Source organism: Parambassis ranga, unplaced genomic scaffold, assembly GCF_900634625.1.
Source record: "Parambassis ranga unplaced genomic scaffold, fParRan2.1 scaffold_27_arrow_ctg1, whole genome shotgun sequence".
Taxonomy (NCBI): domain Eukaryota; kingdom Metazoa; phylum Chordata; class Actinopteri; family Ambassidae; genus Parambassis; species Parambassis ranga.
Genome location: NW_021144800.1, coordinates 1,116,402 through 1,188,490, shown reverse-complemented (window position 1 = coordinate 1,188,490; position 72,089 = coordinate 1,116,402). Strand labels below are relative to the sequence as shown.

General features: G+C 42.2%; 1 long non-coding RNA gene and 4 other non-coding genes across 5 annotated transcripts; 2 read left to right on the top strand and 3 right to left on the bottom strand.

Annotated features, from left to right (window-relative positions):
- The first annotated feature begins 52,648 nt into the window (after nt 1-52,648).
- Nucleotides 52,649-53,216, top strand: LOC114430743 (uncharacterized). The gene is made up of 3 exons (XR_003670017.1): nt 52,649-52,670; nt 52,749-52,807; nt 53,076-53,216. It is a non-coding gene; the product is annotated as an uncharacterized LOC114430743 (long non-coding RNA).
- Nucleotides 53,217-56,083: 2,867 nt separating this feature from the next.
- Nucleotides 56,084-56,156, top strand: trnaa-agc (transfer RNA alanine (anticodon AGC)). Its single transcript has one exon. It is a non-coding gene; the product is annotated as a tRNA-Ala (tRNA).
- A 1,925-nt stretch (nt 56,157-58,081) lies between these two features.
- trnap-agg (transfer RNA proline (anticodon AGG)) lies at nt 58,082-58,153 on the bottom strand. Its single transcript has one exon. It is a non-coding gene; the product is annotated as a tRNA-Pro (tRNA).
- Nucleotides 58,154-59,514: 1,361 nt separating this feature from the next.
- trnat-ugu (transfer RNA threonine (anticodon UGU)) lies at nt 59,515-59,586 on the bottom strand. The gene has a single exon. It is a non-coding gene; the product is annotated as a tRNA-Thr (tRNA).
- A 1,364-nt stretch (nt 59,587-60,950) lies between these two features.
- Nucleotides 60,951-61,021, bottom strand: trnag-gcc (transfer RNA glycine (anticodon GCC)). The gene has a single exon. It is a non-coding gene; the product is annotated as a tRNA-Gly (tRNA).
- Nucleotides 61,022-72,089: the final 11,068 nt, after the last annotated feature.

Here is a 72,089-nt window from a genome sequence, read left to right as displayed (position 1 = left end):
TAAAACGACTCCGTGCTCATTTGTGCCGTGCACGCACACTGGCACACCAGTCACTTTCCTCTTTGCAAGAAAAGATGAAAATGAGATTTGATCGTTCGGCTGTATCACGAAACTTTAAAATTGGAGATAAAGTCTTAGCCCTGTTACCTTTTCCAGGCTCTGCGCTGTCTGCACGTTTTAGCGGGCCACATGAGGTGCTGGAACGCCTCTCTGAAACAACCTATGTTATTGGCACACCCGATCGCCGCAAGAAAACTCGAGTCTGTCACATCAACATGTTAAAGGAGTATCAGTGTAGTGAAACAGAGAGGAACCAAAACGATTCTCCCGTATCACCTGTATGCAGTGCCATCTTAGCACCCATAGAAGAATGTACTAAAGATTGTCCTTCAGTGCATATCGCTCCTTTATCGCTTTCATTTATTGGAAAATGGATTGGCTGTTCCCAGCTACAGTCCTTTGAGTTCTCCTTGTCTCCTGGAAATTAAACCGGACGGAACTCCCCGATTCATCACCGATTATCGAAAAGTAAATGCTGTAACAGTAGCTGACGCTTACCCATTACCTCGTATAGAGGATTGTGTAGATACTATTGGCACTTCGGCATTTGTGACAAAACTAGATTTGTTAAAAGGGTATTGGCAGGTGCCTCTCACCAAGCGTGCCTCTGAGATCTCGGCGTTCGTGACGCCTGACAATTTCCTACAGTATACAGTGATGGCATTTGGAATGTGCAATGCCCCAGCCACCTTCCAACGGCTCATTAACACCGTTCTGTGTGATCTTCCCAACTGTACTGCGTATTTAGATGATCTTGTTGTACACAGCTCCACTTGGGAAGAGCATATGCGTTTGTTAGAACAGGTGTTCACTCGATTGGCTTCTGCCTCACTCACATTAAATCTTGCTAAATGTGAATTCGGAAAAGCTACAGTCACCTATCTAGGAAGACAGGTTGGCCGAGGAAAGTTAAGCCAATTGACGCTAAGGTGGGGGCAATTCTTCATTTCCCTGCCCCGGAATCTAGAAAAGCTCTTCGCAGATTCCTCGGAATGGTAGGATACTATAGAAATTTCTGTAAGAATTTCTCTGCTGTGGTTTATCCACTAACTTGTTTGCTTAGCCCCAAGGTTGAATACCGATGGAGTTTAGAGTATCAAACTGCCTTTGAAAGCGTGAAAGCTCTCCTTTGCAGTGCACCTGTTTTGGCTGCGCCGGATTATACACGTCCTTTCAAGATGGAAGTGGACGCCAGCGCTACGGCAGCTGGTGCGGTACTCCTCCAGGAGGATACTGACGGAGTAGATCGAGTTGTGAGTTACTATTCTCGTAAATTCTGCAAACATCAGTTGAACTATTCCACCATAGAGAGAGAAGCTCTAGCACTTTTATTAGCACTCCAACATTTTGAGGTATATGTCGGATCTAGCTCTGAACCTGTGTTAGTGTATACGGATCATAACCCTCTGGTTTTCCTTAGTCGCATGTATAATCACAACCAGCAGCTGATGAGATGGGTGACCATTGTGCAGGGTTATCATCTAAAAATTGCACATAAAAAGGGGAAAGAAAATGTCTTAGCCGATGCGCTGTCCCGTGTGTAAAATTGTTTACACCGGAATGGGCTTCCCTCTTAAGGGGGGGGGGTGTTACGGCCCCCGGGCCGTTTGTATGATTTGTGGATTGTATGTGTGAACCTAATGAATGGACACTGAACAGGCTGAGCTGGAGCTGCATGGATTGGGGGACTGAAGACCTGACGCTGCGTGATTGGGTTGCTCCTCAACCAATCACCAGGCTGCACTTCAGGAAGCCCATTGAAAAGGCGACGGAAACGACACACCGACGGGAAAAGACTTGGAGCCCTGTTTGGCATGAGTTCTCTCCCCCTCTCTCTCTCTGGCATAGCTTATTTGATTGCTTGCTTGTTGTGTGGAATAGTAAGAACTGGTTAATTGAGTTTCGCCTCATTTGTACGTTCATTTGTAACTTGTTTTGTGGAAACCGCTTCTGTGTGAACCCTTTTGGTACGCGGTCCCTTTTTGTTTCGGTAGTAAGAAAGTCTTAGTATGTAATTCCAACCTCGTGGTTGTGATTTTTCGTTCTGGTACTATTTGTGTTAGTTTATCCGTATAGAAAAGTGTTGCATTGTATTTATTTCACCTTCCACCGGCCGATTATTTAGTGGCCTGTTTTATTCCACCTGTTGCCGTAATCAGGTGTGTTCTTTTGTTTGTTCTTTTGTTTGATTTACCTTATACGGCTTTGGCAGGGTTCCTGTTCACTTTTCGTTTCCTTTTGTATTGTAAATTATTGTAACGTGTTAAATTCTTGGTTATTATAATCACTTGCTGAATAATCAGTAAACAACTTTAAACCAATCTCTTTGTCCTGATTGGTCAATGTTCTCAACCCTCTCTCCCCTAGCGGAGGGTTGTAACACCTGCTAAGCAATGTCCTTTACATAATAAGCCTCATCCTCTCCAGAAATGTCGGGGATTTAGAGAGAAAAGCATTGAGAGTAGAAAATCTCTCTTGAAGCAACATGGCATATGCTATAAATGCTGTGCATCATCAGCACATCTAGCAAAAAGTTGTAACATAGACAGAAGATGTACAGAATGTGGAAGTGAGGGGCACATCTCAGCCCTACATCCTGGCCCTGCTCCTTGGGCCTCAGCAACACTAACTCCATCAAGCGAGCATGGCGGGGAGGAAGGAAACACCACTGAAGAAGCTAGTGTTTCATCAAGTTGCACACAGGTCTGTGGTCAAGATCTCGCCGGGAAGTCTTGCTCAAAGATCTGTCTTGTCAAGATGTATCCGACGGGCCAGAGGGAAAAGGCAGTCAGGTTATATGCAATACTCGACGATCAGAGTAATAGGTCACTGGTGAGGCCTGACTTTTTTGACCTCTTTAACATCAAAGGTCACAACTCTCCATACTCACTGAGAACCTGTGCAGGCGTGGTTGAGACAACAGGTAGAAGAGCTCATGGTTTCCAAGTGGAGTCCATAGACGGGGAGGTTATTATCTCTCTGCCGACACTGATTGAGTGTAACGCCATTCCGAATAATCGCTCTGAGATCCCCACACCAGAAGCAGCATTATATCATGCACATCTAAAACCACTGGCACAAAGAATCCCAGAACTTGACTCTCAGGCTCCCATCATGATTCTACTTGGCAGGGACATCATAAGAGTCCACAAGGTGTGGAAGCAAGTAAACGGACCACATGTCGCTCCGTATGCCCAAAAACTGGATTTGGGATGGGTTATTGTGGGTGACGTTTGTCTCGGTAATGTTCATAAACCAGTCGCTGTAAATGCCTACTATACTAACACTTTGGAAAATGGCCGTCATTCAGTCTTTCAACCATGTCCTAACCATTATGCAATAAAGGAAAAGTTGCACGGCAGGGAAGCTCCAGGTTTTCTTGCTTCTCTTTATATGGGCGGGCCCACTGGTGAGAACTCTACAGACCATCTCGGATGTTATGTTTTTCAACAGACCAAAGATGATAATAAGTTAGGCACTTCAGTGGAGGATGAACTCTTTCTGAAGACAATGAAGGAGGAAGTCTTTCAGGATGAGGACAACAGCTGGGTCGCTCCTCTGCCATTTAGAGAGGCACGTCCTCGTCTGCCTAACAACAGGTCTCAAGCAGCAGATCGCCTGTCTTCTTTAAGACGTTCCTTCAGCAAGAAGCCTGAGATGAAAGTTCACTTCATTTCTTTTATGGAACAAATATTTGAGAAAGGTCATGCAGAGATAGCTCCGCCTCTCAAGACAGAGGAAGAATGCTGGTATCTCCCTTTCTTCGGTGTTTACCACCCCCGGAAGCCCGATCAGATTCGGGTGGTCTTTGATTCAAGTGCTCAGTATAAGGGAGTCTCCTTGAATCAGGTCCTCTTGACTGGCCCGGATCTTAACAATGGTCTTTTGGGGGTTCTTATTCGCTTCCGCAAGGACTCCATCGCTATCACTGTAGACATTCAACAAATGTTTCATTGTTTTGTTGTCAGGCCAGAAGACAGGAACTTCTTGAGGTTTCTATGGCACGAAGACAACAACCTGGAAAAGGGCATCAGGGAGTACCGCATGAAAGTGCACGTCTTTGGCAATAGCCCATCACCGTCGGTCGCCACTTACTGTCTTAGACGAGCAGCCAAAGAGGAAGAAAGACAGTTTGGCAAAGATGCAAGGCAGTTTGTCGAAAGAGACTTTTATGTTGATGATGGCCTAAAGTCCCTTCCTACACCTGAGGCTGCTATTGACTTGTTTAAAAGGACTCAGGAGATGTTGGCTTGTTCTAACCTTAGGCTACATAAAATAGCTTCGAACAGCAAAGAAGTCTTGGATGCTTTTCCCACTCAAGACTACGCCAATGACATTAAAGATCTCGATCTTGGAGTTGATACTTTACCCATGCAACGCAGCCTTGGTCTCTGCTGGGATCTGAAGACAGACACCTTTCTGTTCAACGTCGCAGACGAAAAAAAGCCCTTCACACGACGGGGAGTTTTGTCAACAGTAAACAGCTTGTACGACCCATTAGGATTTGTAGCACCTGTAACCATATGGGGAAAGGCATTGCTCAGAGACTTGTCGATGGAGACAAACGATTGGGATGCTCCACTACCTGCAAATAAAGAGGAACAATGGGAGAAGTGGTGAGATTCTTTAAGAGAGCTTCAAAATCTCAAGATCTCAAGGCCATACACAACTGTGTCTTCAACGGTGGCACATCAAAAGGAGCTCTGCGTTTTTTCAGATGCGTCTGACATGGCAATTGCTGCAGTTGCGTATTTAAAGATAACAGATGCAGAAGGGAACTGTCACATAGGGTTTGTGTTGGGCAAGGCGAAGCTGTCCCCACTTCCAGAACAAACCATACCTAGACTGGAGTTGTGTGCTGTTACACTGGCTGTTGACATGGCAGAGCTCATCATTGCTGAGATTGACTGTGAGTTTGATGCTGTCACATTTTACACAGACAGTAAGGTAGTTTTGGGCTACATTTGTAACGAGAAACGAAGATTTTATGTGTATGTCAACAATCGAGTCCAAAGGATCAGGAGAAGCACACAGCCACAGCAATGGTATTATGTGTCCACTGAACAGAATCCAGCAGATCATGCTACAAGGTCTATTCCTGCAGCCCGGCTAAAGGATACTATTTGGCTATCTGGCCCAGCATTCCTCTCTCAGTCAGAGGAAACTTCCTCAGGGTCAGCAATATTTGACTTACTCGACCCCGAACAGGACAAAGAAGTCCGTCCACAAGTGGCGGTGCTTAATGCCACTGTCCATGATAGCCACTTTGGATCTCAGCGCTTTGAGCGCTTTTCTACATGGAGGGTTCTTGTTCGTGCTATATCTTGCCTTGCACATGTTGCACGTCTCTTCAAGAAAACTACAGACGGTTCCAGAGGGAACTGCAAAGGATGGCATCATTGCAAGATACCTTACACAGTGGCAGAACTTGAGCAGAGCAGAAATGTCATCATTCGATCTGTGCAGCAAGAAACTTATGGTAAAGAAATAGAGTGTATTAGGTCCCATAAACATTTTCCCAAGGACAGCCCTCTTAAGTTGTTAGATCCCTTTTTTGACCAAGATGGCCTCTTAAGAGTTGGAGGACGCATTTGGGAAGCTCAGCTGGGGCAGGAAGAGAAAAGGCCAATCATCATGCCTGGACGGCATCACGTTACACATTTGCTGATACAGCATTACCATGCGGAGTCACAACATCAAGGACGTCACATCACAGAAGGTGCTGTCCGCTCAGCGGGTTATTGGATTGTGGGTGGCAAAAGGTGCATAAGCAGTTTCATCTTCAAGTGCATCACTTGCCGTAAGCTTCGAGGGGCTTTTGAGTCACAGAAAATTGCCGACTTGCCTCCAGATAGACTCAGCACAGAACCACCTTTCACACACATTGGAGTTGATGTATTTGGACCTTGGACTGTTTCTGCATGACGAACTAGAGGTGGATATGCTGAAAGTAAAAGATGGGTGGTAATATTTACTTGTTTGAGCATCAGAGCTATTCATCTTGAAGTTCTTGAGTCAATGGACAGTTCGAGTTTCATAAACGCTTTGAGGAGGTTCCTGGCAGTTCGTGGCCCAGTCAAGCACATTCGCTCTGACCGAGGAACGAATTTCATTGGAGCATGCAAGGAGCTAGGAATCCCCTCCAATGTTGACATGAACGCTGTGAGACAGTACCTTTCAGAAAAGGGGTGTATGTGGACCTTTAATCCGCCTCACTCGTCTCATATGGGAGGAGCTTGGGAGAGGATGATCAGCATCACTCGTAGAATTCTTGACTCCATGCTTCTTCAGTCAAGATCTTCCAAGCTCACTCATGAGGTGCTTGTCACTTTTATGGCTGAGGTGATGGCTATTGTTAACAATAGGCCTTTGGTGCCTGTGTCCACCGATGCTACAGATCCATTTATCCTCACTCCTGCCACTCTACTCACACAAAAGGGTGAACCACATCCCACTCCTTCAGGTGACTTTGATAGCAAGGACCTGTATCGTAAGCAGTGGCGGCAGGTCCAAAGTCTTGCTAGTACTTTCTGGGACAGGTGGCGCAAGCAATATCTCTGTACCTTGCAATCCCGAACCAAATGGAGGTCCGATAGGAGCTGTAGTACTCATGAAGGACGGTCAATTCAAAAGGAATCTTTGGCCGTTAGGTGTCATAACTCAAGTATTTCCAAGCAAGGATGGGAAAGTCCGTAAGGTGGAAGTGAAGGTTAACAGACAAGAGGGAACAAAGCTGTTCCTCAGACCTGTGTCTGAAGTAATCCTACTGTTCAACCATGAGTGACTGTCTTACCACAGTGGAGTTTCTAAGGTGTAATATGGCATCTTGTGATGCCAGGCGGGGAGTGTATTGTTTTACAAGCATATAGTTGTAAATTGTTAATTTTGCTTGACTGTTAGTCTGTTTGGCTCCCCCTACTGGTATATATGAGTGGCAGTTTTTTGGGGTCTCTTTTTGATGACATCATCAGTAGGAGACAAGGCTGCCTTCCATGTTGGATCTGTCAAGAGCACATGTTTTTCTGTATCTTAAGTCATCCTGGTGTTTGGACTTTTCAAAGCATCGTTGGTATGTTAACTGAGACTTTAAGTTCATCATTTGTTTTTATATATGTAAATTTATTTATGATGAATGTATGCATGTTTTCTTTTCTTGTTAGTTTTACCCTACTGCCAGTTGCTACATTAAAGACGACCAACGCAATATTTCCTGGTCTTTGTAGTTATTGGGGATGGAGTTATCTGCCTGTCAATTCATGCAAGGCGTGTGAAGAGGACAGGACAGAACCTTTTCACATATTCTCATTTCCTGACCTACTGAATGTGGGTTTTCCATTAATGACTACAGCTGGACCAATGCACAGACTGTGGACTTCTCCATAGACTGATCTGTGTAGATAGGACACCAGTATTACTGTCTTAAGTTGGAATGTTTATGACACCATCAAGTGATGATCCTGTGTCAGGACCTTAAAATATGAAACGACGAGGATGGGATTCGAACCCACGTGTGCAGAGCACAATGGATTAGCAGTCCATCGCCTTAACCACTCGGGCACCTCGTCTGTCTGATTAACATGTTTTCACGGCTTCGAGCAAAAATACGCTGCAAAACTTGAACAAGGTCACAGCTTTTGCCTTAAACATAAGCATCTTGACAAACTTTGACAAACATTGAAGGCCAGTATTTGGAGTAGTTGTTTGGTTTCTCCATTGTACAGATCAGAGCATGCCTCACTGCACTGGACTGCATGTGTCCAGGGGTGGACTGCATGTGTCCAGGGGTGGACTGCATGTGTCCAGGGGTGGACTGCATGTGTCCAGGGGTGGACTGCATGTGTCCAGGGGTGGACTGCACATATCCCGGGGATGCACTGCATATATCCAAGGGTGGCAGTAACTAATTACAAATACGCAAGTTACTGTAATTAAGTAGTTTTTCTGGGTACTTGTACTCTATTTTTAAGCCAGTACTTTTACTTGTACTTAAGTACAAATGTAACAAAATAATGTACTTCGCTATTTTTAACATCACAATTCGTTACTGAGTACACTTATTATTTTGAATAATGACCAGCCTTTTCTTAACCAATAAAGATACCAGTTACAAACTGACCAACATGGCTGACATTTGACTGACTGACAGACAGTCCGTCCTATGACAGCCAGGTGCATGGTCACTGAAGGGGACATCTGATTGGACCCTTGGCCCTGATATAAAAACCGTGTGGTGCGAACGACGGTCAGACCCTCCTTCATCAGCTTATGAGAGGTAAGACGCGGTTTGCTCCTCCCGCTTGTTGTTAGCTTCCTAGCTTAACATATTCATGCTGATAATGTTGCTACATGTTTAAAAACGTTTCATACATTGGTGTTATTGTGCAGTGTGGAGATAATGTGGATGTGCTGTGTGTATTTGTCCAATAACCTGCTCTGCTGTGAGTCTAATGGTTGGCCTGTTTAACATGTGCTGCTGTTTCAAATGTGCTGAGCTCTGTTGATGGAATGTTCTGGAACAAATGTCTCTTAAAGCTCTTCTCATGGTGCTGGCTGCTTTTTGGAGATTATGGTGTGTTTTACAAACGGACTGTGCCGTGCTGGTTTGGTACAGACAGGCGTGGCTGCAGCCTGTGGCTGCTAGCCTGTGGCTGCTAGCCTGTTAATAGAAAAGTACTGTGGCTTATGTTAATCAGGTGCTAAATGGAGCAGGGCTCATTCATTTTAACAGTGAACTGAGAATATAAGCATTGCTTAATATTGCTGAAGCTCTGTAATGATGTGGCAGTTTCATGGTGTCTTTTCTCTGCATATTGCTAATATTAAATTAAATTAATTAAACTTAATTTAAATTATTAAAGTAGTTAGTGTATTTTGCTGCATGTGAAAGGCTAACAGGGTCAGTGAGTCCTAATCATGTGTGGTTTCATATTAATGTGCTGCTTTGGTGCTATAATGCTCTCAATGAATGAAGTTGTGTGGGACAGTGTAAAAGCATCAGTGCAGCTGTGACTGGGTAAATGACTGTGGTCTGCCATGTTTGGTTACTGTGGTTAGTGCAGTGTATTGTGACTGAAAGTGTAATAAGGAGAGGAGAGGAGTAATAGATGAGTGCTGTGTTAAACCACACTGTCATCACCTTGGTAGCATTAATATGTGGGACAGCCTTTTTACTAATTGACAGATGTAGTTCTTGTGTGTGTTGTGTGTTGTTCTGCTGCTTCTGATGCAAATGTGTGCTTCACTCTTTCATCACTGGCAGTTTATACGATTTAAATCAGGTTGACAGACTGGTGTTTATAGTAAGCCACAGCCACATTGGAAGTACATAGATTAGAGTAGAATAGAGCATGTCCTTCCAGTGTGGCTGCACTGTTGAAGATCTAAATGTGGCTCGTTTGTCTTTGCTGGTGTTCTTGTCTGTTAGTTAATGTGTGGGTTTTCTGGTTGAAAGATGTGATGCTAATGTGTGCTAAGCTATTTTAAATGATTTGACAACACTGTGAGGTCATTCATGTGATTTACATGAGCTTCAATGACTTGGTGTTTTCCTCTTGTCGTTCCATGTCAGCCATTTTGTCTCTGTTAAAACAGTGGGTGTTGTGGCTAACAAAATCTAAACCTGTAGATAATCAGCTGCCCCTTTGTAATAATATTGACATTTTTTCTGCTAATTGCATTATGTAATTGTTGATCACAATGAGAGGTTAACAGGAGTACAGGATTACTAATGAATTTTGAGTTCATTCGATTAGCTTAAATCAGTTGTTGGTAATGTTTGCTGACAGTCCTAGTATCTGGATCATGGCTGTTTCAGGCTGTTCACTTTAATGAAGACGTGTTAAAGCACCAGAGCTGCTGAACTCCTTGTGTGTGAGAGCCTGTTTGGTTTATGTCATTTGAAATTGAACATGATCAAAGTGTCGTGCATTCACATTAACTTTATTAATACCCATGGAGTCATTGGGTTGTGTTAGCAGCATATACAAGAACTGACAGTAAACACAATGCATGTGTTGATGATTTTCTGTGTCCTCTTCACAGATACTGTGTGTTGATACCCCAGTATTTTCTGAGCCAGTCATCTACAAAGTAAGTTACTAACACAGCCACAACTGTTATGTTGTGTTATTTTAAATGATACAATGATTCTGTACATGGTTTGTAAACCTTCAGCTGTAATGGAAACAGTAGTGCTTTTTATATTGTTTGAATGGAAATGTAACCGTGCCCTGACAGATTTGTTTTCTTCTTTTCTTCTTAGAATTCTTTTCTTCTTTCACATTAAAAAGAAGAAAATTAATCATAATATTAATTAATAATAATTAAGAAGGAGAGGTTGGTGTCTTTAGATAAGCATGTGTTTCAGAGATTCAGTGTAGTTTTGAGTGTGAGTACCAGTATGTGTTTGGCATGGTGTGCTGCTGATTTTGATTGAGCTTTGTATTCTTTCAGGTCTTGTATACATTCAAAATGAGTACTGTGATTAAGTTTGTGCAGCATTATTATCAATACGTAGGGAGTGGCAGAGATGCCTGATTGTCAGGGCTCCTTGTACAAACAGAGCACAGTGTTGAGTAATAGGGCATAGAAACTTCAAGGTCCGCCAAAGAAACTGTTATTACTAACAGCAGCGTTACAGTGAGGAAACATACAATAATTATTCTATAACCCTATTCCCAGTTTGTTTGGGTGTTGTCATAACTTATTGCCTTTGATTAGGTGGTTGTTGTTGCAAAGAGCGTAAGGGAACCACACAGCCTCTGCTCTCTTGTTTCTGTGCTCCTGTAATACCTTTCATTCTGCTCTGTAGCCACTTAAGGTTTATATCCATTTTGATGTTGTTGTTGTCACATACACACTGTCACAACTGTTTAATTGAACACTGGCTATCATACACAGGAAGAGGGATGCGATAGACGTGTATCCAGTGATTAGCCTGGCTGCCTCTTTAAACCCCTCTGGAAATGGTAAAAGCATTTTTGTAACTTCTATACAGATCCACAGTTTACGAAACATCGCAGATTGACACTAAGAGGCAAGAGATGGTGTAAACTAGCACACAGACAGATGTTTTATATAGGCTACTATGAATGAGCTGAGACACTCCATAAATCATGTGTACAGGTGTACCTGAAGGGGCAGATGAAAGCTACAGACAGCAGGTCATCAGCTCTAACAGAAGAGACGACTCAACAAAAAGGCACGAGACGTCGTACAATATGTGGTCTTAATAATACAGTTACATTGTTCTAAGTGTTTTGTTGTTGGATTTCAGTTACCACCCCCATGTACGTTGGTATCAGACGGTCAACTGTGCAGTTGCAAGAGTGATCTTGGTGAACCCAGAAAGTCAGCGCTGTGATTTCTTCTCTGACAGAGTCATCTACAGGTCTGTCAGGACCAGACCACCAGTGTTTGCTCACTCACTTTCATCACATCCAACATTCAGTGGAACTTTCTGTCCAGAGCATTTTACACTGGTGGTAGTGGGTACATGTTCGGCATGCCAGTCTGTAAATTAGACAAACAAACGGTGTCACACAGTTCCGGGTTACAGTTTAATGTAAAGGGCATCTCATTCAGTCACTTTCCTTTGGTGCTACTGTGATTGTTCTGTATTCTGTTGTTTCTGAATAATACAGCTGTCTCATAATTGGATTTAAAGGAAATCTACATTTAATTTGTGATTACATTATCATGAAATTTGATTGGCCTAACATTATACTAATTTAGCAAAGATATCTTTACTCTGCTGCAGTTACATTCATTCATGTCAGGGAACAAACTTCTTTGTTTGCACAGACTCAATATACCCGCCCTCATTTGTGTCAGATTTTCATTGTATACATTACATAACAGTAGAATAAAGCTTGCCCATCTGATTCCTAAGACCTTCTATCAGCAGCAAATATGTAACTTGGTTGTTGGTGCATTTCTTGACAGTGTCAGTATACATGATTCCTTGTGGTTGCTCACCTGTGGGAAGCTTCCAAGGAATTATAGTGGTTTATTGGTTCACCCTGACAAAGAATGAGGAGGGATATAGGGGGAGATTATAGAGTTTGAGAGATGATCATGAAACAATGTAGAATATTAATGTTCCCTTTTGTGTTTTTGCAAATTGAAATCGTAAATTGCCTTAAATGCTTCAGAATTGCAAACAAGTGACCTGGTATGGAGGAAACCTGGAGTGTGTTGATGCCCTCTTTTTGTTCTGCAGTGGCAGAGTGAATGGTCGTCAGTACAGAGCCGACCTGGAGCTTTACCAGAATATTGTTGCTGAACAGTGCTGCTGGGAAATGAAGTCCAACGAACCCGTTCTCAAACTAGTCAAACAGCAGCAGGGACACTGGGAAAGACTTGTCAGGACTAAGGTACTCAACTTGTGTTCAGTCTACAGCAGAAATATAGAATTTTTCCACATCATCTTTTGATTGATTTCAAAGGTGATTTATCTTTCTAGAATATTTTTGTGAAAATGTTACTTTTGAATTATTAGTCAGTTGGAAAAAATATTCTCCCTTGCTGTCAAAGTAAATAGTGGCCAGTATAGAGTAAGTAATAAGAGTAATCAGAGTAAGTAATTCTCACGAAATACTAAGTGGTATCAAGAAGTATGAAAAAAACGTATAAAATAAATAACATAAAAAAAAACTATGAAACCTGTAGTAATATACAAATGGTCCACCAGAGGGAGCCAGCGCGCGCGTGTGTGTGTGTGTGTGTGTGTGTGTGTGTGTGTGTGTGTGTGTGTGTGTGTGTGTGTGTGTGTGTGTATATATATATATATATATATATATATATATATATATATATATATATATACACATACATATACCAAGCGAGCGGCACCGGCAGGAGTGCCGAATTCACATTTAAATGTAAGTAAAGAGCAGTAGTTGGAGAGTTTTAAAATGCTTGTAGCATTAAAAAAATGAGTTTTATATTTACAAACATGACGTCCTGTTGATACGAGGCGCTGTAAACTAAACGTTTTGATTGAATGTTGTTTCTGGACTGTTTACTGTAGTATAGTATAAAGTATAGTTCACGTGAGGAGCAATATTATCGTTATTATATCAAACGGTCATTCTGCCTGTTGTCATTTTGTTGTAGGAGGAGCAGAGAGAAACAGAAGAAACCTGACAATTGATAACGGAGGAGATGAGACTGGAGAGGGAGGGGGAGAGAGAGAGAGAGAGGGAGAGGGGGGAGAGAGAGAGGAGAGAGAGAGAGGAGAGAGAGAGAGAGAGAGAGCAAGAGGGAGGGAGAGAGAGGAGAGGGAGGGAGAGAGAGAGAGGGAGAGAGAGAGGAGAGGGAGAGAGAGAGAGGGAGGGAGAGGAGAGAGAGAGAGAGAGGAGAGAGAGAGGAGAGAGCAGGAGGGAGAGAGAGAGAGGGAGGGAGAGAGAGAGAGAGAGAGGGAGGGAGAGAGCAAGAGGGAGGGAGAGAGAGAGCAGAGAGCAAGAGGGAGAGAGAGAGAGAGGAGAAAGGGAGGGAGAGAGAGAGAGAGGGAGAGAGAGAGAGGGAGGGAGGGAGGGAGAGAGAGAGGAGAGAGAGGGGGGGGGAGAGCGAGCAGAGAAAGAACGGACAGACAAGTTATTGTACAAGTTGGGAGGCTCAGGCATTATTTTATATCTGTCATGTCAAAGTTTAGCCAAAATATTGAGTTGGAGTTATTAGTGTTTGTATTGCAGCAGTTTAAATGGTGTTTTCCACTTAGGTCCATTAACTCCTATTATAATACTACATTTTAATATCAGAGCCATAACAACATGGAATCATGCATTTCTTAATGTAAGGGTTTCATTTGTGAGGACATGTCAAAGTTCATGATCATAAATTCAGCTTCACATTCTTCATTTCACTGCTTCTAAGACAAAAACATGTTCTGACCTGAAATCACAGTCAGTGATTCAAATGAAAGTGAAACATCATCAACATTTAAAGCACAAAGTTGAAGCTGCTGTCACTTCCACACACTCTGCTTCTACACACAGCACAGACTCACTGAGGAACCAGAACCCAACCAGAACCCAGCATGTAGAGGCTGAGAGAATGTGGTGCTGAAGGTGTGGAGGTGGATCAGTGTGTCAGAGGAGACTCTGTAGAAGGACAGAGTGCCAGCAGGACAGTCCACATACACTGCTGCTCTGTGAGAGACAGAGGAGGAGGAGATGTATGTTTCTCTGTTATTGTGCCAGACAGAGTAACCATCATCATAGCAGGTCAGCCTCCAGGACTGATTGTTTCCTCCAAACATGCAGTCAGCACTGTCTCCTTTCCTTCTGATTCTTCTGTAACTCACTGATATATAAACCCCTCCTCTCCACTCGACCTCCCAGTAACAGCGACCAGTCAGAACATTTCTACACAGCAGCTGAGGCCACCAGTCAAATCTGTCTGGATGATCAGGATATGGCTGCTGCTCCTCCACATGTGTCACCTTCCTGTTGTTGTCAGACAGTTTGCGAAAATGAAAATGAAAATTCAGCGAAAGGGAGGTGGCCACTCTGGTGACATGGTGTGAGGACAACAACCTCACCCTCAACACGGACAAGACTAAGGAGATGATAGTGGACATGAGGAAAGAGAGAGACCTCATCAGCCACTGTTTATCCAAGGACTAGAAGTGGAGAGGGTGGGTGCACTATGATTGCACCCACCCTCAATTTGCAATCTGCAATCTGCTCAATTTGCACAACAGCTGATGCAGCACACATGCACATTTATATGTACATAGCTTCATTTACTTCCATAGTTTATATTTTGTGTACTTATTTGCATCTTTTTGCTCTTCAAATTGCTCTTTTGCAAATGATTCTATTTTGACTTCTTAACCCTTTATGGCATTCAGTGTGAGCAGCAAAGTAAGAATTTCATTGTACAGGGAAACCAGTTTCTATACTGTGCATATGACAATAAATGCCTTGAATCTTGAATCTATATCCAAATCTGACTGTAGAGGGCAGAAACACCCAGGGATTTTGTGTGTATTATAATGTTTCTCAGGTTTTGCCAGGTTCATTTTGAAATGTTACGTTAATAATCCCAGAAGGGAAATTGCTTAACTGCCAAGCACCGACTGTCATACAATGTCATGTCATACAATGACCAGCAAGGGGCGCCACACCAGCAAGTACACTGAAAGCAATGAGGGTAAAGTATCTTGCCCAAGGACACACAACAATGACTAGGGAGGAGCTGGGATCGAACCACCAACCTTCTAGTTATTGGACAGCCCTGCTCTACCACTGAGCCACTGCTGCCCAATTTAGCCCATTGGTGTTTATAGCACAATACTAGATACTATACTAGACCAATAAATGTAGAAGAGAAATAAGAACTGGGTCATTAAAATTCTTCTTTTTTCATTTTTTTTCCTGTGGCGGCCCTCAGTCCAGTGTTGGGTTCATAAATTGGCCAGCATCAAAGGTTAATGTGTACACAACTAGTTCGCCCGTGCCCAAAACTGCCACTGTGTAAACCTGTGTCACAGGTTTTCTGCTGTTTGCTGCTTTATATACTTCTGTAATTCACACAACATGAAACCAACAGATACAATAAATCTTCCAAATGAAGCACAACAATCAAACACTTGAAGTCACAGTAACACAACAACATTGATCAATAAACTGCTGTTTGTTACCTCCTGATGGAGAAAAGAATCTGGATGAGCCGAGGAGTGAAGGTGACGTCCATCAGCAGGAAAACAGCAGAGAAAGAACAAACATGGAACTCACAGCAGGAGCTTTCTGTGCATCAACGCTCTGTTGATGCACAGAAAGGCTCAGCTCTCTGGATTCACCGTCACACTCAAGGCTTCTTTAAGGAAACATGATGACAGTGTTCTGACCTTTGGAACAAAGAGCTCAGGTCAAACATTCAGAGACTGAACCAGCACAGAGTTCTTATCAGTTACAGTTACAGAGCTTGATCTGACTGTAAGGAAGGAGAAACACACCTTCTTAATAAAGTGTGTTTCAGTGAAAACAAATCCATCAGCTCCACACATGTAGGTAAACATCATTTACACAACTGTGTTAGAACTGTGTGCAGGTAGATTACAACCCACAGTGACACTCTATTAGTGGCAAAGAACAGATTTACAGAAAACCTTGTAGTTATTATTTGATAAAATCAGACACACCCTACTGGTCGCTGCATAACCATGCTGACGCTGTGTAAAACGTAAATAGAATCAGATCTGCTGATCTGTCAGTAAGTTCCAATGAACAACTCTCATCTGCAGGTGGCTCCTCAACAAGTCATGTGATCAAATGAACAACAGCATCCATCTTGAGGGCACTGGAAATATTTTGATGTCGAGAACACAGACTGATCTCTGCTTGTTAATCAGTGATGGATGATAACATGTTACTGCACAGGTTTCCACCATTTTATGGCTGCATTAAAGACTTTGAACCTGGCTGCTGCTCAGTAAAAGCTCCATCTACAGACCAACATGAATGAGTGACACAGTGAGAACATTACTTGAAGCTGATGGGGAGCTGTGTCACTGCACAGTGTTCTAGTGAACAATGCTGTCTGAATGAAGAGACGTTCATGTAGTCATTATTATACTTAGGTTGAATGGTGGATTAAAAACAGACGGCATGCCAACACATTTTTATTCAAATATTAACCACCAGTTAGTTCTCCAGGCTTTACTGACACCTAGTGGAACTCATCAGTCCTGCCTCTACCAGCTTGCTGCTTTCTTATTAAAGGGATGTTTGTGCCTACATTTAAACATATTCAACTGACAGATAACATGACCAAACAGGATATTCATTGTTGTATAGCCTAAAGTTCAACTTACAGCATTTATTTGGTCACCAAAATAACAGCAAATGAGGAGCTCAGAGGAAACAAAGCTGCCTGATGTGTGAAGAAAAACTCACCGTCCATCAGGAAGATAACCTGATCTGTGATCACTGGAGTAAACGCAGAGAACGGAAGGTTCAGGGAGACTAGAGGAAAAACACATCAGGACACAGGGATGCCACACATGTACAGAGGTATCTGCCCCTCACTGCTTCCCAGCTCTGTCCTCTGCTTCCTAATATGGTCACAACAAAGAGCAACAAGACAAACTGACAAGGACTAAAGGACACACAGGACTTAAATAGACCAGGTGAGAAACATTAGGGCGGGGAGAGCAATCACAAAGGAGGGAAAACACCAGGAAGTAAAACAAGGAGGGCACACAAGGAAGACAAGACTTTCAGAATAAAAGAGGAAATACAAGGAAGACAAATCTCAGAACAAACTAGAAGAAGTGAGGAAAAAGATTACAGTACAGAAAACCAAGAACAACATGAGACCAGGGATCATGACAACATTTAGACAAAGCAGCCTCTTTCAATGAAAGGTGGAGGAAGGCTGACTTTAGTCACACATCAATAACACCCTCCATGTAGCTCATTTCATTCTCAACATTATACACACCTGCTACTTTTTGTGTCTCTGTGTTAGGAATAAAACCCAATATAACAACTGTTATTTACTCAAGTACTTTTATTCTTGCAAGGAGGATACATGTCCCATATAACACATATGGGGAGGATACATGTCCCATATAACACATATGGGGAGGATACATGTCCCATATAACACATATGGGGAGGATACATGCTACATCTTCACTGACCGTGTTTTAACTAAGAACACAAGCTCAACACATCACATTTTTGGGAGTCTCCAGGACAACTGTTCAAAAACACAGATAGGGTTTGTTCACACACTCCCTCCTGTTATACACTGAAAAAAATTTTTTTTGGCCCTGTAATTATTACTTCAATTATATATTTAATTCTACAAAGAAATAAGAATTTATTGCTTTTACTTTAAAATAGCAGTTTTTGATGTGTTGATTTACTTGGTGATTGTTTGTAATTATGTGTACTCAGTTTTGTATGTAAATTTAATTCTTCAATCCAAATAATATTCACTAAAGAACTTCATTGGTTAGTTGCTAGATATTTCTAAGTAAAGTGTAATTGGGTGAACTGAGTGAACCTGGCAACCTTCCCTGCACTTGGAGCATGACGTCAGAGCCCCTCCCCACATTTGAATCTTTCCGTCAAACAGTCCAGAGAAGCTACAGTTGAACGAGGGTGGCGGACTTCATTGAATACATTTGGGAAGTTCATGGATATGGAATCATAGAGGTAAGTTTTAAGCAAAACTTCTGTACTTTCTGTGGCTCATTGTTTCTGCATTGAAGCCTCGACACCTGATTCAAGAAAAAGGTTCATTACTCGAGGCTTCATTGACACAGTAGCTCGAGTAGGACATCTAGTGGTGAATAAAATGAACTGCGGTGTGTGTTATTGGTTCATGGATCTTTGGGATTTGACTGCCCATGCACAGTCTCGTTCCACTACAGGTTTCACTGGTTTCAAGCTACCACAATACAGTACATATATTAAAGAAAGATGTTATTACCATTATACTAATATATTGTTTAGATGTTTAATTGCAGTAAGTAACACAAACCTAGTGACAGGGTTTCGATCCTGTGTAAAGGAGTGAAGTGTTTCATATGACGTAAGTCACATGATTTTTCCTAAAGCAGGCACTTACGTTTGACTGTAAGTGTGACTATGACGGACCTAGAAATAATATCACATTTCAGTTGCACTGCTATGGGATTTGATATGGATAATTACTGATAATATAAAATAATAATTATAATCACATATGTTGTGTTAAGAATACTTGAAATGCATAGGAAAGTCTGTTTTGGGGTTCATTGGTGATTCACATGACAAACCGAACCAATCACATGGTTCGAAGCACTCAACTGCTTCAAGCGTCACTGAAGTGGTTCAAACGTCACTAGTCACGTGACCGAAGCAAGCCTCGGCACAGTGGTTCGAAAAAATTGCTTTATGAGCTACCGCGCATGTGTCGAAGCCTCGGGTGTCAGAGGACCATCCTTAGTTTTTATCTTTTGTCACACTAAATGTTGACTCACTGTACGTCTATGATCGACAAACGCTTCTAAATCTGCAATCATTTGTTGAAAACTTTGCTGAGTTTCATCAGGATGGACAGAAAACCTGCCCTCCATTACTCTCTGGCATACCAATAATAATAATAATAATGCATTGGTCTTATATTGCGCTTTTCTGCTCTGTTGGGCAGGCACTCAAAGCGCTTACACTGAGATGCATTATTCTTTCACACCACATTCACACAGTGGCAGTGGTAAGCTGCCAAGACGTGGCTGCCAAGGTGCGCCTACGGCCTCTCCGACCACCGCCGATTCATTCATACGCATTCATACACCAGTGAGTGCACTGGAGGCAATGCGGGTAAAGTGCCTTGCCCAAGGACACACAACAACAACTAGGGAGGAGCTGGGGTCGAACCGCCGACCTTCCGGTTATTGGACAACCCTGCTCACCACTGAGCCACTGCTGCCCACTGCTACCAGCTTACATGTGCTGCACGCCGGCTCCACCTGTACGTAGGAGATGTGGACACTGTGGAAAACGCAGCGGAAGGCTGGTGAAGCTTAAGGCCAGCTTGTCACTCTCTCGTGCAGAGAATATCGTGATGATTCCACAGTCAGATCGCCGTTTTGTGCCATGGCGCTCCAGAGACCCGAGCAAATCTAGCCTCTTCCCAGTGGTCGGCTTGGCTTGGTGTATCGCCGTCTTCCCTGTCGCCTGGTCCGGCGCGGGGTGAACCTCCACAACCTGCAGCCTCTTCCTTGTGCTCCACTGGCGGCAGCAGCACCGGAGCCTGCCGCTGTCAGGGTGGCCCTCGTGAATGCTAGATCACTAGCCAACAAGACTTTCATTCTAAAGGATTTCTTTAATACAAATGAGTTGGACTTCCTCTGCATCACAGAGACCTGGATGTCTGTCGGTGAGTCAAGCACTCTCTGCAAACTTTTACCGTCCGACTGCACATTCTTCAACTCCCCTCGGACAACTGGCTGCGGGGGCGGCATAGCGACTGTTTACAAAGATAAACGCATCTGTAAACAACTCACTCCGACATCGTCTTACTCCAGCTTTGAAGTCGATGTGTTTGGGCTTGGTCCATCTCTCCCAGTGCTATGCGCTATTATTTACAGACCACCAAAATATAGCAAAGACTTCTTGGGAGACTTCTCAGATTTCTTGGCTGAAATTATGCCAAATTACGACCGTGTTTTAATTCTTGGTGACTTTAATATTCATGTCTGCTGTCCGGATAAACCACTGGCCAAAGACTTTTTAAATATCATTGACTTTTAATCTTGTACAGCGTGAAGTTGGTCCCACTCAAGAGCATGGACACACTCTGGACTTAGTTCTGACTCAGACTTAGGGGTGTACGATGGATCGTTTTCAGATCATATGCCTGTGGTCTTTGACTTTCTGCTTCCATGTCCTGTGGTCAAAAAGCTGTGCGCTCCTGCGCAGCGTCACCGTGTCGTTGCATCCTCCACTGCTTCTCAGTTCTCCGCTTCATTCAGTCAAACCTCCACTGCTGATACTTGTACCGCAGACGTAGAGGCACTCTTTTCCTGTTTTAATTCTAAATGCCTGTCTTAGACCTAGATCTTAGACTCTGTGGCTCCGGTGAAAACTAGGCATCCAAAACCTAGTCCTGAGCCGTGGCTGAATGACGTCACACGCGCAGCCAGGTGTGAATGTAGAAAAGTGGAGAGAAAGTGGAAAAAGGACATGTTACAGGTGTCTTTTCAAATTTTAAAGGACAGCTGGCGCAACTATCAGAAAACTGTAAAAACTGAAAGAACCAAATATTTCTCTGACATTATTGCTTCCAACTGTAACAATCCCCATGTTCTGTTTAAAACCATCAACAATGTTATCAATGCTCCCAAAACAGCCTGCTTGGAAGCTTCAGATGATCTATGTGAGACATTTTTGCACTTTTTTTATTAGGTTGAGAGGTTGAGAGCACCAGAGCCCTCATACACCCCCCTTTATCTAACCCATCAAACCCGATCACTCCCCCTGCTGTATTAGACCAATTTGAGCCTGTTGGTCTGCCTCTGCTAAAGAAAACTTTTGGTCATATGAAGCCCTCTAGTTCCCCAAAGGATCTTCTTCCACCCCGTCTCTTTAAAGAGGTTTTTCCAACAGTAGCTCCAGATGTGCTCAATATTATAAACAGCAGTCTGAGAAATGATATGGTCCCTGATGGTTTTAAGCATGCTGTGGTGCAGCCTTTAATCAAGAAGCCTGGTCTGGACATTTCTGTCCTCTCAAATTTTAGGCCGATTTCAAAACTGTTCAACAACTTCTAGACTGTGTTGAGGAAATTAAATCCTGGCTGTCAGCAAATCTGCTACATTTTAATGACACTAAGACAGAGGTCACACTGTTTGGGCCCAGTGATGCCTCTGCTGCTGTTGTAGATTTGGGTGTCCTGAAAAGTCCACAGTGACAAATCTTGGTGTAAAATTGGAGTCCAATCTGAAACTTGATGCTCAGATCAGTGCAGTTGTCAAAGCGAGCTTTTTTCAACTGAGACAACTGGCCAAAGCCAAACCGTTCCTTTCTCGGCATCACTTTGAGATTTTAATTCATGCTTTTATTACGAATCGGTTAGATTATTGCAACGCACTTTATTTTGGGCTCAGCCAGGCTTCACTTGGATGACTGCAGCTTGTACAGAATGCTGCTGCACGGCTTTTAACTGGGACTAAGAAACGAGAGCACATTACTCTGATTTTAAGTCATTGCACTGGCTCCTGATTCGTTTTCGTATTGATTTTAAAATTCTCTTATTTGTTTTTAAATCCCTTCATGGTCTCGCCCCTCAGTACATGTCTGACATGCTCCAGCTCTACTGCCCTGCTCGCTCTCTCAGGTCAGCTGACCAGTCTCTCTTGGTCGTCCCAAAAACGCAGTGAAAACTCAGGGGGGACCGTTCCTTCTCTGTCGCGGGTCCTAAACTGTGGAACGAACTGCCTCTGCACCTTAGACAGATGGATTCTTTTATGGTTTTTAAGCCATCACTTAAAACACATCTTTTTACTCTGGCTTTTAACTCTGAGTTGTTGACTTTTATTTGTTTTATTGTTCTTACTCCTGACTGGTGTTTTTATTGTATTGTTTTATATTCCTGTGCTTTTTCAAATGTCTATTTATTTTATTTCACTTTATTAGTAATTTATTCTACATTTGATAGGCTGTGCACAGCACTTTGGCTGACCTTGTTGTTTTTAAAAGTGCTCCCTAAATGAAGATGGATTGGATTGGATTGGATTGAAGACTGAATAAGCTGTAGCATTCCAGAATAGACATCTGTATTTCAGAATAATAGGCAGAATTCCAGAATAACAGTCAGTATTCTGGAACAGAAGTCAGCAAGACAGCATTCTGGAATGAAAAGCATTCCAGAATGAAAGAAAGCATTCCCAAATGAAAGGCAGAAATCTAGAATGAGAGGCAGCATTCCGAAATAGACATCCATCCACCCATTCCAGAATGATATGCAGGATTCCGGAATGGTAACAAAATTCTGGAATTAAACCCCTAACCCGGCAGCGCCCTGTGATGTCATCTGATTGGAGCCAGAGAATGACCCTCCTTAAGAGTAACAGTGGCAAGAAACAACAGGAAGAACCCCTGAAAGTTTTGTGTAATGTCTCAGCTGTTACCTTTAATATTATCATAACAGATGAAATCATTCAATTGACTTCAATTGGCAGTGTTTTAAATGATAACTTATTTCTCCTCCAACACTAGCATTCCTGTGGTCGCTGGTTCGAATCCAAGCTGTGGTCCAAAGGAAAATCCTAAAAGTGTCAATTTGAGTTTCTGCATCCTGAAATACGTACATAAATTGGATATGTTCACAAAGTTTCCACAACTTTCCTTTCTTTTTTCATTTTTTCATCACTTCTGCTTTCCAGCAGTGGTGCATTGACAGGAGTGTGGATCCCACCAGCTGCCCCCTGCCTCTTCTGTTGTCTTTTCTCCAGCTGTTGCTGGATAGAGGCTTGGCTTTTAGTACAATTAAAGCCTACGCGGCTGTGGTGTCTGCCTGTCATGAGGGTTTTGGTGACAGAACAGTTTTTAGCCATCCTTTAACAAAGGATGGCTAAAAACTTTGAAGGGAGTGCGGAGACACAGGCCTGTCCCGCTCCTTTGCTCCTCAGTGGGATTTGGCATTAGTTTTACGCGCACTAACCAGGGCGCCCTTTGAGCCCCTGGATACAGTTTCACTGAAGTTTGTGACTATTAAAACTGCTTTGTTGTTGGCTTTAACATCTGCAAAGAGAGTCAGTGATTTATCTGCCCTCTCTGTGGCCCCCTCCTGCCTCAGGATTCAGGGGGGTGGCAGTTCAGCTGTGTTGCGTCCTAATCCGACTTTTATACCTAAGAGCATCACTAGCTCTTTCAGATCCAGGGTGATAATGTTGGATGGTTTTTTCCCTCCTCCTCACAGTTCTGATGAGGAGAGGACATCTCATCTTCTCTGTCCGGTGCGCGTGTTGTCCTGTTATGTGGCGCGCACAGCTGCTGTGCGCCGCACGCAGCGTCTGTTTGTGCATTACAGAGTTCAGTCTTTGTGGTTTCCTTTGTCTGCTCAGCGCCTGTCACACTGGCTGTGTGAGGCGATCTCACAGGCATATCTGTCATCTGATGCTGTCCCTCCAGGGCCTCACTGGTTCCTATTTTTGGCTGAAGAAGAAGTTTTTTATTTGGGAGCCGATTGTCCGGTCTCAGTCCAAATTATACTTGAGGTGAGGCCCACGTAGTAGGTGGGCGGTAATTAAATCTTTCAGTGCTGCGCATGCGTGCGAAGGGATGAACCCATTAGCGATAGCCTTAAAGGGCTGCGCCTATACTCATAGAATCTGGGGTTACAATACGTAACCAACATCTTCTATTGGGTAAGTGAGTCGCTCTGTGGAGTAGTTTTCAGTTTGTTTGGGCCTTGTGTATGTTTCGCTCTGTTAGAGTAGGTTTTTGTTTGTTGTATAGTTCTGAAAATCCCTTGAGTTGGATAGTTTTGTGTTCTCCTTAGTTTGCCCTGTTCTAAACTGTTAATTGCCCAGCAGGGTTCCTGCTTGATTTTTCTTTTCACAACTTTTGTAGTTTTATTTTCTTGGTTACTGGATACAGACCAATAAACAGATGCAACTGGGTCATTAAAATGCTATTGTTTGTGAGTTTTACCCAGACCCACCCACTGAGGTCTGTAACCACATATAAACCATGTTTCCCCACCAAACTGAAGCTGCTTGGATGAGCAACGAAACATCTTCAAGAAAACTCTACAAGTCCAGACGCCTTGCTCTATTCTATTCTATTCTATTCTATTCTATTCTATTCTATTCTATTCTATTCTATTCTATTCTATTCTATTCTATTCTAGTATGGTCAAGATGTAAAGTGGTCGTACTACCACAAAGTCTTAGCTGCATTTTCAGGTCTTTATGAACACACAAATCCAATCCACAATCCTGACTTTCAAATCAAGCACAGATGACCTGTGTTTGAGTCAACTATGAACGCTCGGCTGTGCTCGGGCATCTTGTTCTCATCTCACCCAAACGCTGAAATCCTTAGGTCTCTGGTTCAAATCTGGCTCAAAGGAGAGACTTTTAACCCTCAAGAGTTTCATCATAATGTCACATCATTTTTTTCACCGATTTTTTGGCTAAAGGGCCGATGTGACATATATGTCACAATGATTTTTATCTGATTTTATTTTTTTAAGTGCATTTGTTCAATACATGTGTTTACAACACGTTTATGTAATAAAGGATGTGTTATGTAGTCATTAGAATCCTTGACTGGTCAAATTTTACCTTTAGTAAGTAGATAGAGCCTTTTTAAAATTTGCTAGCTCTGTGTCTGTAAACACAAAATCACATACAAACAAACTATGGGATTAGAATCCTGCCATAATCTGAACCCGAAAAAAAGGTTTTGAAACCTTGAATAATTTTTTGAGAAGATTCTAGGTTCGACTCCTGGCTAGCTCAACAAGTTTTCATTTAGGTTGTAATCTACAAGTCTGCAGTTCCATATAAGGAGAAATGTAGTGGAGTAGAAAGTACAGATAACAGCTGCAAAGGTGAAGTGACATTTTTAAAAGCTATGATTGCTATTTGCAAAAGTCTGTTTATATACATGTTTAAGTAATAGTAACTGATCCTGTATTTTGTGCTTGTCCTATTGCAGACTCATTCAATAAGGCCAAACATTTGGAAGGAAAATACATCAAAACTGGAGGTGCAGTGACTGGCTCTCTCGCTCTCTCGCTCTCTCTCTGACATTTGGTTTACGCAGGTAGGAAAAACTCAATGTCCATTCTTAAAATCATTTTGATGTCAGGTTTATTTTTTTCCATGTTCAGGCAGACAACCAGACAAACTTTTTCCCTGCTGTCTCTCCTGTGCTGGTAAAAAACCATTTGCCCACCCAGGTGCATTCTGGTCTACCTGTGTCTAGTGCTTCCCTAAATAACCTTGGTGCCCCCTAGTGACGCTAAATAACAACAATAATATAAACTATACATCTCAAGGTTCCATTTTGGGCAGAATAATGCCCTGACATTTGGACAACAACCACATTAAAAGCACCTGTACACACATCCCGTGGATCAGGCTGGAAACGGCCAGGATGCAGTGATGTCACGTTCATTTGGGATCTCCTAGTGGCAGCAGTGGTGACACCCATGTGACACATTTACAGGAAATTACTTTTAAGTGTGTCTCTTTGTGTCTGATTAAAATCTGTGTCTCTGGACCTCCCTGTTATGTTTGTGATAAAAGAGGACCCAAATGCAGCATAGTGCTAATCCAACAAAAGGAGAGCTTTATTTTAAAAGGTCAAAAACACCAAGTCTGGACTCAACTACATAAGAGGCTGGGAGCAAAACCTCAGAATGAATTCCAAAGGAAAAACCCAAAGTACAAAATGAAACCAAGGAAAAACACTAACCAAACCAAAATAAATCCAAAGAGAGGAACAGGAGGACAAACTGACAGGGAGGACATGAGGGCAGGCAAACACAACACACAGGTACAAAGAACAATGATCCAAAGAGGACAAAGGGAGCACAGGACTTAAGAAGAGGAGGGACAACGAGACACAGGTGGAAAAAATTAGGGAGGAGCAGGTAATCACAGAGGCGGGAAACAGAAGGAAGGTACATAGAGACACATACAAAAGAGGTCAGGGCAGGAAGGATAGTAATACAATCAGGAAATAAGAATAACAAAAGGCAGGCAAGAAAAACCACAAACAGAGAACAGAAGTGACATCCACAACAGTCCCAGGTTAAAAGCTGTGATGAAGCACTAATATTGTCCCAAACACAGCAGAACTTCATGGAATTTAATGGCATTTATTTGTCAAGGACAGCAGACTGTCTCTTATCACTATTATGCAATTTCCCCATTGTGGGACTAATAAAGGTTTCTTAATCTTAATAACCACTGATATAAAAAATATGTTGATGCTGTACATAAAGGTCTCCAAAAATATGATGGTATGTGAAGCAGCTTTGAAGGAGTCCGATTCTCTTAAATTAAGCCCTTTTTGTCAGCACAACAATGTCATTATCATCTTTTTCTAACTTGATAGCAAACAGTTGTTTATTTACACAGCCAGCTGTTTTGGAACATCATTCATTTGGAGCTGTGTCTCTGTCCACCTGGTGAACGTAAGCCCAATATTCACTCTCCTTTGGCTCTATGGTTTTTTTGGTTTCTACATCTGCCTCTCTAGCTGCCAAATGTTCCATATGTTCACCCGGCAGTTGCCAATGCTGTCTGTCAGCTCCTGCTGTTTGCTGCTGAGTAGGTAAAGGCGGGAGTTTAGAGCCAAGTCTCTGAAAGCAGCCGCCTCCTGTGGTTCAACATAACACGGTGAAATCAGCAAGAGTAAATCAAAACTGTAAAGTCGTACACTGTTATTTTAAAAAATGTCTACCACAGCTGCTTGATGTGAGCGACCATTAGGTAAAAAATAAACTTAGCCTGTCAAACTTTGAAAATTGTTTCATGATGTTCAATCAGATAACTGATCCGCACATAAATAGTAGTGTTTTAATGGTACACTCCTATATAAACAGAACAAAACAGATGATATACATTTACAGCCAGGTACTGTGACAGTATAGTTACATCACTTTATACATTTATTCATTCATTCATTCATAATTCATTAATACACAGCAGCTCAGAGCGATGCGGTCGACGTCCATGTCGCAGGCCTGAGACCACTCATTCGTCTCACTTTCATAGTACTCAACATTAGAGGTGGTGTTGAAGCCATTGAAGCCCCCGACAACAAAGAGCCGGTCCTCAACTACTTCGATGCCAGGTGTTGGTGTGAGGGTTGTAGACCTCAGCGGTCTGCAGACAGCCTGTTCCATTGAAGCCACCAACCTTTGGAGTCAAAGATGAGAAGAAGATGCATCACTTATCAATTCAATTGTCACATAAAAAACTAGCTGCTTTAAAGCGCTGATGAAAGCTGGTCACACATTTCTTTCATGCACTTACTGCATAAACATGGTTGTTGTATGCAATGACTCCTACTCCACAGCGGCGGCTGCTCATGGGAGAGATCAGGGTCCACTGGTTGGTCTCTGGGTTGTAGCACTGTTTGCAGGAACTCATTCCCATCATATCCACCACATATGTAGATCTGAATACAAAAAGGGGGGGTGGGGGTGGACAATAAGAAATTGTCATTTTTGTTGGCTCAAACTGGCAGCAGTGTTTTGTAAACAGATCTTTCTGTTCTCTGGTATGTTCCATTGTGTTCCACCCACCTTGCCGCTGAGTGCTGTGCAGCTGGCGTTGCTCCTCTGCTTATGCATGGGTGCAGTTTGAAGCCACTGGTTGGTTTCTGGCTGGTAGAACTCAGCACTGCTGAGATGTGTATGCTCATCATAGCCTCCCATGGCGTAGATGCACCCGTTCAGCACCGTCACGCTCACATTACCGCGCCGATAGTGCATCGGTGCCACCTCTTGCCATGTCCGTGTGCTCAGGTCAAACCTGCACACACTATTGGTGGCTTTGAACACCTGGTCAAAGCCACCAACACAGTAGACATACCCACCGATGTAGGCTGCACCATGACAGGCGCGAGGAGGCTCAGAAAGGTTTGTTATGTTCATCCAGTGATTTGCACGGATGTCAAATGCCTCGATTACATTAGGTAGATCCATGCTGCTGTTCAAGCCTCCAATGGCCAATAGGATGGCAGAAGGCAGACGAGGCCGACCGAGGATTCTGTCTTTGCATTCGATGACCTCAGAGGCCATGGCCTGGCACCTCAAGTTGTCCGTCACCAGCTTATTGGACAGCACATGACTCTGTATGTACTCTGTAGGCATCATGCTCAGCCTGACCTACAACAATACAGAGAATAAAGAGGATATAATTTAACAGTCATGAAAAATCATGGTTCCTAATAAAGAACATCACAATAAATACAACAAGTAAAACAATAAAATAATGGTCAGTTATTTGAAATGCTTTTAGCAACCGGAACAAAGGAGGTCTTCATTCTCTTTGTTCTACATCGTGGCAGTCAGTCAGATGGACTGAGCCCTCTTTGAAGTCTTATCTTTAATATATTTTTTCATTCCTCTCATTACTCTCCTCCCTTCATCTGTCATAGTATCATTATCAGCTTATTGATTGTCCGAGTTGCATTAACCTGCACACAAAGCTTATGCAAATAGCCAGCATTACATGTATATGTTCCTTATTAGTTTATGTACTTGTACTAATAATAATAAATGATTATAAATGCTTGTGCCAGCGCCCAGCTTTAACAGGAGGTTTAGTGACTTTTGGTTGGTTGTCTTATATTTTCATTTCTTGCTCTTTCATGGGTAGGTTGTAGGGGTGGGACGGAGAGAAAAAAAATCCGAAACACGTGTACCGTTCGGTACACGTGTTTCGGTTCAGGGCGCGTGTTCTGTTTGGTTCTGGACATGCGCATCAAGTAATGCAGGGAGGTGTTTTTACTAGGGATGTCCCGATCAAGTTTTTTGGCCCTCGAGTCCAAGTCTGAGTCATTTGATTTTGAGTATCTGATCCTCAATGCACTCACAGCCGGTCAGTCTCTCTGTAGCTTCACGCAGCAGGTTCAGCTGCAGGCAGAGCAGAGAGACCCACAGCACTCTGGGTCCGAACGTGTGCAAAACTGGGAAGGTCCCATGCTCACAGAGCGGGATGTAAATAGCATATTTCAATAGCAAAAATAAAATAAAAACACGGACATCAGTAACTTTAGCTTAACCTAGCGTAGTCATAGAGTTCAGTCTATCCTACTAGCATGTAATGAGCAACGGTGCATGCGTCTGTGTGTGTACACACATCGGACCTCTGTGCGCAGACAGCGGCGCAGAGAGAAATGACATGCTGCCATGCAAATAAGACAAATAACATGACATAACATGTTCAGTTTGTTTAATAAAGGAACAAGGTGTAGACTTGTTCTATAGGAAAGTTCTTTTCAATGGCTTCTGTTATGATCTGGTGCTATATAGAAATTAAAAAGAAATAAAATTGACTTGACCTAATATAATGATGGGGAAACACTGAACTGATTCTTAAATATGTTGAATGTTGGATAAATAGGCTGTATTTTGTGCTCATCTGGTATTTCCAGAGTGTTAAAAGTAGAAAAAACCTCAACAATGTGAACCGAACCGAAAACCATGACCTCAGAACCATGAAACGAACCGAACCCACAAATGCTTGGTAAGGTTTTGGAAAAGATGATGATTTGCATAAATTCTCCTCCATTTTCAGAGTCACCCAGAAGACCAGCATGCACATGAGCACAATGCGTCACTCAGGTAGTCTGTGTTGCTTTCTATTATCACTCATCAGAACAGATGATATTGCACCTTCTGGCCTATAAAAGGGTAAAGGATGGCTGTACTGGCCATCATCATGACATGGAGCACATCTAATAACTGATAACCCTCTATTGGGCTGAGGTTGGCTTCAGTCACTGTCTTGAAATTTTTTATTTTTTTATTTAACCTTTATTTAACCAGGTAAAAACCCATTGAGATCCAGATCTCCTGGCCAAGAGGTCAGCAGCACACGTCAAGAACAGTATAACAACAGTTTAAAGTTGGTAAACAAGATCAAAACAGAGCAGTGAAAATAAGAGCAGCAATAGAAAGATATCTTAAAAACACAGGCACTGATGAATGGATGCTTTTTGCCTAATGTGTAGTAAAGAATTAAAGGTTTTAAATGAGATAAGCTCAGAGATTTTTAAATCAGTCTGGAGGGTATTCCAGGCTGAAGGGGCAGAGTAGCTAAAGGCCCGCTTTCCTAGCTCAGTCCGCACATGAGGGACCTGCAGGTGGTAAATGCCCCTGGAGCGTAGGGCATAGTGGCTGGTAGTTTGCTGGAGAAGAGCACACAGATAAGGTGGTGCCAAACCGAGGAGGGTTTTATAGATCAATGCCATCCAATGAGTGTGCCTCCTAGTGCTCAGGGAGGGCCACTCAGCTTTGGCATACAGTTCACAATGATGGGTGAGGCGGGTACAGCCAGTCACAAACCTCAAGGCACAGTGATAAACAGTGTTCAAGGACTGGAGGCATTTTGACGACGCAGTCATGTATACAACATCACCATAGTCGATCAGTGGTCAAAAGGTTGCCAATACCAGAAGTCTGCGGGCTCTAAAAGAAAAACAACATTTGTTCCAAAAATAAAACCCAAGTTTCACCTTCAGTTTGTGGACTAAGTTTGAAACATGTGGTTTGAATGACAGCTCTGAGTCAAGTACGAATCCGAGATATTTATAGCTGGTGACCAGTTCAATGTGTTTTCCTTGGAGTGTTGTTATTACCGGCAAGTTATCTTGTCCTTTACACCTTGGTGAGAATGCCATCACTTTAGTTTTCTCTGCATTTAAAACCAAGTTCAGTGATTGCAGGTGTAATTGAACAGTGTTAAAGCAGACTGTAAAAACTCAAAGGCTTGTGCAAGTGAAGCAGAGCAGCAGTAAATGACTGTGTCATCAGCATAAAAGTGATAAGTGGCATTTGACAGATTAAAACACATATTATTAATATAAATAGAAAATAAAATAGGTCCTAAAACTGAGCCCTGTGGCACTCCCCTTGTGATCCCAAGAGAAGACGATACAGAACCCGCCATTTGTAAGCAGAAGCTTGGTTTGAGAAGCCTATATTTGACAAGGTTTTAATCAGGAGAGGGTGGTCTACCATGTCAAATGCCTTTGACAGGTCAATAAATAGGGCTACACAGTGTTGCTTGTGGTCCAGAGCATGGATAAAATCATTTAAAACTTTTAAGGTGGCTGTGACAGTGCTGTGCTGTTTTCTAAAACCAGACTGGAAGTCTGTTAAAATGCTGTTAGAATCTAAAAATGCCTTCAGTTGAACACTGACAAGCTTCTCAGAGACTTTTGCTAAAATGCATAGCTTTGAAATTGGCCTGTAGTTGTTTAGTTCAGCGGGGTCTCCTCCTTTTAAAAGAGGAAGTATAAAAGCAGATTTCCATATATTTGGAATTTTGTTAGAGCTCAAACTTAAATTAAAAATGTGTGACAGAGGCTCGGCTATGTAATCTGAAGCTAGCTTTAAGAATTTGGAGTCAAGCTTATCTGGCCCGGCAGACTTTTTGATATCCAGATCCTTCAGGGCTTTGAGAACATCCACAGCAGACATGGGGGAAAAAGTGAAAGTGTAATTAATAGGACTTTTGTCCATATTTAACGTTTCTGCAGTTGTAGTGGGGTTCTTAAAATTTGAGTCTAAAAAGTTAAAATAAGAACCGACAGAAATAAAATGTTCGTTAAAATGATTGAGCACGGCAGATTTTTCAGTCACCGCTTTACCATCTTTGACCAAGAAGTTAGGGAATTCATTTTCAGGAGCAAAATCCGAAGTGGATTTAATGATTTTCCAGAACTTCTTTGGGTCATTCAAGCTTTTAGTTGTCTTCGAAAGAAAGAAGTTGGATTTTGCTGTTTTGATGAAAGAGGTACATTTATTTCTTAGCTGACGAAACCTTAGCCAGTCAGCTTCGGATTTACTTTTCCTAGCTCTGGACCAAGCAGCATCCCTATCTTTAAGAAGACTTCCAATTTCAGGTGAGAACCAGGGAGTCTTACGGCTTTTTACTCTGAATTTTCTAAAAGGTGCATGTTTGTTAATAAGTCTTAAAAACTCATCATAAAAATACTGCCAGGCTAAGAAATAGATTAACCTATAAAGTGAACATTATAATGTATAATATAAAGTACCTTTGGCAAGAGAAGATCTGTGTATCCTTCTCGTTCCTGAGGTTCATGTGTGATCCACCGAATGATGGCCTCAAACACAGCTGCCTCCTGTCTCACATTGAGGTTGTCACGGCTGATGATGTCACTGACATCCTGGGCCGAGAGCTGCAGGAACTCTTCACCGAAAGCCACTTCCTCAAAGTGACTGAGGACATAGTGGAAAGCCTTGAGGTGCAGTTCAGGGGCGTGGTAGGTTTTTGTGAACTGCCAGATGCCGATGCAGTTGTCTGGGCAGAGCGTCTTTTCAAAAAAGTTGCAGCATATTTGCACCAGCTCCACTATATTGAGGTAATCAGCTGCCATGAAAAGCCTCCGTGCATTGGACTCTGTCACGTTAACAGAGCCGGTGTATGCAAACTCAATGATGAGCTCCATCATGTCTGAGGATAGGTCAGGAATAATGTAGACTTTCTTGTCAGGTTCAGACCAGCGTGTGAAGAGAGCTCTGAAAGACACAGAAAAAGTTCCACAACATTATACACCACTTTGATGCATTTCAGTTTTTAAAACAGATACTAAAATGAGTCACTAAGTCACTGGTGGATTTACGGGTAACTTTATTCAACAGTCTAGTTAAAGGTCTAAATCTGCTTGCTGTAACATTATCTAATTCACTTATGACTTCTAAACTATACATCAAGTTTAAGTTTAAGATAAAATAAGTTTGAGCCTATAGAGGGAGAAATCACTATTAGATGCTTTAATGTCAACATGTCAAACATGTCCTATCATCCAAGTCCCACCTGGGGCCAGCAGATTAACACACACTTGTTCACCGGTTGTTTTTGTCATGTTCAAACATTAAGGACTGCTGCTGCTTTCTTTATGAGGTCAGGCTGACAACATTTTCCCCAGCAGTTGACTAGTCATCACAACAATATCCGCAAACACACTGAAACACTGTGAGCTATAAAAACAAGATTGAATAATCTCCAACACTCACATCATTTTGTCTCCCTATGTAAAGGTTACTGACACATTCATTTAAAATTGAGATAATCACTTCACCTGAAGTAAGGGCTGCAGTTCGCCAAGATGACTTTGTGGATATTAAAGTCAACCTCCTCCACTCTGATGACAGCATCACAGAAAAGCTCCTGGTCAAGGAGATCCTTGTAAACTAATTCCCCGTCTTTTTGAGTCATGTTGACTTTGCAGACTTTATATTTTCTCTGTGTTTGTTGCCTCCTTTGCTGTCTCCTCTCAGTACGTAACAGAAGTTCAAAGACACACTGTGAATGGAACTCTTGTCATCAAAGCATTTCACATCACCATGGAGACATGTAAACATGTTGACATTTAAAAACTACCCATCATGCATTGCACATGTGTTTTTAGCTGATTAGTTTGATTGCCGTTGCTAGGCAACAATCAAACTATTGTTCTTCACCCTCTTTCTTCTTTCTTATTGTGCGTCTTATTTCTTATTGTATGTGTGAATGTGAAAGTGCTTTTGTGTGCTGGTTGTAAGCACCTCTGTGTGTGTGTGTGTGTGTGTGTGTGTGTGCACGTGTGTGTCCAGCTTCAAAGGTCTTTCCTCTTTCAACAGGTATCAAAAAAACTGGACTTTGTTTTGGTTGTTGCTCAGGTTGTTCATGCAGGTGCACTGCATCTAAGCAGCAGTAGAGCAGCAGGAGTCATTTTGCAGGGGTATGAAAATGTGCAGAAATGTACTTAAGCAATCAGAAAAAACTGTAATAGTTTTAGAAATGGTGCTATAAGAATCATTGTTAGTGTTTACAGTTTTTTCTGATTGCTTAAACACTAACAATGATTCTTATAGCACAATTTCTAAAACTATTAATAGTTTTAACAAAATCACTCACTGAGTTTGCAAACCTAAAAGCAAAAAAACTGCTTTACACTCAATTTGCACTTTTGTAACACACAATTTGCAATTGTATAAATATAATAAACTTCACAGCACTGTTTTTGCTGAACTGTAAACACAACTCACTGCTTTACACACAACTTCCAAATGATCAACACACTCCTAGTAAAACTACACACATTTATGGCTGGTATTTACACTATTTTGCCAACTGTCTGGCTACACTGTCACATGTGAGAACTGTTTTACATCATTAGTTCACTTTGCAATCAGCATGAGCTCTGTAAATAAGACACAGGTAAGCTTCAGTGTGGAGAACAATGGAGGGAGAAGGAAACTGAGAAGAGTGAGAATTAGAGGAGGAACATGAGGAAGAGGAGGAGGACAAAGACTAGGACGTGAATTTAGAGGAAGAGGACGAGGAGGTGAAGAGGAAGGAGGAAGGGTAAGAAGAAATAGAATTACTGATGTCATCGGAGCTACAATAGTGGATCATGTGATCAACCATGGAATGACCCTGAGGGAAGCTGGACAACGGGTTCAACCTGAGCCGCTACACTGTAGCAAGCATCATAAGGACATATTGATGAGAATGGGTTAGTACAGTTCCCTCACACTAAGTTTTGTAGTAGTACCATACTCTAATGAGAAAAACAGCAATACTGTACATGTAAAACTGAAACTGTTACTCCACAGAATTACTAGACATCCAGCATCTGGAAGGAGGCATGCGAGGATATGGACCAGGCATCATGTCAGGCCTGGATACGGCACTCCAGGAGACATGTTCCCCGGTGCCTTGGACTAGAAGACATTGCATGAGACGATGAAATTCTGTGGCCGGACCCAGAGAGACAATGAGACTGATTTTCTCTCTCTCTCTCTCTTTCAGTGAAATTGTATGTTTTCTTGTGTTTGTTTTGATGTGTGTGAATAAACATTCATACTTGAAATTTGAATCCCTGTGTGTTTATAGAACTACACTCAACAAAAATATAAACGCAACACTTTTGTTTTTGCTCCCATGTTTCATGAGATGGACTTGAAGATCTAAACTTCATTCCAGATACACAATATTACCATTCCTCTCAAACATTGTTCACAAATCTGTCTAAATGTGTGATAGTGAGCACTTCTGCTTTGCTGAGATAATCCATCCCACCTCACAGGTGTGCCACATCAAGATGCTGATCTGACATCATGATTAGTGCACAGGTGTACCTCAAACTGCCCACAATAAAAGGCCACCCTGAAATGTGCAGTTTTGTCTCACAGCAAAATGCCACAGATGCCACAAGCATTGAGGGAGCGTGCAATTGGCATGCTGACAGCAGGAATGTCAACCAGATCTGTTGCTCGTGCATTGAATGTTCATTTCTCCACCATAAGCCGTCTCCAAAGGCGTTTCAGAGAATATGGCAGTACATCCAACCGGCCTCACAACCGCAGACCACGAGTAACCACACCAGCCCAGGACCTCCACATCCAGCAGGTTCACCTCCGAGATCGTCTGAGACCAGCCACTCAGACAGCTGCTGAAACAATTGGTTTGGACCAAACAATTTCTGCACAAACTGTCAGAAACCGTCTCAGGGAAGCTCAACTGCATGCTCGTCGTCCTCATCGGGGTCTTAACCTGACTCCAGATCGTCGCCGTAACAGACTTGAGTGGGCAAATGCTCACATTCGATGGCGTCTAGCACGTTGGAGAGGTGTTCTCTTCACGGATGAATCTCGGTTTACATTGTTCAGGGCAGATGGCAGACAGCGTGTGTGGTGTCGTGTGGGTGAGCGCTTTGCTGATGTCAATGTTGTGGATCGAGTGGCCCATGGTGGTGGTGGGGTCATGGTATGGGCAGGCATCTGTTATGGACGAAGAACACAGGTGCATTTTATTGATGGCATTTTGAATGCACAGAGATACCGTGATGAGATCCTGAGGCCCATTGTTGTGCCATACATCCATGAACATCACCTCATGTTTCAGCAAGATAATGCACGGCCCCATGTTGCAAGGATCTGTACACAATTCTTGGAAGCTGAAAATGTCCCAGTTCTTGCATGGCCAGCATACTCACCGGACATGTCACCCATTGAACATGTTTGGGATGTGCTTAACCGGCGTATACGACAGCGTGCACCAGTTCCCACTAATATCCAGCAACTTCGCACAGCCATTGAAGAGGAGTGGACCAACATTCCACAGGCCACAATAGACAATCTGATAAACTCTATGCGAAGAAGATGTGTTGCACTGCATGAGGCAAATGGTTGTCACACCAGATACTGACTGGTTCTGAGTCCCCAGACCGCCAATAAAGCAGAAACAAAATGCACATTTCAGGGTGGCCTTTTATTGTGGGCAGTTTAAGGTACACCTGTGCACTAATCATGATGTCAGATCAGCATCTTGATGTGGCACACCTGTGAGGTGGGATGGAATATCTCAGCAAAGCAGAAGTGCTCACTATCACACATTTAGACAGATTTGTGAACAATGTTTGAGAGGAATGGTAATATTGTGTATCTGGAATGAAGTTTAGATCTTCAAGTCCATCTCATGAAACATGGGAGCAAAAACAAAAGTGTTGCGTTTATATTTTTGTTGAGTGTATTTATGACAAAAGTTTGACCTCACATGGACAGACCTTGTGCACAGAGAAAGCAAAAGCCAGATGTGTTTTCAGTTAATACCATCAGTGTGTAGTTGGCACATTGTGTGCTTAGTAATATGATAGTTTGTGTTAACTGTTTGGTACAAAAATACCATTTTTACAAAGGTTTGAAGAGTTAAGCAAGATGTATTAGCTTTTGCAAGAGATCTACAATGTTTTGCTGATTTGGTGTAAGGTTTTTTTATTTGTGTGTAGAGTTTTGCACAAATAGCCAATAGTTACAGAAATGTGCTTAAGCAATCAGAAAAAAACTGTAACACAAACCATCATATTACTAAGCAATGATTTTCTTTCTTCTTCTTCTCCAAGAGTGGAACAAGCATTGCATCCCTCTGCAGCAATACCGAGTCAGATGTAAGGACACAACCACAGCTGATCTGTATTGGCAGTCTGAAAAGTGCAACAAGACAATACATCATTGTTGGAAGGAATGACGGCGTGACCATCCCTCTTGATGATGGCCTGACATGCGCAGTGGACAAACTGTTCAAGCTCTACTGGGTTTGTAATTTGTCCTATCCACCACAGCCCAGCTCGGTATTCACCTTCTTTGAATTCATCTACAAAGTGACCATCTCAACTAACTGGAGAGCCAAGGTACTGGAACTTATTTCTAAGCTTCACACACTGTACATCTGTCCAAAGTGCAGAAAAGCAGTATCTATCATACATTTCATTCTTTTTCCAAACACCTTCCCAGAGACCACCAGTCTGTAACAACATTAATGGACATTAATGTGTCATTTTATAATCCAGTTTTGTCAGAAACAGCTAACAATGACAGAACTAATTTTGAGGAGATGTCACCTGTACTCCCATGTAAAACCACAGCTCACAGTGACTGCGTTGCCTCTTTTGTGGCACAACTGTACAGTTCATCAAACACAACTCTGATGGATGTGTCACGGAGTATTGCCTGTACAAAAGAAGTACTAGAGAGGACTATAGACAGTCTGCAACACTCAACAGCTACAGTGTTGAATAATCTGCAGGTGAGTTTGAAAAGGCTAAACACATGTTCAAAGATGTAGACACACCTTTCAAAATGAACAAATATTTTTCAGAGAACTTTGGTCTTGTGAAGCCAAAGGAAATATTTCTTGGTCACAGGGCAGAAACCTCGAGGAAGAATGGACAAATGTTGGCATGTGACACATGTCAATACATATCAATATTTGAAATTTGAAAAATTTTTGTTCAGTAATGACCAGATGCAAAAAGTTTACTTTCAGTGTACAAATCAGTCTGAGGGGAAAATGCACAGCTATTGCGGTGGCTCTCAATTTTCATCTCACCCTTTGTTTGGAAAATGTCCTCAACCTTTTCAAATACAGCTATATTTTGATGACTTGGAAACAACAAACCCTTTGGTTACTAAAACAAAAGTCCTTAAAATGGGAGCTGTTTATTTTTCCTTGAGGAATCTGCCACAAGAATATAACTCCTCTCTTAACAATATTCACTTGTGTCTGTTGTTTAATAGCATGGACAGAGAGGTTTATGGCTTTGGTAAGATTTTTGAAGCACTGTTAGATGACTTCAAAATCCTTGAAACTTCTGGTGTACAAGTGGAAATTCAAGGACAAAAACATCTGCTGTATGGGACAAACTGTGTCTAAACTGCAGACAACTTAGCTATCCATTCCCTATGTGGTTATGTTGAGAGCTTTTCAGCAAACATGTTTTGTCACTTTTGCATGGCTGAAAAAAACTGTTGCTCAGTGTGTTTATGATGAAGACAAATTTGAGAAACGTACAAGGGAAAACTATCAGGAGCATGTCAGACACAATGATCCAAGCTCCACTGGAATTAAACAAGATTCCTGTTTGAATAACCTGCAGTATTTTCATGTTACAGAAAACACATGCGTTGACATTATGCATGATATCCTTGAAGGTGTAGCCCCTTTAGAGGTGAGACTAATGTTACATCATTTCATTTATGATGAAAAACATTTCACCCTACAACTGTTGAATGAAAGAATTTCCCATTTTGACTATGGGTATGGACATGAGAAAAACAAGCCCAGTGTTATTCTTAATCTGAAAATGTCTAATAATGCAGTGAAACTGAGCGCCTCTCAAATGTGGTGCCTGCTGCAAGTGTTACCCTTTTTAGCTGGCGATCTTGTTGACAGGAGAAGTCAGCATTGGCATTTATTCACTTTGCTGAAAGAAATATGCAGTGTTGTCTTTGCTCCTGTTGTCACACTCAGGCTTGCTGTATATCTAAAACAACTGGTTATAGACCACCACACTTTATTCAAGGAACTGTATGACCGAAATCTGACTCCTAAATACCATTTTATAATCCACTATCCAAGGATGATTGTGATGTTTGGACCCATTTCTTAGCTTTGGTGTATGAGATTTGAGGCAAAACACAATCCGTTAAAAAGACATGCTCAAGTGGTTGGCATGAAATGATCCGCCTGACTGATGCTTTAGATTTCAGGCCTTTGGACATACTGCTTGGTTTCAGTACAGATGAACTGTACTTGAGCCCAAGGTACAAGATTGTATAGCTTTTCAGAAAGCACGTTTTCAGATATGAACGTTCTAGTGACCTTTTAATGTTGTAATGTATGTAATGTAATGTAACACAAAAGGTTATTTTATCCTGTTACATAGACTTCAAATAACCTTTAAATAAACAGAAAGTGTCCCGATATATTGTCCAATGTATTTTTAGTCACAGCACTGACACTGACACATTTGTTCACCATTATTAAGGGTAAATAATGAGCCTGTCACAGTCAAATGCAGGATAATGTTTAGCACATGAAAGTGTTGTATTAACACACAGTTTTTGCAGGTAATTTTCAGTTACACATAAAATTACACATTTGAGTGTTTACTAACACATTTTGCGTAAAATTACCTGACACAATTCTTGTGTTGAAATGGGCAACACTTCTGTTGTGTTGAAGTCAACACAAGATGTGTTGTCCCTGATCGCACACGGCCCATGTGTTAAAAGTTCTGCACGTGTCATTTTTGACGCATCTGTTTTTGCAGTGCAGAGGATGAGGAGCCGCTCTTTAGAGGACACTGAGGTGAAAGAGCCGCTGTGGTTTGAGGAGCCGCGGACACTTCAAGCTCTCTCTTCGCGGATGCGCAGGCCAGCTGGAAGACCCGCTCCTCCCGTGCAGGGCTCCAGTTCCCAGTGGGCCGTGTCCACAGGCTGCTGCGTAAAGGCAACTACGCAGAGCGTGGGTGCCGGCACCCCCGTCTCCCTGCGACTGTGCTGGAGTACCTGACGGCTGAGACCCTGGAGCTATGGCAAGCCGTCCATATCACATTTACGCCATACTTTAAACGGCGTTTTTTATGGCGTACGCCGCAGAAAACGCTGTTTAACGTCGTACGCCGTACGGCGTTTACCAAACGGCCACTCATAACGCCGTACCGCGTTTTCTAATATTCTAATGATCTACACTGCAGTTTACTCTTTATCAGCCTATCAGCAGAGAAGAAGGTCAGACCACACTAATCCATCACCGATCTCCTGTGCCAAAAAGGATCGCTTCGGTCTGGATCATAGAAGACTGTATATAAGCCTGGATACTGCACAGCCATCATGTTTCAGGAAAGAAATAAACTGAATTTTGTTTACAATAGCATCTGTTCACCTTTCTCTTACTTCTTCTTCTTGTCTTACACACTTAAACCACAGAGAAAAGAACGTATGTTTACTGACTTTTTAAATCAGATTGGATTGATTTCCATGTTATTTGACACACTATCCTGAAGGACACGCACCACGTTTTGCTTTATCTTTGTTCTAATCATAAACGTTGACAATCTTAGTGTCTCAAATGATAAACCATTTAAAATGTCGACGAATAAAGAAACCGTGCTGTTCTCAGTACAATACACTAAGAAACCGCTATACAATACAATAATAGGCAGTTTTACCGCATAGTTGCTCAATTTGCCATTGAGGTCATAAAAATAAACTGAAACATTATGTGTGTGTTTTTATGTGTTTAATACCTCAGTGGATCTTGGAGAAACTGACAATACAGATCAGTTAATGACCCAACAATCTGCACCAGGCCATGTGCAGGACTAGTATCATATTGTTAGATGTCAATTTAGATCCTCAGTCATTTAGGTCATTTTGACCAACCGAACCCATTGATAAGAGTTTAACTGGGGGTAAAACGTGCTATAGGAAGCCAAAAAATAAAGAAGCCTGTGGACGTCCTAATGAGACAGCACTGATAACTTATTAAACACTTTTCACTGAGACATTGTATTTGCAAATTTCATTTTAAGAGAAGTGATGTGTAATGTTTTGACTTTAAACAAGCTCCTCAAACTGTTTTTGTTGATTTATTTCAATTGAACTCAACTTGTGAAGAACAAAACATGGAATGTCAATCTATTAAAAACAAGTCAGTGTCCCTCCATCCCCCTAGTCACCTCTATCCAGTACACTGTCAGTTGAAGGAGTCGAGAAATGACACCAAGTCCCGTATGAGTGGTATCCCATGCAGCCTTCTGGGGCCATCAAGGGGGTCAAACTGTGTGCGTACCTGCTCCATTATTGCATCATTCACAGCGTAGTTGACACCAGGAACCATAACTGTTTCTGGCCAGTTCAATATTGACGCAGGATCACCATCAGCAGGAGGCGGAGGAACACGGCCAGCAGCAGCTGGACCAGGAGCAGGGGGAACATGGCCAGCAGCAGCAGGAGCAGGAGCAGGGGGGACATGGCCCGCAACAGCTGGACCAGGAGCAGGGGGAACATGGCCAGCAGCAGCTGGAGCAGGGGGGACATGGCCAGCAGCAGCTGGAGCAGGGGGAACATGGCCAGCAGCAGCTGGACCAGGAGCAGGGGGAACATGGCCAGCAGCAGCTGGAGCAGGGGGAACATGGCCAGCAGCAGCTGGACCAGGAGCAGGGGGAACATGGCCAGCAGCAGCTGGACCAGGAGCAGGGGGAACATGGCCAGCAGCAGCAGGAACAGGGGGAACATGGCCAGCAGTTGTCATTGTCAACATTGATGATGTCCTCTCTTTCCAAATGGCAGAACAAGTTAGTTGGTTAGTCCACGCCACAGATCAGCCCACAGCCTCTCAATTCTCTGATTGCGAACACTTCGACCTTGGAGAGCACTGCCTCATTCTGGACCTCTGAAAATGTCCATCATCAATGATATAGTATTGTTTTCTCCTCCCCTGTCAGTCCTAACCCTGGATGGCACACCATATTGGGCCACAGCACCAACAAAACTGTCCATGACTGTTGTGCTGCGGTTGTTGGAGGAAGCATGGAGGAAAACCACAAGCCGACTGTAACCATCAATACCTCCATGAATGACTATCCTCCACCTAAAACGATATACATTTTGTTAAACAGACACAAGCATGGTCATTGTTGTTTTGGCAGAATTTGCAAAGCACCCGAATGGACAAAATCCACATTAATCTAGAATGAATTACCTTACCAGCTTGTGATTTCCATCAATGTGCCATAAAGAGTTTGGTCCTGCCACATGGTATGACTGTCTCTCAGGTCTTCGCAATAGGGCTCTAATTGCAGCTGCTCCTGGATTTACACGAAGCATGCTTTCCCTCACTCTCCTTCGCTGGATACGAATTCCTCTTGCACGTAATGCAGCCCTGACAGCTTCGGGACCCACCAGGTCATTGCCAGCCACCAAGTCTTGGACTAATTCATCCAGATCTGGATCCGGCATTTCAGCATAGGTAGCCCGAGTTACGTGGAATTGTCTGAAATTGAAGCACAACCATATCAGAACACCTATTACCAACATGATATGTATGCATGTTTTTTTAGCCTCAATATCTAATCACTTGCCTCAGACGACGATTCACAGTAGGCACAGACACTTGTAGCGTATCTGCTATTTGAGGAACAGTGAAGCCACATGATCTCAGAAATGACAGCTGTTCCCGAGTGACCGACAAATGGGGTGGACCCCTGCCTCCTCCCCAAATCAGCTGGGCGTGGTAATTGTAAGTCCCTGCAACAGTATACGTTGACAATAACATGGCTGGGTAAACAGGGTTAGTCAGTCATTCATGTTATAATTGCAAAAATCTTGTTCACATGATCTTGAAGTATATTTTATACAGCGATGTAAATATGCTTTGTTTATGAGGACTAGCTTTACTTGATCTTCAGATCTTTTGTTATTTACCATTGTGTACATTCTGATACACTTTATCCCCCATACACGACAAACTCAAAAAGAAAAACTAATAACTAAACTAAGTAACACGTTTATTGACTCTTTTTCGTATATGTATATCAGACAATTATATATAACTTGTTGCTTATTTATTTCTATTCGTTTACTTGTATATTTGCTTGTTTTACATATTTAAAAAAAAACAATTCAATTTAAAACACTTTTCCTACTTTGTCTGTGTGTTTATAGACGTGTATAAAGTCTGAGACTAAAATGAACAAAAAAATCATGAATTAACAAATAATACACAAGATAAACAAATTAGAATGCATTAAAATGCATCACGTTTTTCACAAATCAATTTAATTAAATTAAAAAGGAGAGTATTGGGTTGTCTCCAGGAGTGTGGTGGTTTAGAGCGGCAAGGTGAGTTCCAGTTAAAGAACTAGGATGCACATGTCCTGTTAAAGGCTGATTTGTTTTACTGTGGTCTGTAATAACAACAAAGGAAAAACATAATTCAATAAACTAAATTGCAAGTAATTGTATTCAGCACTCAAATATGTAACACAAACATCAATCATGAAACGTAAACAAATCCTCTCACATGTACTGCGCATATTAGCTAGTTAGCTATTAGTTAGCTTACCAACATAACAACACAAGATAGCATTAACTAATGCATAACTAAAACTACACAATAATAGCACACCGTTTATAACGTCATTTATCTCACCTTCTGGCATCTACGCACAGCAATAAACCAGGGAGATACACGGTGATTAGGAACTTATAATCATCCACTGAAGAAACACTCAGAACACAGACTTTTCTCCGACATAGGTGTGATGCGTTCCATAGCGTCAGAGATGCTATGGTGCGTTCATGGACGTCGGACATGTAAAACCTAAACTTACAAGGAAACAAACTAATACTGAAAGAAACTCAGTAAATAAGGTAATAACAGTCACAGTGGGCTTTCTAACATAAATTAATCGCCCGTGTAGGAAATTATGTATGCTCACAGAAAGCTCTTCATTTTCTGTATGAGCGATCCACAATGCAAATGTTCAAATGTGTTATATGTCACGGTTTCAGCCAGGCCTTTTATTTTGTAGTTCATTTTCTGTTTGTATTAGTTTTAGTTTTACTAGTCACTTCCTGTTTTATTTTGAAACTCGATCTTCCCCTGGTGTTTCAGTTCTGTTTACTTCCCCTTCCTCATGTGTGCTCCCTTCCCCCTCCTGTGATTACCTGCTCCGCCCTAATGTGCTTCACCTGTGTCCAATTGTCTTCCCGCCCTCCTGTGTATAAAGCCTGTGTGTTTCCTGCCCCTGGTTGCCAGTTCGTCTTGTGAGTAATCCGAGTGTCCCAGCCTTTCTTCAGCCAGTTGGTTTCAGTGAGTAATTTGGTGTTTCAGTGTTCAGCCCTGTGTTTTTTGATCCTTTGTGTTTTGACCCTGCTTGGACACTTGTCTACGGTTTTGCCTTTTGTCCCTTGTACCTTTGCCACGCTGACTGATCACCCGTGTACCGAACCCTGGCTTATACACTCAACAAAAATATAAACGCAACACTTTTGTTTTTGCTCCCATGTTTCATGAGATGGACTTGAAGATCTAAACTTCATTCCAGATACACAATATTACCATTCCTCTCAAACATTGTTCACAAATCTGTCTAAATGTGTGATAGTGAGCACTTCTGCTTTGCTGAGATATTCCATCCCACCTCACAGGTGTGCCACATCAAGATGCTGATCTGACATCATGATTAGTGCACAGGTGTACCTTAAACTGCCCACAATAAAAGGCCACCCTGAAATGTGCATTTTGTTTCTGCTTTATTGGCGGTCTGGGGACTCAGAACCAGTCAGTATCTGGTGTGACCACCATTTGCCTCATGCAGTGCAACACATCTTCTTCGCATAGAGTTTATCAGATTGTCTATTGTGGCCTGTGGAATGTTGGTCCACTCCTCTTCAATGGCTGTGCGAAGTTGCTGGATATTAGTGGGAACTGGTGCACGCTGTCGTATACGCCGGTTAAGCACATCCCAAACATGTTCAATGGGTGACATGTCCGGTGAGTATGCTGGCCATGCAAGAACTGGGACATTTTCAGCTTCCAAGAATTGTGTACAGATCCTTGCAACATGGGGCCGTGCATTATCTTGCTGAAACATGAGGTGATGTTCATGGATGTATGGCACAACAATGGGCCTCAGGATCTCATCACGGTATCTCTGTGCATTCAAAATGCCATCAATAAAATGCACCTGTGTTCTTCGTCCATAACAGATGCCTGCCCATACCATGACCCCACCACCACCATGGGCCACTCGATCCACAACATTGACATCAGCAAAGCGCTCACCCACACGACGCCACACACGCTGTCTGCCATCTGCCCTGAACAATGTAAACCGAGATTCATCCGTGAAGAGAACACCTCTCCAACGTGCTAGACGCCATCGAATGTGAGCATTTGCCCACTCAAGTCTGTTACGGCGACGATCTGGAGTCAGGTTAAGACCCCGATGAGGACGACGAGCATGCAGTTGAGCTTCCCTGAGACGGTTTCTGACAGTTTGTGCAGAAATTGTTTGGTCCAAACCAATTGTTTCAGCAGCTGTCTGAGTGGCTGGTCTCAGACGATCTCGGAGGTGAACCTGCTGGATGTGGAGGTCCTGGGCTGGTGTGGTTACTCGTGGTCTGCGGTTGTGAGGCCGGTTGGATGTACTGCCATATTCTCTGAAACGCCTTTGGAGACGGCTTATGGTGGAGAAATGAACATTCAATGCACGAGCAACAGATCTGGTTGACATTCCTGCTGTCAGCATGCCAATTGCACGCTCCCTCAATGCTTGTGGCATCTGTGGCATTTTGCTGTGAGACAAAACTGCACATTTCAGGGTGGCCTTTTATTGTGGGCAGTTTGAGGTACACCTGTGCACTAATCATGATGTCAGATCAGCATCTTGATGTGGCACACCTGTGAGGTGGGATGGATTATCTCAGCAAAGCAGAAGTGCTCACTATCACACATTTAGACAGATTTGTGAACAATGTTTGAGAGGAATGGTAATATTGTGTATCTGGAATGAAGTTTAGATCTTCAAGTCCATCTCATGAAACATGGGAGCAAAAACAAAAGTGTTGCGTTTATATTTTTGTTGAGTGTATTAAAGGAACTGAGTTTGTTTTCACCTGTGGCTAAGTCTGCATTTGTGTCCGCCATCTCACAGTCTCCTGACATTATATGCACCTACCTTGTCTAGGCTGGCAATACAGTCTGACCTCTTGAATGTATTCCCCTAATTCCCTCAGAAGGCTGTCTGCAGCTGCATTAGTAAGTAATGCCCCCCTTGCCCAAAGGAGACTTCTCCGCAGTGTTTCCAACCTGAACCAACAGAATGTTTGAAAGTTATTGGTCCAAGGTCTATGGGTGCGAAATCTGTAGTATGCAATTACTCAGTACATTTAGTCTTAGTAATTAGGTCAGAAAATAACTTCCAAGATGTTGGATGAACACAGTTTAACATTAAAGTCTTTTACCAGCATTTATCACCGAAACTATTGTGTTTTGCATTACCTTGTTAATATCGTCTGCTGTGCATCAAGATCGACATCCTCCATTAGAACACGGCGAGTGCAGTCATTGATTATATGTGTACAAAGACCCAAGAAAATTCGCCGAGACATTGCGCAAACTGTACTAAGACAACTGATAAAACTACGAAAGTTTGCATGTAATTATCACAAACTATAAATATGACCAAAGAGCTTGTTCATGGCTGTGTTCAAAATCACTCCCACATGTAGCAGTAGACATAATTACCCATAAGTCGATGTGGAAGGCTTTGTACGAGTTCCGGTTTCTCCAAGTATAGGAGTTGATATGAGAGTACCTGAGAGTCCAGTCGTATCATTCATACACCATATGGCCCTTTAAAGTGCCTCCGCAATTTCGTAGTGCTGTCCGAATTCTTAGTGTCCATCCGATAGTCACTACAATTATTATTAAAACACTGTAACATGGGTCATGATCCATTCATTAAAGATATCGCTATTCCTATGTTAACAGGTCACCATTATCTCCCTTTTCGTTCTCATTGCTGGTCAGTACAATGCATAGTGTTGCATATATTCCAGAACTACTTCTTATCATGTAATTTGGGATACACAGAGTATATGGGTACAAAATTCTTACTACACATTACTGTGGCTCTATAGGGTCAAAGTAGGTAGTTATTTCTTGTCAAATATGAGCACAACATTTAAGTTTGTAAATACATAGGATACAGTAACCCTACCATAGGTTGTAATGTTAAAGACACACATGCCCAAAACTTTTTAATTTCATGCTTGCAACAAAGAACACATTTCATATTAACACACAAGAACATAAATGCGTTAATAATCAAAAATAACTTAAATTAACACAATACTGCCATCCCATCAACAAAAATAAAATCAATAAAAATAAACGTAACCTTTTTTTTTTTAATTCAAAATTATGGTTCCCCAAACTGCAAAGAATTCCCAATTCCCAGCTCCATGTTTTCTTTGAACTGGCTGTAGCTCTGGCCCACAGGTAGCCTCATCAAAAGAGAACAGGTGTTTGCTTTGGGAAATCTCGCCAGTCCATCCTCTGGGTGAAGGAACCCAAGTTCCGGCTGAGATGTAAATCCCATTGGTGGTATTTTCTCCAGCCCCGTGGCAAAGCTTACAACATCTTTCAGCTGTAGGGGTTGGGCAAGTCCACCTGTGCACAGACAGACAAAATAAAATGGGAACAGAAAAAAGGAACAGAAACTGTGGACAACACATGCATGTGAAGTCTATAAAATAAATTCAAGATGTTGCACTTAATTTACAGCATAAACTGGCATAGTTTCTATAGGGAACCTTACCTTCTACCTCCAGCAGCCAGTCTTTCCAAAAGGCAATGGCCCTGGCTTCCAGACGCCTTCTATTAGATCCAGGCACAGACAGACTTCTGGCCTGGAAAAGGTCCCCGATGTCCCTTGCCGTCATAGCTTTGGTGTCCTGGAGGAAGATTTCCTCGAAACCTTGTGGGTGCAAGGTGACTTCCTCCAGGACACCGAGGATCATCAGTCCTTCTTTGAACCTGACAGAACAAAGAAACAAAAACATAAAATACATATTAACTGTTTTCTGTTTGATTCTGAAATGTTTGTTTCTAATAATATCATGGTCCAATTACAGAAATAGTAATTATATTTATGTGTACAAGGCAAGTCCCACAAGTACCAGCAGAACATACAATATATACATTACTATGTGTGGAGACACAGAGCAGTTAAAAAAAATAAAACAGGAAGTAACTAGTAAAACTCAAATTAATGCACACAGAAAACAAACTATCAAAATAAAAAAAGTTTGCAAGGCTTAGACATACAAACAAACCCACAGACATCCCAAGACAACAAAACGAACTGGCACCATGTGAAGGGAAGACACAGACTATATACACAAGTAGCAGAGGAGCCAAGAAGCACAAGAAGATTTATTTACATTTTTCTACTTAAAGTATAAGCACAGGCAACTTACTGCTGGAGGGCAGAATGAATACGTCCCTCACAATAATAGTGAAGGACTGCCTCCACCAGTTCCTCTTTTTGACTGAGAGACTGGAGGTGACGAAGAGCTCCCATAAGGGCAAGCTCTTCTGCCGCATCACTGATTGCATCTCTTGCCTCCTCCAGAGTCTGTGCACTGCTTATCTGAAATTATGCCAAAAACATGATTGACAACTACATTGATTCTAATGCATACAGAGTTTCTTTACATGTCAGTTGCAGGATATTTGCAACTGTGGAACAAATACTCTTATCTTTATCAAGTTACTTACATTTCTTAATGTAGTACAATAAAATAATGTTTTAGAATGAACAAGGTAAATACACTTAAATCTGCTGAAATCTGTGCATAAATTAAGGAATCATTCACATTTTTAAATTAAATACAAGAACAATTGTAGTAGTACATAATGATCTCAAGTTTGGTCCTTAGCCCATAGTCAGCCACCTCTCCAATTAAAACTGGGCCTGTTGCCACCCCACAGACCTGCTGAAACAGGCGCCTAGAAAAAAAATGGGGTGACACCCCACCTTGAATAAGGCATACAGCCAGCATTTGTCCCACACTCCTATAAATGTTGCTGTGAAGAGCTAAATAAGAAAAAAAATATTTAGTAATCACAGTCAAATTGACAAAAAAAAATCAAATTTTTCTGAAATAACATAAATTTGTATGAATTAAAAAGGAATTCAACTGAATTGAGTAATTCCATCTGTTTATGCATACCAACACTGTCAAGGGCCAGGGTTCTCTCCTCCACAGCCTTCAAAAATGGGGAGATTCTGCAGCTGTCCCAGAAGCAGTCTGCAGAACTCTCTGGTCGGCCCACCGTGATCGATAGCCCCTTCTCCCAGTCCATCTTCATCCACAAAAACGACGTCCAGCTTTGCCTCAAGGGCAAACACGGGGCACATGCACTCCTCATTCCTGATGACATTTATTTGATTGGCAGCTGGGGCAAAATGCCGAACTCTAGCCCTCAAACTTATTAGGGAGGTCTTCATGTCAAAAGGTCTGTTTGAAGAGAATAACAAAGAACCAGTAAGAATTCTATACACAATTCAAATGGGTTTATAAATTCTACTTACTCCTCCACTGGGCCTGAGGCCTGGGGACTGCTGGGTGGAGATGGAGCAGGGGAAGAGGTTGTGTCCCCCACAGCTTCTACAGGGGGGTCAGGAGAAGCAGGGGGAAATGCAGGTGGAGTAGAAGGAGGGTTTATCACGGATGGTGAGGGAGGAGGGGAGGACATGTTGGCTGATGTTTGGGCAGCTGTATGGTCCTAAAAGAAATGGATAAATTAACATGAAGGTTGGACAGCATTATTCACAAGTTCACATCCTAATTAATAGCAATGATGTTTCTAAATGATTAAGAGGGACTTGATCCAAATCTACACACATGACAAATATCTGTGGTTTCTCTCACACATTCTGGTATTGGTTGTGCTGGTATCTTACATCTCATGTTGTGTGTTTGTGTTTATTGTGCAAAATAAAAAAAGTTCTTGATGTTACTGTATGACAAGCCCCCAATGGAAACATATTTGTATACCTTGGGCCGTAAATACAGTGCAGATCTACCAAGATGTAGATCTGCAGGACTTTGGGTGGTCAGCGGTATTATGTCCCGCTGACCATTGACCCGACACAGTTCGAATTGTTCTGGGCACTCAGGGACATTGTCCTTAAGTGCTCTCAGAAAACTCTCTGCATCTAGGTCTACTCCTACAACCACTCGACAGGCAGGAGTTCCATCTGTGAAGGGGTAAACAGAGAAACATTACTTGTATTTTTGCCATTAAGATAGATGAATTATTACTAATTACAAGTTAATAAATGAATTTTACAAAACATATTTTTTATATAGAAAAATGAGACAGCAGATTACCCCTGTGAGAGGTGTAGCGAGTAATTGTAGAGCTCCTCAGTACAGATACTCTGAATGAGATTTGGCGAGGCCTTGCTGTGCCTCGCCTCTGCCGTCTCACAGGCCCTGCCTGGCTCTCCTGTCTGAACATCTGGTATTAAGTTATTAGTATAGCTATAAATATAGTTAGCTATAGTATAGCTATCGATTGTTGAAGACTTATATGTAATTACAGACAATGTATATAAAATATCTACAAAAAACCCACCTTTCAATAATAGAATTACCGTCTTCTTCGGTCAAAATCCTACTTATTTGGTCATTTATTCTGTCTCGCAAGTTGCTAATTCGTCTTCGGAATCTTGCCGTTCGCTCATCCATGACACCGGTACTCCTTTCCAAAAACCACGGAAGGTCTTGGCCTATAGGCTACATATACGTAGTGAAAATTCAAATTTTCGCGGGAGGAAGACGCACACATTTTTCAAAAGTCCTTTTTTGTGTTCTTTTTTTGTGAAAAACTGTTTAATTCGGAGTGTATTTAATAGCTTATATGCAAAGTGAAAAAATATTTAATATAAGATAATGTATAGTATTTAGCTACATCCCAGATTTCTTTTAACCCTTTCAAACCCTGAGTGTTTCTTAGCTAGCTTGCAATGTATTATTCCGGAAGTGATTTAGGGGAGCCAGGGAGTCAGTCAGCCACCTAGTGTTTGTTTTAATAATCTCTAATAATATATTTGTGCTTTCTAAAGAAACAATTTCTTATGTTTATTTAGACTAGTATATATTTAAGATAAAAGTAGTGTACCATTTTATATATGCTTTATATATTTATTCATTCATCCAACTTAAAGATTTACATAAATGTTTTTATATCATTTTTTTATTTTTAAAGAAAAAATGTATTTATAGTCTTCCAATTAATTCCGATTAAATATTCCCAAATCATCATTTAGAAAAAATAACATTTTTGACTTTGTATTATATCATCAATGTTCTATGTTATCTACTGTACTGATGTATAGTAAAGGGTAAAGGGTAAAATTATTTGCAGATATCTGTGTAAGGATACTATAGAAATACAGAACACATCATGTGAATAGAATTATGTGTGTATTGTCTTCAATCATTGGTTTTTGTATGCAGACGTGCTCGGTTATATTTGCACTCAGTAGTTTGTTAGGCTATAGGTTGTGGATTGACATTGTTCAGCTGTATAGGTGTGTTTTATGTTGTCTTATCTTTACTTAGTATATATTTAAATCTATAGAACAACAATTATTGCGACTTCCTCCAAAAGTCGCTAGAACAGAAGGATATGGGCCCTGCCTATTTGTCTGACGCGCTGTGACTGGTAGAAAAGACGCAGTCGATCTTCGGCTTGAAGATGTTTTACATAGCTTATATGAGAGTAAATACTGCATTTCGGAGAAAACATGTAAACCGAGAGAATGAGACCATGGATGAAACGTGAAAAGGTGGTCAATAAAAACTGTGGCCACCCAGCTTCCTTCGCTCCTCCTAACCCCCGTGTAGGTGAGTGAGTGCCCGTTTTATAAATTCCAGCTGTCAACACCTACGCCCACGTGACACAAATATTTTCATTTTACTATGTATATAGATGATCTTATTTTTTGCTTCTGTAGCCTATTTTTGCCGTTGCAAAAAATTAAATTTCCCCATTGTGGGACAAATAAAGATTTTGTTAATATTCATCTTAATTGTATTTATTTTATCAATACTTACTTTTTATTATGATTTACCTAGCATTATTTTATATGTCTTCTCTGTTAATATTTCTGGTCATGCATGGAACACTTGGAATGTAAACAATTTTCCTCTGGAAGGTATTTCTGATTCTGAACAAATAATTCATGTAAATTCCTTCCTTGTTCACTTGTCAATCAGCGGCCTTGTATTGTATATAAGCGGTTTCTTAGTGTATTGTGCCATCTGCTGGTGTAACCCAGGTCATTTTATGGGGGTTTGTATTTTAATCACCTGTTTTACCGTCCGAACTATTATTATAGATTTTTTTAAAGTATCGCGAGGGTTTAACGCGGCTCCGCGAGATGCCGCGTGATTTCCGCGTCTCTGCTTTAAAAAATGGCTGCGCCCTGGTCAGAGCACTGCGGTGAGTCGGTGAGTCGGTTCGACGGGAGCTACAGGTAGTTAAACAATTACTCTTAATGTACTCTGTACTTTTTATTATCGAAATTGACTGGTTCACTTCTTAATCCTTTTAGATGCCTCTTTTACCGCATACAAACCGTCTGCAAAACTTATGCACAATCGACCAAGACTGGTGAGTCAATTGTTGTTGTTTGTCAGCTCGGACCTAGCGTGTTAGCCTAGCTCCGAGCTGGTGCTTTGAGACTAGTCGGACAGTGTGGGTTGTAGCGCTGACTACACTTGTCCATGTGTTATTGTGGTCATTTAACACAGTCTTTTTAATTAAGTCAATCATGTACATGTGGAAACTTTAAGAATGTTTAAGTATTGTCAACTTACTGACTGGTGAAAGTTAATGTTATGTCTAATGTAGTATTAATTGTTGGACCTGTTTTACACAGGCCAGGTCCTATATGCAGATGGCGAGCTACCCTCTAAGAACCTGAAACCCTGAATACTTCCTCCAGAGCGGTAGGAGGCATTGTAGCCTGATTTTACCTCACTGACCTACATGGACACCTGAGAAAGAACTGATTGAGCTAAACCATGAACTGTTCTGTATACTCTTTTGCCAACTGGGAAATCTGAGACCAAGAGGACAGTTTTATAAACTCAGTTCATCGGAATTAAGAACATTTAAATCGAATGAAAGTCCTGCTTGGATCTGAAACTGACATCATGATGGAGCACTGCTTAAGCAAAATCAAATTCTAGAATCTTCTTGTAAATATGACTCACTGTAAATATTATTTTTTTCCTTCTGTTACAATATATTATATTTCCAGCATATTTGTGTTTCCTGTGGTGTTTTAAACAAATCCACGTTCCTCCCTGAGCCGAGCTATTAGATCTTCTGAGCCCAGTAACTATATGTAAAACAATAATTCATAATTCATTCAATAATCATATTGGTTACACTGGCCATATCTGAGAACAGCACGGTTTCTTTATTCGTCGACATTTTAAATGGTTTATCATTTGAGACACTAAGATTGTCAACGTTTATGATTAGAACGAAGATAAAGCAAAACGTGGTGCGTGTCCTTCAGGATAGTGTGTCAAATAACATGGAAATCAATCCAGTCTGATTTAAAAAGTCAGTAAACATACGTTTTTTTCTCTGTGGTTTAAGTGTGTAAGACAAGAAGAAGAAGTAAGAGAAAGGTGAACAGATGCTATTGTAAACAAAATCAGTTTATTTCTTTCCTGAAACATGATGGCTGTGCAGTATCCAGGCTTATATACAGTCTTCTATGATCCAGACTGAAGCAATCCTTTTTCGCACAGGAGATCGGTGATGGATTAGTGTGGTCTGACCTTCTTCTCTGCTGATAGGCTGATAAAGAGTAAACTGCAGTGTAGATCATTAGAATATTAGAAAACGCGGTACGGCGTTATGAGTGGCCGTTTGGTAAACGCCGTACGGCGTACGACGTTAAACTGTGAAAACGCCATACGGCGTATGACGTGAAAACGTCATTTTCTGCGGCGTACGGCGTAAAAAACGCCGTTTAAAGTATGGCGTAAATGTGATATGGGCGGCTTGCCATAGGTATGGAGCCTGCACCGCCACCTGCAGGCCACCTGAGAGCAGCTGAGAGGATCGCTGACATCCCTCTCCCCTCCCTCCAAGACCTCTACGACAGCCTCTCACCCGAAAGGCCCTCTTCATCACAGGAGACCCCACCCACCCTTCACACCGCTTCTTTAGTCTGCTGCCATCAGGAAAGAGACTGCGCAGCCTCCGGGGCAGGACCAACAGACTGAGGGACAGCTTCATCCACCAGGCTGTCAGGAAGCTGAACTCTCTCCCTGCTGTGCCCCACTTTCTCCCCCTTCCCTCAAAAGAACAAAAGAACCCTGACCCTGACACCCAAGCCCTCCCCAAGATAGGAACTCTTTGTACCGGCCACTTTACCCTGTGCATTCTCTTGCACCCTAGTCATGTCATACCAGTCTCATATAAGCTGCTATAACTTAAACCATTCCTGGACTGTTTACATTATGCCAACTGCACTGTCTTGCACTATACATCTTTTGCACTCTTACTGCATTGTGCCTTCATTTTGTGCCTTGTATTTTGTGTGTGCCTTTTTACACTTTATATTTATCTTGATGATATTTATCTCTGTATGTCCAGCACATATAGCAGATTTGACAATAAAGCTGACTTTGACTTTTGACTTTGATTGCGTGGAATGATCAAAGGCAGAGTGGATGATGTCATCACTCAGAGTGGAGAGAGGCTAAGAAGATGCCTAAAAAATCTCTCTAACCTGCACTCCATCTAACTGGGATAATTTGTATATCGGCCTGAAGGAACACTCGTTAGCTTTCTGATGGTGTCACTCTTAAAACTGAACACCAAACCGTTTTGCCTGTAGATCCATCTCCGGGGAGAGTGCCGGTCATTCTTCCATTAAGACATCATGTAAAACCAAAAACAGAGAAGCAGAGCAGCCATATTGTGTAACTCGCCACCATCTCCACATCTTTGACATCATACACATAAAAATTGTACTGTGTGTAGAGCAACTTCTTGTGATTCTGACGGTGTTCTTATTTTTGGTATGAAGGCTTCGGTTTGGACAAAAAGAGAAGTTGTTCGGAGGGTGCAACCACCATTAAAATACATGGGATCTGCCCTGACAGGAGTGAAAGGAGAATCACACAGGTGTCTTAATTAGGGTACTCATTACTCTCATTACTCAGGAAACTAGAACAAGTATTAGGGAGTGCTCTCAAGTGCTCTCTAAGCAAAATAAAAAATAGCTTTGTTTCTATGGTGACCCCACAGGCTGCAACAAAAAACCACTACAGGTGCTGGTCATATAATTAGAATATCATCAGAAGGTTGATTTATTTCAGTAATTCCATTCAAAAAGTGAAAGCTGTATAATGCAAACATGCATTCCACACAGACTGAAATATTTCAAGTGTTTATTTCTTTTAATTTTGATGGTTATAACGGACAACCAATGAAAACCCACATTCAGTATGTCAGGAAATGAGAATATGTGAAAAGGTTCAACATTGAAGACACCTGGAGCCACTCTAACCAGATAATGAACTCAAAACACCTGCAAAGGCCTTTAAATGGTCTCAGTCTAGTTCTGTAGGCTGCCCAACCACAGGAAGACTGCTGACTTGACAGTTGCCCAAAAGACGACCATTGACACCTTGCACAAGGAGGGCAAGACACAAAGAGGCTGGCTGTTCACAGAGCTCTGTCCAAGCACATTAACAGAGAGGGAAGGGGTGTACAAGCAAGAGGGAGTACAAAGTGTTCTGCCCAAACAGGGACTTGAACCCTGGACCCTCAGATTAAAAGTCTGATGCTTCCAATACTTCACTAGTACACTTGTAGAGCAGTGAGTCCTGATTGACTTGCAATTGACCCTTTATACAAGGGGGATTAGCTCAAATGGTAGAGCGCTCGCTTAGCATGCGAGAGGTAGCGGGATCGATGCCCGCATCCTCCAGCCTGCATTTTAGGAGGGAGGGTGTAGCTGGATGGATGAGGATGGATGGATAATGTAGTGGACTCCCACCCAGCAGATCAAGAGGTTACAGCATCATTTATTAGCTGAGTTTCCCCTCAGGGAAGCTGCTGTTTACAAGCTGTTTACAGAGAGAAGCAAGAAAACAACAGTCAGCATCATCTTCCATAAAAACACATGACAATAACATGTGACACAGAGAGTTTATGATCAGTGCTCCCCCTGCTGGTTAGGACATATGATGACATTTTAAATGTACCAGTCAAAAGTCACTCAGTGGTTTGTCTTTGTTTTTATGACTTTCTACATTGTAGATTCATCCTGAAGACATCAGAGCTATGAAGGAACACATGTGGAATGATGTAGTGAACAAACAGTGTTAAACCAAGCAGAATATGTTTGATGTTTGACATTCTTCCAAGCTGCCAGCTTTTGCTTTGATGACAGCTTTGCACACTCTTTGCATTCTCTCAATCTGAACTGAACCACCAATGCTGTGCAATGCTGACATCTAGTGGTGGAATCGCAGGCTGCAGCCTCCTCATTCCAAAATCAATCCCTCCTCCACATAAAGTCAAAAGTTCTAAATGTGAGTCATTAAATGAGAGGTTCCAGCAGAAACTTCCAAACATCTGAAGAGAAGCTGAGAAGCCTGAGATACAGGGGCTGCAAGCTGTGCTTCAACTGTTCCTGTTTAGACAATAAGAACAGATCATCACTTTTAAAATGTTCTGATCAAATCACATTAGTTTGTATATTTATATTACACACAGAGCTGTTGTTTCAGTCACATTCATTTGTTATGTGTACAGTGGGTGCAGGAAGTATTCAGACCCCCTTAAATGTTTCACTTTGTTATATTGCAGCCATTTGCTAAAATCATTGAAGTTCATTTTTCCTCATTAATGTCCACACAGCTCCCCATACTGACAGAAACACACAGAGTTGTTGACATGTTTGCAGATGTATTAAAAAGACAAAGTTAAATATGACATGGTCCTAAGTATCAGAGCCTTTGCTGTGACTCTCATATATTGAACTCAGGTGCGTCCATTTCTTCTGATCATCCTTCAGATGGTTCTACACCTTCATCTGAGTCCAGCTGTCTTTGATGATACTGATTGGACTTGATGAGGAAAGACACACACCTGTCTGTATAAGACCTTACAGCTCACAGTGCAGGTCACATACTGGGTGATGACGTCCTCCTGCAGGTGTTACTGTGGAACAACTGCTCTGGATTGGGATGAGTCTGAATCATTGACAGTAAAAACTATGGACAGAGCTTCCGTGACGTCACCCGTTTGTTTCTGAAGAGCCGTTCTGAGGCTCGGTGGGAGGTTCTGGGACGTTGATGACCGCCGCCATGTTGGCAGCGCCACGTCCGCCAAAACTCCAAATTTGGACAAAAAGGGGGAGCACGAGCGGGGTTTAGGGGGGCAGGCGATCGTGGAAGCAGGAAACTCACACTGTGATACGTCAACTGTCTGTCACTCAAGCGGCAACGCCCATAATTAGGCGGAATTTTAAGTCCGAATACAATTGAAACGAGTGGGTTGTAAAAAAATTCACCCCCCCTACAATTGACACTAGAAGGGAACCTATCATCTGAGACCAGAGTGGTTTTTTGTACCAGGCTGTAAACATGTTAATTCCTGCTGTGAAGTCGGCCATTTTAACATGGGAGTCTATGGGAAATTACTCGCTTTTGGACCCAACCCCCAGCTGTTGCAGCGTGAATTACAAGTTTTGACACTTCCGCATGGGCTTCCACTTTGAGCCCCGAAGGTTGCCGCTTGGTCTGAATAGAACTTTGTTAGCTTTGTAAAGCTGTGTGGTAGTTAGAGAGGAACTGAAAAGAGTCAACAACAAGGAGTTGGTCTCCAATGAAATAAAGTTACACATCAGGGCTCGTCCGGGATTTGAACCCAGGACCTCTCGCACCCTAAGCGAGAATCATACCCCTAGACCAACGAGCCACGTGTTCCCTCTGATCTTCATGTGTCAGCAGCTGAAACTGAAATGTAAATGAATAAAAGACTACTGTGCGCTATAGCTGTCTGGAATTAGCGACCTATCTACCACGCGTGTCACATGTGCTCGGAAAGCTCGGAAAGTGTGGACAAGCTGGAGGTGGAAGAGAACCGTCAGGAGAGGGATGAACAGCTGCCATGATATTTGTAATGGGACGTCAGGACTTTGTTTTGGTTTTCTTTCCAGAACAATAAAGGATCTGAAATGAAATGTGTGAAATGTTTGTTCCACCATTTTGAAGACTTGGATTAAATTACGCATTCTGGGAATTTTTTTTACATTTTTTTTTTTATTTTAGGTACTTTAGTAATCCCAGAGGGAAATTGTTTAAGGCCCCTAAACAAAAGACAGGTCCTTTGGCCTGTAGCATTTCAGCATATCAATCTGTGCAGAGTCAAATGTTCAGCATGACTGTAAGGTTTCATCCACATAGGATGAAGAATGAGGGAGATACAGCCACAGAAACCCTGTGGGGGTCTCAGCAGGGGATAATTGTCTAGTTATTGAATCTAGAATCTAGAATCTTCTAATACGTCAGAGAAAAAGACATTTCCTGGGACACATCAGCTGAGTGTGTGTTTGTGCAGTGAAATACACTTGTTGTGAGGACTTGAATCAGTTTACTCCTCAAACATACTCCTGAAACTTCTCTAAGCTTAATGAACAGTAAACACAGGTTCATGAAGCAGTGCTTCCAGCCAACGATCACACAGTTTAACACATCTTTGTTTTGTGTGGTGTTGTCAGACGGCAACCTTCGGGGTTCAAACTTGAAGCCCATGCGGAAGTGTCAAAACTTGTAATTCATGCCGCAACCACTGGGGGCTGGCTCCAAAAGCGAGTCATTTCCCATAGACTCCCATGTTAAAATGTCCGACTTCACAGCAGGAATGAACATGTTTACAGCCTGGTACAAAAAAACATTCTGGTCTCAGATGATAGGTTCTCTTCTAGTGTCAATTGTATGGGGGTGATTTTTTTTATATAACTTACTCGTTTTAATTATATTCGGACTTAAAATTATGCATAATTATAGGAGTTGCCACTTGAGCAGCAGAAGGCTGACGTATAACAGCGCGAGTTTCCTGCTTTCACGATCGCCCGCCCCCAAAACTCCACTCGTGCTCCCCCTCTTTGTACATATTTGGAGTTTTTGGCGAACGTGATGCTTCCAACATGGCGGCTCCCACGAGCCTCAGAACGGCTCTTCAGAAACAAATAGGTGACATCACGGAAGCTCTGTCTATAGTTTTTACTCACAATGGGTTTTGTCTTTCTTTAAAAGGAACCTCCTACAGATCTTTCAAGGCATGAAGGGGAATTGAACCCATGATCTTTGGTTTACAAGACCAACGCCTTACCACTTGGCCACCACGCCTTTTTCTTTTAACTTGTGAATTGATCACTTGTTCACTCCATGTGTCAGCAGCTCACTTTTCATGAGCACTATGCTGCACAGTGAACTGATATACACTCTAAAAACAATAAGCAGGCTCTACTCAACGTCTTTGGTGAAACATTTTTACACTTCAAAATATTAAGTAAACATGAAACTAATTATTTAAATATACTATACAGTTAACAACCAGAAAGTGTGTCTGGGCCATGTGCAGGACTAGTTGACGGCCCATCGTTAGAGATTGAATGTGAGTGAAGTCTGCTAGGAAGGGATGAAGGGACAGAGCTGTAAACAGGTGAGAGCTGATGCAGCATCACTTATTACCTGAGTTTCCCCACAGGGAAGCTGCTGTTTACAAGCTGTTTAAAGAGAGAAGCAAGAAACCAACAGCCAACAGAGTGAAGGAGCTCCATGCCATCTGATGCACATGAAATAGGCATATTTTATAAATGCTGTTGCCCAGAACATATACATTGGTTTGTGGTGAAACGGTACCCTAGCTTCTATATCGTATGCTCACTCAGCTGTAGTTCCTCCTCTCAGTTCCATTGCAGTGTATTACTTTGTCTGTCTCCTTCATATTTCATTTCCACTGTGTTTGGGGACTGCCAGGTGAATGCCTGTTTTTTCCATCTGCTGGTGTCGTATGTTACTAACAGTGTTGGGAAGAATACTTTAAACAGCTTGTAAACAGCAGCTTCCCTGAGGGGAAACTCAGCTAATAAATGATGCTGTAACCTCTGGGACTTGATCTGCTGGGTGGGCGTCCACTACATCATCCATCCATCCTCATCCATCCAGCTACACCCTCCGGCAGTTTTATTGTCATTAGCCAGTCGTTAGACACACCTGGCCCAGTCAGCCAGATCATCACAGGTAACAAGTGCCCCTTGTGCGGGTTGAAGTCACAATCTTCAGATTATGAGACTGACTCGCTGCCTACTGCACGAGGCTCAGAAAGAGGTGAAACATGGTCTTTTTTCTTTTTCTTTTTAAAATAAAGACATCTACAGTGCTCATGCTGGCTACTGCACCAACAAACATTCTTAATTTAAATCAAATGAATGTGTTCTATAAAAAGGCTCTAAAGGTAAAACATCACAGTAATTCTTCCTGTGACACCTTCACTACCAGTGATGGTAAGTGCTCTTGTTTCAAATGTGATGTGCACTGTACCATTGAAGCTCGTCTGTGAAGTGTAGTGCCTCTGTGTGTATGTCACAGTGATGTTAACAGAAGTCAGATAGGTCTGTTAACACATATAAAAACAACTTACTGAACAACAGTATAGATGTGAAGGTGAATATATGTCCCCTCACATGTTCCTCAGTTAAAAGGGTCATTGCATTGGCCGGGAATCGAACCCGGGCCTCCCGCGTGGCAGGCGAGAATTCTACCACTGAACCACCAATGCTGTGAAAAGCTGACATCTAGTGGTGCCATCGCACACTGCAGCCTCCTCATTCCAAAATCAATCCCTCCTCCACATAAAGTCAAAAGTTATAAATTCACCTCATTACATGAGCGGTTGTGTGTAATGACGCGGCTCACCAGCAGAGGGCGTGTGACGGAGCAACAAGCAGGAAACTACAGGGGAGAAGAGACACAAGCATCCACAGATCAGAACAGACACACTCAGCTCTTCTCTCTAAGACCATGATGATACCGTCACATATCATCACTGCACATGTTTTTGGCTGCACGTCTGGAAATGAGAGGAGACAGGACCACCGGCATCAGGGCTGGAGACCAGAGGCGAGGGACCACCGGCGTCGGAACTGACGACCAGAGGCAAAGGACCACCGGCGTCGGGACTGGGGCTCGGGAGCGGTGGACCACCGGGGTCGGAACAGGGACTCGGGAGCGGTGGACCACCGGGGTCGGAACAGGGACTCGGGAGCGGTGGACCACCGGGGTCGGGACAGGAAGCCGGGGACGGAACCCCACCAGGCTGAGGGCTAGAAACTGGAGTTGGGGGTTCCCCAGTGACAGAGTCAGTCGCTGGGGCTGAGGGTCCCTCTGGGTCAGGGCATGGACCCAGAACAGATGGCCCTCCAAGATCAAGGCTGGATGCACCCCCTGCATCCAGACAGGTGGCCTCCAGTGTCTCTGCCACTCCAGTCTTGGCAGGAAGTCCTCTGCGGGGGGCACTGGAGGTTTCAGGGGCAGGTGGCGATGTCTGGAGCCCGCCCTCTGGCCGAGATGGGAGGAGTGATGCCGTCTGGGGCCCGCCCTCTGGCCGAGACGGGAGGAGCGACGCCGTCTGGGGCCCGCCTCTGGGCGGAACCGGAAGTGGCGACGTTGTCGGGAGCCCGCCCTCTGGCCCGCCTCCGGGCGGAACCGGAAGTGGTGACGTCATCGGGAGCCCGCCCTCAGGCGGCACTGGGGAGAACGGCGTCAACTGGAGACTGGGAAACCAGGAGGGCAGAAAGGAGGCCACAGGCGCTGGGAACTCCTCCATTTCCTGGAACGGCCCTATATAAAGGACGTGGAGCCAAGGCTCTGTGTTCAGTGCTTGGTCCATGCCAGCTTTCAGTAGCTCTTTCCAGTTCCATAATGTCCCCAGTTGCTGAAGCAGGACAACCCTGCGGTTAACCATCCGCCACATCTCCTTCTCTTCTGTGGGCAGTGAGGGCAGGTTGTCCAACAGGTTTAACTTGGCCTGGACAGTTTCCCTAAGCCGGTAAACCTGGCTCCAGAGGCGCACCATTTTAAACGGTGCCCACTGAAGGCTTCGGCTTTTAACAGCCGCTCCGACCTCTTGCATGTCTGCTGCGTCCTTTACAGGCCAGTTCGTAATGTCAGGAGGGTTGTGAGACGGAGGACACAAATGCAGACTAAGCCGGAAGTATCAGGCAAATCTCAGTGTTTTAATTCAGGCAAGGTTCGGTACACAGGAGTTCAGTCCACGTGGCAGAGGTATCCAAAAAGGCAAAGGCAAAAAAGCAGTAGTCAAATCCAAACCAAGTCACACACAAGAGAATCCAAAACTTACTCGAGAACACGTAGGGAAAAATCACAAGAGCAGAAAGGCTACATGTCGCATGGAAGACTCACAAAACGAACTGGCAACAAGGGGCAGGAAACACACAGGCTTTATACACAGGAGGGCGGGAAGACAATTGAACACAGGTGAAGCACATTAGGGCGGAGCAGGTAATCACAGGTGGGGGAAGGGAGCACACATGAGGAAGGGGAAGTAAACAGAACTGAAACACAGGGGGAAGATCGAGTTTCAAAATAAAACAGGAAGTGACTAGTAAAACTAGAACTAATACAAACAGAAAATGAACTACAAAATAAAAGACCTGGCTGAAACCATGACAGGGGTTCCCTCAGTGTGCAGGGGTGATGGATGGGAGTCATATTCCCATTATTGCTCCTGAGGATAACCATACTGACTATTTTTTATTTATTCAACATCTGTCCAGTCAGCAGTCTTCCCCATGATTGTGTCTGCTTTGCAGGTGTTTTGAGTTCATCATCTGATCACAGTGTGACATCATTAGTTTATAATATTGAACTTTTCCACAATATTCTCATTTATGGAGATGCACCTGTACATGGTGGCTGATTACGATAACAAACTAATGAAGTGCTGTGAAAATGAGTCAAATATAAAAACATGAGACAGCGGGGACCTTGGGTGTCTCCTTCAGCCACAGACATTTGTCCAGACAGGGGTCAGACTGTATAACATCAGTCCATCTGTACTCTAACCTCTGTACTGTATCACCATGTTTACACACAGTGACACTGATGGGGAAACAGTACAGTGTTTTTTCTCTTAGTGCAATAACATCCTCACCTACAGTGTAATACTCAGAGTTTTTCATGATATCATAACAGGACATAATACATCTCTGTACATTTCTCATCTGTATATCTGCATATCTTATGGTTGCTCTGTCCATAGTCTTTATTTCTACTTTATCTATTGTTGCTGCTCAGGACCTTGTTTTCATGCTGCTGTAATGGAATGGAAGGGACGCTGACAACCAACATAGGTCATAGCAGCAGTCACCTGGTGCGGTCATGTATCAGCTGGGGTGTGACGCAGTGGCTCCGTCAGTAACTATGGGCAGTGTGTAAGCACCCAGACACACATCATTGGAAACCAGCTTTAATGAGAGGTGAGGGTTGCAAAAGTCAGAACAAGAGCCTGTTGACAGAAATCAAAACTCTAAAGGAGAAGGTTGCCATGTTAGAAAACGAACGAGACTTTCTGCAGAAAACCATGACCATGACATCCACTGGTAGGTCATCTGTTCTTTGAACTCAAACGTTTGAACTAGTGCCGTCACATGATTACAGTTTTAATCACATTAATCACTGCGTTGCTGTATATTTATTGTGTTTAACCTATACTCATTGGATGAACTCAATTAAATTGAGTTTTTCCATCCAATAAATACTGGTAGCCCTGACTCAAAACAAGTACGTTAATGCAATATAATGTATTTGAATTGGACCAACATGATTTTTTCATGTTGGTCCAACTCAACCTAAACATATCTATTAAATATAATTTGATTGAGTTAGTTCATCTTATTTGTGTCAAATAGAGCTAAAATAAAGTACATTAGTTTATTAGTAATTAAAGTTTTATTTGTGTTTGTCCAACCTAAAGATATAATACAATTATTATTATAAAATTACCTTTAAATTAACCTACCACCCCTTAAGAAAAACATGACACCTGGTTGAGGTCCTTTTATTTAAATGCAGCAGAAATAGAAACAGTAAGGTGCATAACATTCCTCCAGGACATAAACCTTTGCATTTCAATATACCAAATTAAGTTGGATGAAACCCCCACATCGCTGGGCTCCTGTCTTCAGAACGTGTAAGCTGTCCTCCTATAGGGTTGAAAAACACAAACACACAACACTCATGTTGATCCTGAGCATCACATAAACATGTGAATCTTTCATTAATATTGAAGTTTCTCCTTTGTTCTGGGAAACTTACAGAAGCTTCTTTGAGAAGTGGTTCAGCTGGGCCATGAACTTCAATGCAGCGGCTTTGTGGTGATCTGCAAGAAGTCATCATTCACCTTGAAAACAGTAGTAGTACAAACAGTATTGTTAGTTGTAGTTACTCTCACACAGACTTGAATGGCTATAAAGAAATGTGAGTTTTCATTTTACATTCATTAATTACCATGGACAAGTAAAAATGTGATTTAGTAGTAGCATAATCCATGTATTAAAGTACATCTGCATGTAGGCGGTGTATGGTGTATGATAAGCTGCAGATGCATAAAAGTACCTGGTTCCAAACTGGACTCTGCACACTTCCACATACAGCATCCTGTAAAATAAAAGAAGTCAGAAAAGAGTCAGATCTCATTGACCAAATAACAAGATGCTGTAATTGATTACCAAGTATATAATTAGCTACAGTCATTAAGAGCATAAGATGAGATTATATATTAGAGGTATGCATATAATAAATATGTTAAAGGTGTTATGCTGCAGCAGCCACTCCCAAATTTCACAATGAAATTTCAAATCTGAAAATCCTCTGAGGTCCACCCAAAACTTTAATCTGAAATCTCAACTCGTTTTAATCAAATATCATTTAATAGGTATGTTTTAGGTTGAGTTGGACCAACATGGAAAAATCATGTTGGTCCAACTCAAATACATCACATTGAGTTGGGGCTACCCATATTTATTGGATGGAAAAGTCTCCCACAATTTAACTGAGTTCATCCAATGAGTTCTTTTTATTTTATTTTTATCTATAGTGCCAGATCACAACAGAAGTCATTTAATGGTCCCTTACTATAGAACACATTTATACCTTTTCCTTTTACTAAACAAAGTCATTTCAGCACGTTTACAGGTCTCCCCTGCTCTGTGTCGTACGGCGCAGTTCCAGCCCGATGCGCAGGGGAGCAGGCACCCACCAGCAGACAAAAAATATATAAAAAATAAAATATATCGCGAAAATATGCCGACTGCTTCACTTCAATAAATCACGACTGTATTGTTTCACATTAACTACACTTAAGCACTGGCTGTACCCCTGCATACAAGTGCTGCTTAGGCTAACACAGAGCGTTAGCTCTGGGCTAACATTAGCCTGTCAGCTACACTACAAAAGTAAAGCCAAGCACTTTTGGATTGCGTTAGCTGGCGGCGAGCTGCGCTCTCAGTGTGTTAAGGATGAATTCAACGTGCCTGTGTAGAAAACTCCAAGTACTAACCGTGTTCACCACTTACCTCTGACAGCTATATGACGCGACCATAGACGTTAGCTACAACGAATGCTAACTAATCTTAGCTGCTTGTAGCCTGTCTACCCCAATGTGAACAATGACTGACATTTCTTCTTAAGCTCAAGGTCCATTTATCTTAAGGCATGCACATTGTTTCACAAGAAAATAAACTTATTAAATAGAAGACAGAAAACTTACCAACAGTAGTTTCAAGCAGAGGCAGATGGCGGGTAGGACAGAGGCTGATCTCCTGATCTCCTTATTCAGTAGTGAGTTGACATTCCTTATTATTGCAGAGGGGATAGCTGGCTTAAAATGTCTATGTGCGGCCTCTACTTTCACTCCTGCCTTACAGCCCCTGTACTTCTTCCTCAGCTCTCCCTGGACCTTGTGCTGCATTCCGACGTTAGTCCTCAGTGCAAGGACTTCTTCTCTTGAATAAACAATATCAGTTGTAGATTGCTTCTAGGAGTGGAACTCACTTGTTCAGGTAAAATTGTTAAGTTTCTAATATCCTGGTTATAATTTTATATAATTAGTATAATATAATTAAATAAAAATGTCTCTACTGACCAAAATAAAATCAGATTCAGGAAGTGAAGGAGTTATATGTGAGCTCAGACATCACATTTCACTGAAGTGTTTTCGAGAGAGAAAAGAAAGTTTCCAAAGGAACGGCCGTGTTGGTCTGCTTTAAACTGCCCGAGCAGACAGCCCAAAGTGAAAGTGTTTGTCCAATCAGAGACTGTAGGAGCCATGAAGTCAACGTGCAATTGCCTTTGTTTGTCGCTAGATGGCAGGTTAGGGTTGGTGGGTAAAGCTTAAATTAACACAGGTGGGCAGATCAGACAGGAGCTGGGAGGTCGTACGGTTTTTACCGCTGACAAGTTTTTTTTTTGTTTTGTAGTCATTATCAAATTTTGTTAACAATAAACGGGAACCTCACCCAAAGATTATGATGCATCAAACGATTCATTTTGGAAATAACAGCGCGTAGGAAAACAACATCCCCTGCACCCAACCGAGTGGCTGAAGGCTGGTAAAATCGCCACTACACAAGTAAAAACCTTGATCTTATCGGGAGGTTGGAAAAAGGACGCGCAGAAATGCCGATTGGAGCGGTTGATCGAGTGGCAGCTTGTCTTATGGAGAACGGTAAATCATGCTCTTTAATTGAAAAGAAAAATTATTATGGACATTGAAAGAAGATAAAGAAGGTCCGGTTGGTGCATACACTAGGAGCAGATGAATGGATTGTGTGTTTGGATCTTGTGCGGTGCCGCAGTGAGAAACTGCAATGACTACGGTGTGCTGCATTCAAGTCCAATGGTGAGGCTCGGACTTTTCAACGAGTTCATGGAAATTGAATGGAGTGGATGATCGTTCGCTTTAATGGTTGTATGGACAAAAAATAAGCTGATTTGAAATGTTTCTGTTTGAATTGGCACTCGTGATTCATTGACAATGGAGGATGAGCAACATGTTGTGGAACCTGAATGTGCCGAGGTGCAATGTGATGTTGTGGAGAAAAGATCAAGAAAGAATACTTTTAAAGGAATCTTAAAGGAAATAGTAGTTGAAAGGCTTCAAAAGGAAAGAAGTGCCTATTTTAAACAAGCAAACAAGTTAAAAATACAAATCACCTCTCTTTTGGATTCTCAGGAAAATGTCCCCATTGTTTGGAAAAACTTTAAAACTTTTGGACAACTTTTGCTTCTGAACTTCATAACACATTGCTCTCTGAGTTTCCCCCATCTCCAGAAGAGGAGAAAAAGCAGAAGGCATGGTTTAAGTCAAAAAAGGATGACAATGATGCATTTATGGAAAAGATCACAATGTGGTTAAAGGACAGTGAAGCTTCATGTGATGATGATGATGAAGAAATTGTGAATAAAAGTGCAAATATTGATGAAGATGCAATGGGTGATGGGATGAATTGATGAAAATGATGATGATGGCAAAAGTGCAAGTAATGAGAGTCAAGTTGAAATTAATCCGGGTGACAGTGTGTCAAATGTATCAAGCAAAAAATCGAGCAAGCAAAGTCATTCTAGCAAATCATCTGTGTCTAGGACGTCATCGGCATGCTTGAGGTTGAAAGCAGAAAAAGCAGCTTTAATGGAGAAAGCCGCTGCTCTGCAAAGGAGGCATGAACTGGAGGAACAAGAGGAAAAACTCAGGAAAAAGAAAGAGCAACTGGAGATTGATGCTGAAATAGCTGCTGCTGCCGCAAGACTGTCAGTGCTGGAAGGCAGTGGAGAAAAGCCTCCGTCAGATGGAATGAACTCTTATGTGAGCAAAGGACTTAAAGAACAAAACCTTGAATTTAATCCAAAGGCAAATGAGTTTGTGCCAAAAGGAAATTTTTTGATGTTAAATCAAGGCTCAAGAGCGCCAGCCATGTCAGTAAAGCAGGGTGTGCGGCCAGATGTAAATGCACATACTCATCTACAGGATCAAGTGCAAAGTCATGTGAGCTCTCAGATGAATGATGTTACATCAAATCCACTGTTGCAACCAAATGCAGGAGTGTCACAAGCAGCAAGAGAACATCAGTCTCACAATGTTGGCACAGCCTCAGCGATGTCATCATTCAGGTCAGTGGCTGAGCAGGAAAGATTAAACGACAGATCTCAATCTGCTCGTAGCATGTCCTCAGGTCAAGATACAGCTGCTCTGGATGCCATTTGTGGAATTATGGAAAGGCAGAATCAAATTACCACTCTGCTTGTTCAACAGCATATGTCCAGTTCTTTACCAAAAAGAGACTTGATAACATTTGATGGTGACCCTTTGCAGTATGCTTCTTTTATAAGAATTTTTGAACATGTTGTTGAAGAAAAAACCAACAGTTATCAGGACTGTCTATATTTTTTGGAACAATACACCAAAGGGCAGCCCAAAGAGCTGGTTAAAAGCTGTCTACATATGTCGCCACAGCAAGGATATCAAAGGGCAAAAAGTCTGTTGAAACAACACTTTGGGAATGAGCACAGGATAGCAACTGCCTATATGGACAAAGCCTTTGGATGGTCAGTTGTTAAAGTGGAGGATGTTCAGGCACTGCAGGAGTATGCACTGTTCCTTAGAGGATGCTGTAATGCCATGACAGAGTTGCAGTACATGGAAGAGATGAACATTCCATCAAACATGAGAAGTATTATGATGAAATGGCCATATAAACTGCGGGAAAAATGGAGGTCTGTGGCCTGTGAGATACAGGAGCGGCGCGGCTACAGGGCCACATTCCCAGATATGGTGAGCTTTCTGGAGAATCAGGTTAAAGTTTTGTCTCATCCACATTTTGGTGACATCACAGATGCACGGCCTAACGCTGCATTGAAAGCTGTAAATAAATCCCATGCATTCCCTAGGAGCAACACTAGAGGGAGCAGTTTTGTAACAACTACTGCAGCCATTGATACAGCTGTATCTTCTAAGTCTGTGGTGCATAAGGTGTCAAAGCCGCCTATAGTATCGAAGGAAGTTGCAACACTTTGCTGTATTTTTTGTGAAGAGTCACATCAGTTGTCTCAGTGTCCAAAGCTGTATAAAATTTCTCAAAGAGAGAAAATTGACTTTCTAAGGAAGAAAGGTGTCTGTTTTGGATGCATAAAGGTTGGCCACATGAGTAGGGAATGCAGAAGTCGTTTGATATGTGATGAGTGCAATCTGAAACATCGAACCATTCTGCATGTCCACAATAAGGATAAAGCTAACAAATCATCAGAAGCAACATTGAGCAGTGCGCTTGTCTTTCTTCATGCATGTGGTAATACTGGGGCTGGAGATCCAAACTGCACTCTCTCAATAGTTCCAGTACAGCTGAAAAATAAGAAAGAAGACTTACGCTTTTTTGGATCCAGGAAGTACAGCAACCTTTTGTATTAATCGTCTTATGGAAAGATTAAAACTTCAGGGTGCAAAGACCAACATTCTGCTGCGCACTATGGGACAGGAAAGCATTGTTGAAAGCCAAATTCTGTATGGGTTAGAGGTGGCTGCCTTGGACAACGCTCAATTTATGGAGCTCCCAGAGGTGTTTACACAGAAAACGATTCCAGTGTCAAAGAATAACATCCCCACTCAGCGAGATATTGAAAGATGGGAATATTTGAAACAAATTAGGATCCCAGAGGTGGATGCTGATGTGGAGATTTTGATCGGAACAAATGCACTAAAGCTTATGGAATCCGGGGAGGTAATCAATAGCCAAGCTGATGGGCCTTATGCCGTGAGGACTCTATTGGGGTGGGTCATAAACAGTCCTTTAAGGGGTAATAGCTCTTATCAGGGAAGCTGTTCAACCATATATGCTGTCATCAAACTTGAAGAGCTGTTGGTGTCTCAGTATAATCAGGACTTTAATGAGAAGGTCATGGAGGAGAAGCAGGAGATGTCAAGGGAGGATGTGAGATTTATGAACATCATGGATAATTCTGTTTGTCTGCAAGATGGTCATTATTGCACAGATTTACCTTTTAAGGTGGATGACATCACCATGCCAAACAACAGATGCCTAGCTGAGCAACGCATGCAGAGTCTTAAGAGAAAGTTTGAGAAGAATAAGATCTATCAGGAGCAATATACAGCCTTTCTCACAGAGATGATCGATAATGAATACGCGGAGGTGGTGCCTCCAGATCAGTTGGAGTGTAAAGATGGCGGTGTATGGTATCTTCCTCACCATGGAGTGTATCATCCAAGGAAGAAATCCTTAAGGGTAGTTTTTGACTGTGGAGCCGGGTTTAAGGGAACATCTTTGAACTCTCAATTGTTGCAGGGACCTGATCTTACAAACTCTCTTTTTGGTGTATTAACTAGATTTAGACAAGAGAGTGTTGCTTTGATGACGGATGTGAAGGCCATGTTTCATCAGGTAAAAGTGTCAGAAAGACATGTAAATTTTCTTCGCTTTCTATGGTGGCCTAAGGGAGACACGTCACAAAGCCCAGTGGAACACAGAATGAGAGTGCATGTTTTTGGAGCTGTTTCCTCTCCTAGCTGTGCCAATTATGCTTTAAGGAGGACTGCACTGGACAACAAGGACAGTTTTAAAGAGGAAGTGATTGATACCATCTGCCACAATTTTTATGTAGATGACTGTATAAAGTCTCTGCCCACAGCTAAGCAAGCGATGCAGATGGTGGTGGATCTTGCTGACGTGTGTTCAAGAGGAGGATTTCAGTTGGTTAAATAGGCCCATAAGCAAGCTCTTTCTTCTGCAAGAGGCTATGTGAAGTCTGGGGTGAAGGTCGTGACCCCACATTGGGTCATGTGCTAGTAACCTCTGAGTCAAATAGAGGACAAACAAAGGAAAAAAATGAAATATGTTTGTGGATGTCTCCTTGCATTAATGTAATTGTTTATAACTTTCACAATTAGGGGCTGGTGTGTAGGAGCCATGAAGTCAACATGTAATTGCCTTTGTTTGTCGCTAGATGGCAGGTTAGGGTTGGTGGGTAAGGCTTAAATTAACACAGGTGATTCAGGTGGGCAGATCAGACAGGTATGGGAGCTGGGAGGTCGTACGGTTTTTACCGCTGACAAGTTTTTTTTGTTTTGTAATCATTATCAAATATTTTGTTAACAATAAATGTCAGTTAATGGGCCCTAAGTGGAAAATACCATTTTAAACTGCTGCTACACAAAAACTAATAATGCATCAAACTCAATATTTTGGCTAATCTTTGACCTATCCATGACAGATATAAAAATAATGCCTCAGCCACCTAACTTTTGTTTTGTGGAAAATAACTCATTTTTTGTGTTTTCTTCATAAAAAAATTACTGTGACATCAAATAATCAAACTGGCATTTAAAGGGTTAAATTCCTCAAAATGATTTAATGTTTGGTAGTTTTGAGCAGGGCTGAAGTTGTTTAACATATTTATGCAGAAAAAAGTAAGAAAAAATATTAATCTGTTAATTTTTTATAGCAGTTTTTTGGAAGTGGACTTTTTTGTCCCCTAATGACACAAAAGGGTAGTAAATTTTAAAACTGCTGCTACACAAAAACTAATAATGCATCAAACTCAATATTTTGGCTAATCTTTGACCTATCCATGACAGATATAAAAATAATGCCTCAGCCACCTAACTTTTGTTTTGTGGAAAATAACTCATTTTTTGCCCCAGCACACTACAGCATAGAAGATGACGCTGGAGACCACCGAGTGGTAAAACATCTGCAGCATGGTCTGGCAGACGTTAAAGGATTTGAGTCTCCTCAGTAGATACAGGCGACTCTGTCCCT